The sequence below is a fragment of the Arachis stenosperma genome, chromosome 1 (assembly GCF_014773155.1).
Source record: "Arachis stenosperma cultivar V10309 chromosome 1, arast.V10309.gnm1.PFL2, whole genome shotgun sequence".
Lineage (NCBI taxonomy): Eukaryota > Viridiplantae > Streptophyta > Magnoliopsida > Fabales > Fabaceae > Arachis > Arachis stenosperma.
The window spans coordinates 1,694,515-1,766,603 of NC_080377.1; the positions used below are offsets into that span (position 1 = coordinate 1,694,515).

Genomic DNA, 72,089 nt, shown 5'->3' on the forward strand with positions numbered 1-72,089 from the left:
CACCAAAATTTTATGTATATACCATAAAATGTAAGTATACATTTAATATATAGTATGCCAACGAGTAATGCAAATATAATTTTTCATTGAAAAATATGTGAAATAATACGTGTAAATATATATAATATGTAATAACTAATTTAATGACAAATTTTTTGTGTTTGTGAGATTTTTGTTTACCTTTTAAATATTGCGTCTTAGCTTTTGTATAGAATTTACACTTTGGAAGTGATAATAAACAGTAGATTTTTAAAATTCAATCAGGGCACAATTGGAATTCATACAATGGTAAAAAAATGTGAAGAAATAATTATGAATATTTATATATTATTAGATCCATGTATCCAAATATAAGGTGTATTAATAATTTAATTTAGTTAAAACAACAAAAATATTTTTGAACAGATAAGGTAGATATTTTAATTACTTTACTGATAAATTTGACTAAAATATTTTTAAAAATGTTATCTGTGCACCAAAATCAGTTACTAAAATTAGTTACTAATGTATTTGTGTATAAATACATGTATAGTTTAATTTATTTTCAATGTGTATTTATATTTCAACATGTATTTTATACTGATGATTAATTTTGATGATTAATTTTGGTGTAGACGTAACATAACTCAATATTTTATAGTCACTAAGCGTGTCATTGATTTTGAATTTAGTTGTTTACGAAAAGAGCTAGTTTACATACATGTGGTACATAACACTTTAATTTTTACTTCCAATTAATAGTAATTATTACATATATTTTGGGGTTGTAAATGATAGATAGTAATGACATTACAGTATATATAAATCAGTTAAAATTTTTAGAAAGCTCACGGATATTATTCTTAGCAAAGCATGATTTATTATGATTTATTATGTACTATGATATTAGGGTTACTTTATAATAATCCCTACATGCAGAGCAGAATTTTATATTTTGTGAACTTGAATTGAACTTTGTCCAAATAGAAATTGTGAAAAGAACTTATTATAGATTGTTTCATGACTAATTGTTCCTATATTTAAGATACTTTTATTAATTGTTTCATGAATTTTTCGCCAAAATGTTTACAAAACATTACCATATTTTGCATCCTTGAATCCACAATTTCCACACACAGTAACTATAATTTGCACCCATTAGTAAATATAATTTAGACGCATCTTATTTTATTTCTAACTTCCTATTATGATTCCACCATTGATGTGGAAGAGGGTTTAGCAGTAAATTGTATCAACTGATTTGCAAATAAGTGATTTGTTAATATAAATAGGAAAAGTATAGGTAAACAATGAAAATATTAAATAATATAAACAATAGATATATCGGATGTTTATTTTATTAGTGTACGGATGGTTATTTTAATATTAAAATTTAAAAGGTTAATTTGGAGGTGTAATGTGTTTTTATTTAATTGGTAGTTGTTTATATTGTTCAACAAAGTCATTGTCCCCTAACATTCCCCATATAAATATTACAACATTACTCCAAACTAAGGGTGGCAAAAGAGCATGTCCACTCCACTATGTATATTGAGGTGATTTTAAATTTTTATTCGTTCTGTCTAACGATGGATTAATGGGTTAACAGGTCAAATTTGCCATTTTTTTTAAATTATTAAATATTAAAAAATATATAATTTCATAAACATTTCAATAAACTTATAATTTTTAAAGACGTAAAAAAATTATAATTACTAAAATTTTTATAATTTTAAATATTTAATAAATATAATCATCAACCAAGTTTTTGAAAACAAAATAATAAAATTAATATTGTCCAAAACAAAATAAACATTGTTCAAAATATATAATTAAATATTGTTCAAATTTCTAATCAATCAAATATAATCCAAACACTAAATTATAACTTAAAGTAAAACGAACAAATATTTCAAATACAAATATAAAAATAACATTCCAATTCAATTATTATCTTAAAGGGCAAAACTTGTTCCGCCCCACTAAAATCCGCCAAAACCTGTCGATTAGACGGTGCAGGTTAGACTGTCTTTCTTATTATAATGATCTCAAATTTTTAACCTGACTCACTTTTTTTCGCGAATTACGCGAGCCGGCCCAACGAATTTCGCCATGTTTGCCGGCCGTAGTCTAAATACACAAATGTAGGTTATAAAAATAAGTTGATTATACCCAGATAAGAATGTCAATTTGGTACGACTACACTCAAGTATATCTTCATATATCACTTGTGTACTCATGAAATCAACTTGATCTACTTGTATCTTTTCAAACCCAGGATGTGGAGTAATAGTCCAAAATAGTTAAGTTTGTATGCCAATCTGAGAAATTCTAGCTTGAACTTGCTCCAAGGAGGGTATCTTGGCTCAATTTCAAGGCATAGGCTTCTATGCATTACTGCTTTTTCATGGCTGAATGTGTCAAAAGAATACTTCCCATGGTACCTTCCAAAACCACTTTGCCCAACACCTCCAAATGGTAGTGTATCACATAAAAACTGCACATACATGTAAATAACTAAATATACGTTTATGAGTTTATCTAAACATTTAATTTACAAAATTTTATGAGATCGATTAGCACCATTTTAAACATAAAAACTAAGGTGCACACATATGACCTAAAATTGAAATGAACCCTACTACGTAACCGGAAAAGTGGAAACTCAGGTGCAGTCGACTTCGCATGAAGTTGATATTTGAGAGCCGTTAGATGAAAATTTAGTCAAATCAGTCAAATCATCTAACGGCTCTTAGATATTAACTTCACGTGAAGTCGACTCTACCTGAGTTTTCACCAACCGAAAAATGCAAATTAAGATAGAGAATTACTTGAACCATTGTGTCATTAAATGTGACACTCCCAGAGGAAGTTTCTGTAAGAATCCTTCTCTTTAAAGTCTCATCTTTGGTGAAGGCATAAATGGCAAGCGGTTTTGGCCTTGAATTGATAAACTCGATACTTTCCCCAATTTTATTCACCTGTCCATATCATAATTAATTAGTTCAGTGATAAAGTCACATAATATGTTGAAGAATTGAAAATACAGATCAGAAGAAGAAGAATGTTTTGTAATAAAACTGCGATTGGAACAAGTAGCAGTTAGGCAGAGATACTAATGTTTTTTTCGGTGGAAACTCCGGTGCAGTTTATCTCACGTGAAGTTGATAACTGAAAATCATTAGATGATTTGATTGATTTGACTAAATTTTCATCTAACGGCTCTCGACTATCAACTTCACGTGAAGTCGACTGTACTTGAGTTTTCACCTTAATGTTATCTGTTGTGTCTTCCAAACAATACTGAAGTTACTCTTAGTTCTCACCGTGATTATGGGAAGCAATGGACCAAAAATTTCTTCAGTCATTACGTCAGCATCTAACGGAGGATCAAGTAAGATTGTGGGCTCAATGAACCTGAAAAGGTAGAAAGAAACTAATGAATTGAACCAACTTACCTAATCTATTCATGGAACTACTACATAGATTGGAACAGAGGAGGAGACTGCCATTACAGGTGTTTTTCTTCTACCGAGCCACCATGAACAATGGAAGCTGCAACAAGAGGATCTTTAAGAAGATTGCAGAGTCTCGTGAAGTTCTGCTTGTTTACTATTCTGGAAATCACCTTTGACTCTAATGGCTTGTCCCCATAAAATCTTCTAATTATCTTCTTTAACAGTTCTACCTAGAATTTAACAAAAACATTGTTACTGTTGCTACGGTTAGAAATATAATCACTCATATATATTAATTTAAATCGAGTAAATATCCAACTCGGTCCTTATCTATTTTTACGAAGGACAAAGCGATTTCTATCCAAAAAAAGGACACTACGATCTTTAACTTTAGGTTTATTTGTATTTTGTGGGGGTTACACAATTAAAGGTAAGAGTAATAATAATGAGGATGAAAAAAGTGTTAATAGCAATGGTAATAATTGATTATATTGTTGAAAAGATTTTTGTAGGGGGTTTAAAAGTTAAAGTTCCCACAAAATACAAATAAAACTCCTCACAAAATTAATTTTTGTTATTATTTAACAATTTTTTTAACAAAAGAATCTTATTGTCCCAAAATAAAAAGATTGAGTACTGAAGTGTCCATTTTTAATGACAAAATTTTTTATGACAAAAATCGCTTTCTCCTTCATAAAAATGGACAAAAATCGAATTAGGTCTTCATTCGTTTGAATTAAAACTTTAACAAACTTTGCTTGTATTGATTCCGAAAGGCAATGTTTTAAAACAAAAATACTCTTTACATTAAAGATAAGTGTCTATATATTTGTGTATAAATATATTTATTTAACTTATTTTAAATGTGTATTTTATATTTCGACGTATATTTTATCAAATGCAATATATGTTTAAAGCAAGAAATTATTTCAGAATAAATGGCAGTTACCAAATGAGAAGAGACTTTCTCCTCAACAAGCACATAGTCTATCCCAATGCATGCCTGTCCGCTGCAAGGTCCCCATTTCCCTCCTACGATTCTTTTCACCGCCAACTTGATCGATGCCATTCCCACAAATACAAAAGCCATGTTAATCTATATACACATCTTGCATAACAATGAGATGAAAGAAAGTACCTTAAAATCTGAAGGATTAGTCAGTGAATCAAGAATAGCTGGGCATTTTCCACCCAGCTCTAAAGTAACCGGAGTCAAGTTCTTTGCTGCGGCCGCCATCACAAACCTTGCTACCCGTGGACTTCCTGGATACGTCCAAAAGCGAAACATGAGTCAACTATTACCAAAATGAGTTAATAGTCACGAAAATTAATTTTGTATAGAGTTGTCAAACATAAATAACGTTGTCATAAACTCACTTATATCCAAAATCAATTCTATAAAATCAAGTTTATTCAAATTCTAGTTTAACAGACGGCAATCCAAACACAGATATAATGGTTGATTTGGTGGCTATTTTTTATATGCACATACTATTTTTAAAGAAAAATATAGGTATACAATGAAAATACTAAACAATATGAATAATAAATATATCGGATGTTCATGCAGATGGTTATTCTAATATTAAGATTTAAGTGGATATGTTATTTAGAAGTATAAGTATGTTTTGATTTGATTGGTAGTTGTTCATATTGTTTAAGAAAGTTATTGGTTATCTAGCATAACCCTATTTTTAAACATGAATATGTATAATGTAAGAAATTAATTTAGGTATATATTCATGATGCCGTATAAAATTTTATTCAACTATGTTAAGTATATATTAAAATTAGTTACTAATATAAAATATATACTAAAAATAAATTAAATTATGTAATTATACATAAATATATGGTAACTAATTTTAATAACTGATTTTGATGTTTAAATAACATTCTTGAACTTTATCAGCTAGCCAATCTTATATATTGACACAGTTTAATATAAGAAGCACCAAGCAAAAGGCATTAGATTACTCCATATACATGATTAAATATCTCTATATGTAATAATTAAACGAAGTTGAGTGTTACCGAAAAGAATAAGGTACCAGTGAAGAATATTTTGTCCCATTTGTGTAGCAGAAGTTGTTGAGAAACGGCTGCACCTCCCTCAAAGACCCTGATAGCATTAGAGTCCAAGTAGCGAGGAATCGTGTTTGCAAGAAATGAAGAGCATGCTGGAGCTTGCTCTGAAGGTTTTATTACAACAACGTTTCCAGCAGCTATGGCACCGATTAATGGATCCAATGCCAGCACTGCATTCACGCATACTCAAATTAATAACCACTTGCTTGAAGAATATATGCCACAAAATTAAAACTTTCACTAGATATCTTTAATTATGATCTATGCTATTCTTTTTTAAATTTTGTAAATACCAATAATAAAAAATAAATAACTCAAAGTTAAAGGTAGTTCACTTTTTGTTGGTACTAAAACCTTTCATCAAATAAGCATAGAAGGAAAAAGTCAAATAATGAAACTAAAAACAAAATCAAAACGTTGATTTGGTTTAAAAGAAAAGTGTTAAAGTTATGATAATCAAAATGTGTAAACAAAATAGTTCTTTGAAATTACTATGAACTGTTGCAACAATTCGAAAAAGGAGAAGAAAAAAATTATTTTTATTCAAATCAAAATGAAGGGTAAAAAGATGAAAAATTTGAAGGCCAAATTTAAGATCAAGGGTGCTGATCTTGTAAGTACTAAGAAGACATCATCAACTCCAAAAACCACCAGTAAGGACAGCAAGAACAACTCAAGCATTCATGATTCTACTTTTGTAACATCGCGCCACTTCGAGTTTTAGAAGTATTCGATTACCTTTATACAAAAGGGAGTAATGCCAATAATTGAAGCTAAGGAGTGAGAACCGAATTTCTGAGTTTTTCATAAATTTCAAACTACTTTCATTTTCTCTTTCATGTTATTACTTTGAATATTTTTTGTAATGTCATGGCTTGCATCACTTGCCAACCACTCCATCATTCTTGTCTTCAGATATTGCTTTATTATGGGTGGCTTAGAGAAGTTTGCTTTGCCTATAAATAGAGTAAAATTGGAAGCTTAATACACACCAAAAAAACACAAAGCAATAAGCTAAAAAGCATCTCTTCAAAAGCTTTCATGTGTGTGTGTATTTTTTTTGTTTTGTGAGTGAGTTCTCTTCTAAAATAGTGAGTGTAATTAGAATTTGATAATACTCTCTAGTATTCACTAGATACTACTAATAATAGTAAAAGATTGTCTCGCTGTGATACACTATATTGTAACTATCAGTGGATATTTTTGGAATTTTTTTACGTTAAAATATTGATTTACTCTCTCTATTTCTTGATCTATTTTGTTAGCGTATTAATCCTGTCACTTTTTAGGTAAAATTATTTAGCTCGTTTTTGCTTTGACTCTGTCTTATTCCTAACAAGTGGAGCCACTTGGTTTTAAGGGGAAGGTTTAATTCTTCGTATGCTTTGTGGTTGCAGTTTTGTCTGATCTGTTACATCAGAAAAAGAATTTTAACTTGATATAAGATGTCGGTCCAAAAATTTGAAGTAGAGAAATTTAACGGTTCTAATGATTTCCAGTTATGAAAACTAAAGGTGCAAGCTTTGCTAGCTCAGCAAGATATAGCAAAGGCGTTTGATGGAATAACAAAATTGTCAAAAACATTGTTTGATGATAAAAAGGCAAATACAATGACAAAAGAGAGAAGTACAATCCATTTATGCTTGGCAGACAATGGATGAAAAAATTGTTGATTCATTGTGGAAGGCTTTAAATAAAAAATATTCTGTCAAGGCCTTGTCCAACAAGTTGTACTAAACAAAGAGGTTGTATACATTTAATTATTCAGGAGATAAATCTGTGAGAGTTCACATAGATGACTTTAATCAAATGATATCTGATGTTGCTGCAGCTAGAATAAATGTCAAAGATGTTGATCAAGGTATGAGCTTGTTGATGTCACTTACTCCGTCATATGATCATTTTTATGATATCATGTTATATGGTAGAAAATGTTAAAGATGCACTATTGACAAAAGAGCATCAGAAGTTAGTATTTGGATCCACTGCATCCTGCTGATGGGTTGTTCATGATGAGAGGTCGCAGTCAAGCAAGAGTAGATTGAAGTCAAAGTCTCGAAAGCACAAATCTATAAAGTGCTTCCATTGTCACCAATTAGGACACATTAGAAGACTTTATAGGTGAGGGAGACTTTTGAAGGTATTCAAAGGTTCCATGGTTGTGATGGAAGGAAAGTTACACGGAAGGATCTACATATTGCAGAAAAGCATAGTAAGCAGAAGTAATGTTGTGCTATCCCCTAAAAAAAAATGATAATGCATGCAAATCAATGCTTGTTATCCTAAAGTGAGAAGAAGAAAGAATTCATCCCAACACTTCAGGCACTACTCAACCTGAAGAAGAAAGAGCATATGAATCCAATGATAGAGAGTTACTGGTGAAGAAACCAGAGAAGTATTGCTACTAGCAGAGAGAAGCGACAAGTTCAGAAGCCAAAAAGATATCAAGATTCATCTTCTTGTGCATTTGACTCAGTGGAGGCACATCCTATAGCTTTTGCATTGGCTATGGCAGATGACGTGGTAGGAAATAAACCAAACTCATATCGTGAAGCAATTCATAGCATGGAGTCAAAACAGTGGCTAGCCGCAATGAAAGAGGAGAATGTGTCTCTTTATAAAAATCAGACATGGGAGGAAATAAGAGGTTTGATGCATTTATGATCAGTATTGGTTACAACAACAAATATGATAATTGCATATACTTTAAGGAGCTTCCAGATGGTTTAAGAATTTATCTGTTAATATATATCGATGATATGCTAATAGCAGCTAACAATAAAGCTGAAATTAGCATGTTAAAAACTCAGTTTGAAAAGGAATTTGAGATGAAGGACTTAGGCACAATAAGAGAAATTTTGGGAATGGAAATTCATAGAGAGAGGCATCGTAGTAGACTATGGTTGACGCAACAAAATTATGTTTGTGCTACAATGCTTCAATAAATTACCAATTGTTCCGGTTCACGCTTCACACACACAAATTAGAAATAATAAACACTTAATGATAATCTATCATTTTAATTCGAAAAGTGAGTGAAAACTAACAATAGTAGATCAAATATACAAAAAAAAATCAATTTAGATCATTTTTTTAAAAATTAAATCCTTTTTTTTTTAATGAAGTCTTATTGTAAGTGTCTTAACAACATATTTTGAAAATAATACTCTCTCTTTTTTAAAATAATTGTTGTTGAGTTTGAAAAACTTGAATTATTATGATAATGAAACATTATTAAAATATTAATTAAAAATTATTAATTTATTAATTGCTTCCAATTGGTTGTATGATGGATTTGGTTTAGTGTGCGGGTGAAAAATAAAATTATTTTTTGACTCAAGTAATGAAAGTTCAGTTTGGTTACTAAACATGCTTAGCCCAATAATAGTTGTTCTCTTCAAGTGGCTGAATATTAAAAGAGAAATAAAACTAAAGGAGTTCAAGTATCTCAAAACCCAATATTAATTGTTCATTTCATGTGGCTAAAAGGCAAAAGAAAGTCAAAGTGGCCCAAGGATGCCATACGTTAATCACAAAAATAAAAGGGCCCAATTTTGTTGAAGCATGTTTTGATTACTAATTCACTTTGGTGGAATCCAAATTTTAATCAAATTAAATGCATGCTTTCCACGGTTACTATCCCCTCTTTGATGGAATTCAAATTTTATGAACTAGCTTTAATTGCCTTGGTAACATAATAAAAGAGAAAGTATAAGTGATATGACGGCATTAATTGATTACACGTTACTAGGGGAAGTAGGGAATTAACTCATTTTAATTTCATTCATCAATTCCATTGAAAGCTTTTCTCCATTTTCTCTCTTCTCTCTCTAGTTTTCGGTCACATCTATCAGAAAAGAAGATGGAAGGAAGAAAAAGCTATTAGAGGAAGAAAGAACAGAAGCTAGAGGAAGCAAGCGGCCAAGGTGATGATGGCTCTTGCAAAAAGAAGATCTACAGTTGGCGTGGCTGAGATCTTTGCCACTAATGGTAAGATGTGGTGAAGAAGCCTCAAGATCACCATGCCTAAAAATGGAAAAAATCCATTTCAGTTAGAGAAGAAGATCTCTTAGGTGAGGCTCGTTTCTACTTTTTGTTCACCCATCACAAAAGGTAGCTACTGTAGCTACGTGAAGGAGAAAGCAAAAGTGGAGCAGATGGAGCTGTTAAGCATCAAGGGTTCATTAAGGGTCAGAAATCTTTCTTGGGGACCAAGTCAAGATGAAAGACTCAGATTGATGAAACTTGATGAGAAGGGGTGAGAAAGAGGTAATTGCATGTTGGTTTTTGCATTCGTTTTCCTCTATCTTCTCTCTGTCCAAACCGGTTTTGATGTTGAAGAAGAAGAAGTTGGCTCGGTTGAACCATTTCAACTTTGAAAGCTTCCCCTTCTATAATAAAGGTGAACGGCCAAGGCATGAGACAAGGAGAGAAAGCGCAGAGTTCTCATAGCTACCCAAGCTAACAGAAGTTCTTCTCTTTTAATGTGTTTCATTTTGTATTTTCTTTAGCTTTGTCTGTCTTGAGTCTCATGGTAAAAAAGGCAAATAGTGTGAGGTTTGTAAGAAAAAGCCAGTGAGCAGAAAAAGGCAGAGGATACAAAATTAAAGAAAAAACCATAGATGTCTTAGATGTCCTTCGTACATCTGTGTTGTGTATCATGATTCTGTGGGAATTCTCTTACAAGTTGGGTTAGCACTTAGCAGTTGAAAGTTTGGTAGGTGACTAAGTCAAGTTCAGTATTGGGGATAGATTCTAGATTTGTCCCGGATAGGAAGGATAGTTCCTAAAGAGAATTGGTGTCTATAATCTGCATGATTATAGTGAAATTCCATCATTGTTGTGATGGAGACTGGATGTAGGCTGCATTGCACTTAGCAGTTGAATCAGGATACTTCTTGGTGTGATTTTCTCTTTCTCTTCTACTCTATTTCTGATTCTGTTGCGTAGGAGACAAATTTGAAAAATATCTCCTCACTAGTTATGAGACAAAAAAAAATGTCTCTTGACAAGTGACGAGACAAAAAACAAAAATATCTCCTAAAGTATTCTTAAAAGGCAAAAAGTGTTACTCAGCAAAAAAGGGATTAAGATTTAATCCCCATTCTCTTAGCCACTGATAACCATTAATTGTTTTTTTTAAGTGCATATTTTTGTCAAAATATATTTTTCCCTAAACCTACGTTTATTTACAAACACATGACATTTAATTTAGATATGAATACAGAAATACAAAATCATATTTCACAAATGAGATGTAAACTATTTTAAGATACAAATTAATATATTTTGTGTATTTCTTATCAAAAAAAATATAAAAATAATAGACAAAGACACACTTTATTTTTTTTATTTTTTTATTGTCACTATCAATTTTTTGTAATTACATTTTTTATAATTCTATTTTCCTTTCTAAATTGTGTGAAAAAAATAAAAATAAGTTGAGTTTTTTATTATTTATTCTATTTTATATTTAATTTATTATTAAACAAAATATAAAAATATTATTTTTAATTTTTTATTATATTTTCGATATCTTACCTTATTCTCAAAACCAACTAGCACAACTTAAATAAACTTCTAAAATAAAAGAGATAATTATTTTAAAAAGAAAAAAATCTTTAAAAAAATCAAATAAAAATATAAATTTTTTAGACCTTAAAATACTATTTATTAGCTAATTCCTAAAAATAAAACTAACAGGGGAGAACGAATGAAAAAAAAAAATGCATGGTGCGAATATTAGATTAAAAATTGGCAAGTTATATTAGATAGAATCTGAAATTTTGACACTCACTGATTGGGAAGTTCCAAGAAGAAAATATGAGAACCACACCTAGTGGTTCTGCCAATACTTCTCCTTTTGCTGGGAAGAAAAGCAAAGGTATATCACTCTGCAACCTCCAACGAACACACACAAATATTAATACCTCATAAATGCATCAAATATATTATATAGTTCGTCCCTTTATATACATCATATACTTCTTTATAAACCACTATATTTCTCTTCTAAATACAAATAGTAATTTATTCTTATTTTAATTTATTCTAAATATTTTTTATTTATACAAAATGCACTTCTCACAATTAATTTTTTTAAAAAATTTAAAACTAATTCAATTATAATTTCACAACTTTTAACACAAATAAAACATAAAATTTAATTATTAATTCTTAATTATCATATATTAATGCTAAATTAATCTTAAACTTCTTAAAAATTTAATTGTAAAATATATTTGATATAGATAAAAAATTTTAGTAACAATTAAAATAAAATAAACTTAAAAATATTTTAGATTTTTTTAATAAATTTTAAAAACAAAAAATATCTTATAAAATTATAGAGCTTGCTAGCATAGCACTCAGATAGCATTATTAACAAATAAATATAATAAGAACCTGCCTTTTTAGGGGCCATCCATTTCTCAACGCAGCTCAAGGAATAGGTGGCTGATTTCCCAATCGCACCAATCTACAGAAGGAATAATAATCAATGACCAATAGAAATTAAAACAAATAAAGGAATAGAAAGAATCCATAACTACTACTGCAATCACAAACGAATCATTATCTGCTGTAAAGTGAATATATAAAAATACTTAGAAACATTTTAAAGTGTTTTAGACTTTCAGTGATTTTAATTACTAATTTCAATGATATACCTGCAACATTGGTTCATTGAACTGTTTTACGATAAAAATCTTTTATTGAATTTTTTTTAATATAAATTTTCAAAAAATATAAAAAACATTTGACTAACCAGTAACTACCCTGTCTTTTATATTATTTTCATGCATCTTGTTTTTAAATAGTTATCAAACTCAAAAACGTTAAACTTAAGAAAAAGTATTGAGTATTAATATATTATCTGTTAAGTTATTGCTAACAATAATTAATTATTATATTTTATTATTTTAAATATATGTATAAAGAGATATATTTAAGAGATACATTTATAAAAATATTTTTATTAAACATAACTATAAAAAAAGATTTAGATTTTTTAAATTTTGAATTTTATAAAATAAATGGTGAGAGATCACACTTTACCCTCTAAAGTGAAATTGAAACTTTAAAAAATCTAAATCCATAAAAAAAATACTTTTATTAGACACATCCACAACGACACTTTCATTAAACAATGTCTATAAACAAGAGTTGCTAGTAGAATCCTTGTTGGTAACGTAAAGGGATTATAAACTTAAATAGCAAAAATAAGCCGTAAAACTTGATAATAAACTGATCAATTTATTAATTAACCTCATCGCGGAAAGCTTCAACAGGATGCTTCCCAAGATCTTGGTAAAGAGATTCAGATATGGCATCTTCATTCTTGTGAACAAGATCAAGAAGAGCTGTGAGCTGGTTCTTCCTCCATGTAACACTTCTTGTGCTTCCACTTCTGAAATATTGCCTCAACTCTCTCACGCTTTCTTCTAAAAATTCACCGTTAATTTCCATTATTGCCACTTAGCCACTCTCCTCAGTATGACAAACAACCACTAGAACTAACTCTTACTTCTTTTCTTCTCTTCCTTTCTATTTATGTTTCTCTTTTCTTTTCTTTTCATTTTTTTATTTATTTTCTTCCTCTCAACGGCAACCGAGAATTTCCTATGGTGGGGCTGGCCTCATAAATGACATTGTTGATGCAATCACCTAACGAATCGACCTCGTATTCAAGAGAGAAAGTCTCAACTAGTAGGGTGATGCATTATTAAGTATATTTAATGTGCATTTTAAGACTAGTTATACTTGGTTTGTTTGATATAATTATATAAGTAAGATAAGCTGGTCTTATAAGCAACTTATTAGGGATTTAAAGCTCAACTTATCCATGCAGTAATAATAAGTTTTTAAATGGAGTATAAATCTATGATAGAAAAAAGATAAATTGATATTATAATATTATATCAGGATTTTTATAAAAAATATTTTATAATTCATTTATTGTTAGAAAATTAATATATAACAATTGAAAAGAGAAAAATAAATCCCAACCAAACGGGACAAGTATTAATTCGTCGCGAATTTAGTTTTATTTAAAAATGGCAAAAAAAATCGGCACACTTGGAGATTATCCGCGATGGAGAGGTTAACGGGACTTGCAAAATTTTTATGGGAATGGAGACCTACTCTCATGAATAAGTAGAGATTGAGATACTTGTTCTACAGAGATCTGCAAAAATTTCACGAAAAAGATTTACTTTAATATTCTTATATATATAAGTTATGTAAGTAATTCTAATTTATTTTATTTTTATATGTTGAAAATTTTATGTGTATGTTATTATGTTAAATTTATGTTTGATTTGATATATTTAGTTGAATTATATAAGATTTTATTATGGTTGTGTTAATTATTTTAAAAAAATTAAAATTTAATAATATCTAATTATTCATAGATATCCATGGGCCACGGAAAGAAATAAACGGGGACCTGTAGCGGGGATGGGGCAGGGATGGAGGATGGGGGAGGGGTCTTCGCTCCTATGGAGACTCATTGCCATCCCTAGTTCCATCTAAGTGTTTGCCATTGATTCCATGCACAAGTTATGATTCGAATTATTGACACTTACTTAAGCAGACTAGTGAACTAACAACTAGACAAATCTAAATTGGTTATATACATACATACATACATTCATATTTAATTCTGGTATGATTTCTAAATAAAACAGGGAGACTTTGCTTAATCAATTCTGTTGTAGCATCCATTCCTTTCTATCATATGCAGATATCCTATTTTTTAAATTGGGTTTGCGATAAATTCTCTTCTATGATGAGACAGTTCCTTTGGAAGGATCAAGTTGATGGCGGAGGTCTTTCTCTTGTTAATTGGAGGATGGTGGTCACTCTAAAAAAAATTTGGTAGCATGGGTGTTAGAGATCCTGCATGTACTAATATATCTTTACTTGGTGAATTGGTTTGGTAATTTTTTTATTGTCAGGACAAGTCTTGGATTGCTCTATTGATGGCGAAATATCTGAAGAATGATGGAGTTTTAGATGGCCCTATTCCTTGCAACGTTTCTCATGTTTAAAAGAATATCTCAAAGGCTTTTGATACACTTAAGGATACATTCTCTTGGTGTGTTGGGTCACTTGATTAATTATTTTGGTTTGACAAATAGAGTATTGAGAGCCCAATTGCTCAAGATGTCCCTTTTATTCATATATATAACGCTGATTTAACTATTAGAGATGTTTGAAAAGATAGCAAATGGAATCTCCATGATGTTTTCAAGATTGAATTTCGTTCTTCATTTTTAATGGTTAGAAGTATTGAAAAATATTCTAGTTTTGTCTTGGATTCTGTTATTGTTTTGGAAAATTTAATATTGGAATTAACTTGAAATTATTTATCATAATATTCAACTTGACTAAGAATAGTATTTTAAAAGTTGTGTGACTTTAAATCAAAACTGTTCTTAACCTCTTCTCTTAACTAGTTGACCAAGAAATTGACAATTAATTAAGTTAAGAGAAATTAAATTACTAAGTAATTAAAATTTAATTATAAATAATTTTTTGTGAAAAGATTTTTGCACGAGTCAAAGTAAGAAAACACAAGTATTGCTTTTTCTAAGATTAAATATCTTCGAAGCTTTTAATATCCATATTCTTAATTATTTCTCCAAAGTTTCTAAGCCTTCTCTCATTCACAATCAACAATCTTTTTCACTATTCTTTGCTCTACTTCAAGATTCATAATTCTCTTGCCAAGGTTTGATCGATCTAATTAGAGATTCAATTAGATGTTACTTGATTCAATCCGTTATTCTTGTGGAAACAATATCTACTCACCTTTGTATTACTTAAAAGTGATTTGATATACTTGCTAATATACAAACATAACACTTTTGCCTTATCAGATATTACGATAGACTGACTAGCTTGATTAAAATTGTCATCTCCTGCTTTTTTTCCAAATAAATTTGTCTAGTTGTTCTATTTTGGATATTGAAATTTTCATTATCTATTGGGCTTCAAAAGGTAGGAAGATATGCCTAATTAACTATGCATTCCAACTTCTTCCACCTATATGCATAAGATTTGACACTATTAAGTCTGGCTCTAACTGAATTTTGGGAGGATGGGGAGCTCCAGGACTTGAAACAAATTTGCTTTGGTAATTGTGGATTTTTTCATATTTTGATATTTCTCTTGTTTTCAACTCTCCAATATTTATCCCTTTCCAAAACTCTTTTTGCTTGCTAAATACTCCTCCAGCTATGGCTTGGTGCGAATACTAAGTATGAGTTTAGGTAATTTTTCCTATTGTAGTGCTTGCTTCTAATGATTTTAACTACCAAGCATTCTGTATTTTTCATTAATCTCTAGCCTTGTTTTGCTAAGAGGGCCATATTAAAAGCCTCAGTATTCTCCCTGAGTCCTAATCTTTTATTTTGCTCCGGAACGCATAGTTTGTCCTATTTCACTTGGTGAAAATTTCTTTTTCCATTCTTTGCTCTCCAGTAAAATTTGTTTATCATGGTTCCAATGTTATAGCATAGTCTACAGGGTAGTCGAAAGCATCCATTAATGTACGTAAGTATTGCTTGAGCCACTCATTGATCAACATTTTTTTTTTTGGTCTAGTCTCATTGATCAACATTTGTTTCCTTGCTTTGGACAAAAGTTTTTTTTTCACCATTTGAATTTCTTTCAACTTGCTCTTGGATATAGTCAAAAACCCGCTTCTTGGATCTACCTACAAAAGTTGGCAGCCCAAGATACTTAGAGTGTTTTTCTACCGTCTTAATCACTAGCCAATCTAGGTCCAAAAAAAAAAAAAACACTAGCCAATCTTAAGTGATCATTTGTCTATAGTAAGTATGTTCAGATAAAAATCGAGTTGGGTTAGTTTAGTGGTTAGTTCACTAGTTCGCTTAAATAAATGTCGGAGTTCGGATCCTGCCTTGTGCATGCAGCAACTCATTGGCCAACGACAAACTTTTAAATAAAGTTCAGTGCCGCAACGGATTAGTTATTAATCTCATGGATTGGGAGATACCGTAGAAAACAAAAAAAATATGTTCAATTAAAAGATAACTCGAATTTCTCTAGATTAATTCTTTATTTTGATACATTTTGGTAGAAAAATATAGTTTTTTTAACCGTTTGTATTGTCCGATTTAATTCTCTAATAAAAAAATGTTATTGTCTGCAAAAAAATATGATAAATCTTTAGACTATTTTTTGCTATTTTAATCTCTTGTATTAGTCTGCTGTTTTAAACTTTTATGTAAAATATTTGAAAAAATCTCTATAGAAAGGATAAAAAAGTAAGGGGATAAAGAATCCCCTTGTCTTAATCTTCTTGCAGGGAGAAAAGTTTTGCTCGAATTACCATTCAACAAAATTGAAAAAGATGTAATGCTCATAGTTGTGAATCGTTTAAATTCATCTTCCTAAAAAGTTCATAGAACTGTGAACTTCCTTTAAAAACCTTCATAAAAAAAGCTGTTTTCAAACCTAGATAGTGAAGATCACATAATAAACAAAAATTATTTATACGCTTAAAAAATTTATATAATACATTTATATAAAATATTGATATCGATTGATTAGAATCATTTTATTATGAGAAATTTAGATTTAATCGGCTATAAAATTATGAATAAGAAAAAAAAAATAGAGTAAGAATCAATATTTTTAGTTTAGATAGAATTGATATAATGCGCCAATTATGAGATCATTAAAATAGAATTTGAATTGGAATTATAAAATTTAATAAGTCAAAGACTTTTCAAAAAAATTCAAAATAAATAAATTCACAAAATAAAAAATTTATTTCGCTGCTATTTTTGTCATTACTAATAAGCTAATATTTTTTTCTTGATTTTGTTTATCAATTATTTTACTAATTGTTATATTAAATTTCAAATAAATTAAATCAAGTAGTTAATTGAATGAATTAATGATAATTAATTAAATTTAAAAGAATTATTGAAAAATAGCATGAAGAAAATGCTATATTAGTTATGTTATTAAGTGAAAACTGATTTTAATTATATTTTAATAGATAAATAATAGATAATGGATAGATTTGGCCGTACTTACACTTACAGTTACAGCACAAGAATGGTCATGGAGATGGCACTGCCCCTGGCCCCCTGCAGGTAAACCGGGAAAAGGGAATCATTCCGTGGAATATGACTCTCTTCTAAACATGTAACTGTAACCGCTCTACAATGTAGAGACGACACCCATGCTCACGAGCTTCACCACCCTCTCTCCCACACAAACCACACACACCCATCCCTTCTTCCTTCACAAATCATTCCTCTCTCTCTCTCTCTCTCCCCAATCGCCACGCCTTATAAATTCTGACCACTGACCACTCCTCACTCACTCACCACTTCACCAATCACCATCGTAGCTCGCAATTCCCCAATTCCCGAACCCAACGCAACGCTCAGATCCATTTCCCTTCTCCTTTCTCCATGGACGTCTTCGTTTTGCCACCTTGGATCCCCGAAGATGACCTTCTCTTAAAGAACGCCGTTGAGGTACCTCTCTCTCTCTCTCTCTTGCCGCGGCTTAAGCTACCAAACCCTTGCGTCTGGTGTTTAATTCGCGCAATTCAGTTCAATTCCTAACATATTTGTGGTTGTGGTTGTGTAGGCAGGTGCGTCGTTGGAATCGCTGGCGAAAGGAGCGGTTCAATTCTCGCGAAAGTATTCTATTGCTGAATTGCGAGACAGGTGGCGTTCTCTTCTCTATGACGCGGACGTATCAGCCCAGGCTTCGGTTTCCATGGTCAATTTGGAGCTCTCCGGAAAGTCCGCTAAGGAAGGAACAATTGGTGACGCACACAATGGCGTTAGCGTTGTGGCGGCGAAGCGGAAGAGAGGTCCTAGCATCCGGAAGCAGTACTACGCCATGCGGAAGAGGCTTTGCAGACAGGTTTTTCACTCTCTTGATTCTTTCGACGAGGCAGTACATGATGAATTGGATTTGGTTAAGCTTAAGCGTGAGGGCGAGGTTGAATCCGGGGGAATTGTAACTTTAGATAATGATAATAATGATAAGGATATGAATAATAATTCGGTTGCTAATAATTTGGTTGGTTATGGGAGTTACTCTGGATTGGAGGATGTTGTGTTGTCTCATTCTATGAGTGATATTCCTTTGTGGAGAACAATTGAGGATGTGCCAGCACCGGCCATGCCTGTCGAAGCGAGTCCTAGAAGAAATGATCGCGATGGGGAGGAAGCAAGGGCAACAACGCTTCCCCCTTCCCATGGTTTGAAAGGCAAATGTGCAGTTGATGTGTCGAATGCTTTGGCATCTATGTCGGGAGAGGACCAAAGGCGCCTTTCTGATCCACTTTCGAACTTATCAAATGAGGATGAGCCTTGTTATGAGAACGTTGATTCGCTTCTGTTGAGCTCTCCTTGTGAAATTCAGGGAAATGATGCCTCTGATATTTGCGAATCTCGGAAGGTGGATATGATGACCAAAGCTGGTGAAATGCCCAGTAATTCATCTACAGCTGGATTGGTGGTTGTTGCCAAACCATTAGACTACAGTTGTGGTGATGTGCCTTATGATTGTGATCCTTGTAACAATGCTGTGTCATCTGTTTCGGTCCGAACCCCTCATCGTGAACCCAGTGAAGAGTGTGAGTTCTGCTTCCTGAATGCCGAGGATGCTGATGTTCCATCTGAAGACAGTGCAGACTCGTCAATTATAGTTCCTTGTTTGTTGACTAGGAAACCCCAACCAATTGTCAAGGATGCAGGTTATACAGATTCATCTGTTAATAACCAAATGAAAAAGGAACTAGATAGAAGCTTGAAGAAAGAAAATAATTCACACTCTTCAATGTCTTCCCAGCGACAGATAGTTAAGGCAGTGTTAGTGCCAAATATAAATTCAACTCAGCCACCTGTCGGTGTTGTTACGAGAGCTGAAAATCCTGGAAGGAACCCTATTTCAGCAGTTCCTAGTCAGAGCAACAGTGTCAGTATTAATGCAAGTCGCAAAAGATTAGTTCATGCTGCTATCTTGACAGCCATGGATGGACATCCAAAACAAAAGGTTAATGCATGAATTCCATCAGTAGTTCATAACTACGTGCAAAACTTGTTAGGAAAGTCATTTATGATTTTTCTTTCATTAAGAAAGTTCATTGAAGTTGTATGTTGTAAGCAGGAAAGTGTTGCTTCGGCTTCAGCAAGACATCATGCAGATTCAAGGGCAGGGCAACAAAAGGATTTACCCGAATCTGAAGGAAAGTCATTGTTTCTCAATCAGGAAAGGGAGGATGATGATGATGATGATAATGACGAAGATGACTCTGATAATGAAATTCCTTCTTTTTCTGATATTGAGGCAATGGTAATTATTGTATGTTGCATTGAATAGCAATTATACTACATACTTTGTTATTTCTCATATCCTGGATCTCTCTTGTTCAGATTCTTGAAATGGATTTATGTCCGACTGATCAAGATACAAGTGCAAGCAGAGAAGGTAACTTATCTGACACATGCAAAAATAAAATAATCACAGTTTTGTTTGAGGTTTTAATTTATGCCTCAAAAAATGTTTGAAGTTGAATATTGAAGTGTGTTTAACAAAAATGGATTTTCATGATTTGATTAGAACTTTTTCACTGGATACAATGAGTTTGCTTATAACCCAATGAGCATTTTTTTTAGAGTATATGCTTTCCATATGTCATAATTAAAGTTTTCAATATCAATCGTCAACAGATAGGGTTTAAATAGAGCCGTGGGTTATCCTCTGAAGTTTTATTAATGTGTTTTTCTCAGAGAATTTATTTTAATGATAGCTGTTGTCTTCTAATCTTTTACTCCAGTGTTGAGATATCAACATGATGAGACCAAGAGGACCATCATGAGATTGGAGCAATGTGCACAGTCCTTTATGCAAAGAGCCATTGCATCTCGGGGGGCATTTGCTGTATTGTATGGGCGTAATCTGAAGCAATATATTAACAAGAGCGAGGTAAATTTATGGAGTTTTGACCTCTTGTTTTTCTTTAAAATGCGGATGAATGACCTTGTACGAGTGAGAAAATGGTTGTTGTTGTTGTTGAACGTTGTGAAATACTAAGATCTCTTTGTAATGCATGTTACCTTCACTTTGGATTCCCATGCTGTGATTTGTTATCTTGTAGGCCAATTAATGCTTTCGCTTTGATTGCAAACAAAACAGAACCAGACTAGCATTATCTCTGAACAAATTGAACTCTATTGAAGTGAAATGCAATACTTCTGTTGATCGAGTGTTCCTCAACACTAAAATATAAAGTTTTAGTTATGTTATTTTCCTGATTAGGGCTGCTGTTTTTAGTTTGTGATGTTCTTTCCAAGTATAATTGATTCTTCTCTGCTTTTGTGCAATTTCTTTCTACTTAACAGGTCATACTTGGAAGAGGAACTGATGACCTACATGTTGATATTGACTTGAGAAGAGAAGGGTGTGCTAACAAAATATCTAGACGACAAGTAAGATTTCTCAAAAGCTTCAGGTGCAAAATTTCTGTGCATGGATAGCTTTTATGATTGGATGTGATTTATGTTTCATAGATTTTCATTTTGCGTGGATGGAGGAGGGGGCAGTTGGTAAGACTTTGTTGTATTTGAAAAGGAAAATATATAAACTTATTTCAGTAACGGAATCACAATTAAATGATCTGTATATGCCTGGAGAAAGAAAATCTCTAGTTTTAATGTGATGGTGTTATTGTGTGTTTTTATGGTAATTGAAGTAACTACCGGTACCATGACGGTGTCTGCATCTGCATGATTTTCGTGATGCAATGGACATTGCACTTGTAAGGACCCAGATAATAAGATATCCAGACATTTTTTTATCATATCCTTCATAATTTTTAATTTCCCTATTCAAATTCATAGTGGTTCAACTTTGACACCTACTTATTATCCATTAGGCTTTAATAAGGATGGAAGCAAATGGCTCTTTCGTTATTAAAAATCTTGGCAAGAATTCTATCTTCTTGAATGGCAAAGAGGTTGCTCCAGGACAGCTGCGGGGTCTTAGTGCTAGTTGTTTGATCGAGGTAATCGCCTTTTCTTTCTACCTAAAAGTAACGTTTATTTATATATATTCCAATTTACAATGCTCAAATATTATTGTATACCTTGAGAGCGTTATAATTCGAGGTAAATGGCTTGCGTACAGATTAGAGGCATGTCATTCATCTTTGAAACCAATAACAAATCTGTGAAGACTTATTTAGAAAATATGAATTGCAAGGGAGAAGACAAAGGGAAGGCTTTAACCATGGTTGCCTGAGACTTAAGAGATTTCTAAGAAGAGTAATGAAATCGAAGGAAAAGCAGTATTGTTTAAGTGTAGCTTCTGAAGTTGTAGCAAGATGTTTTAGGAGTAGTTTCTCATGTCATAAAAAAATAGTTGTAACATTAATTGTTATTGTTAGTATGCTTTGTAAAGCGAGAGAGCCCAGGTTGTAGTTGTACATATAGATAGAAGTTAAAAAGCTATTAAGCTACAAAGGTATGATATGGCTGCGCTGTAAAATAGGAGGACTTGTGTTTTATGTCTTACCTTCGCTTCAGTGTAATTGGTCTCGTAGAAACTTCCCTGGCTGAAGTAATGGTTATTGAATGAATAAAATACAAATAGAAAATTAAAATTACATTTATTTCTCTTTGCTTAGTGGGGATATTATACTTCACACTCCCTTTGATTTCAAGTTGGCATTAATTCTGTTTTCTTCCTATTGCAACAATCTATTTTCTGTTGCTAGGTGTTTTTGATTTGTTTGTTTCTTGTAGATATCTCTTTCTTGAATTTAGATTTTCTAAAGAAGAAAGTTTGTAAAGTGGTAAAGTGAAGGATTAATCACTATTTGATTTTGCAACTCTCATAAAATGTGTATTTCATTATCTTAATTTAAGAATAATTAACTCCTTATTTTACCAATTTTTTCACTTTAGAAAGTCTTGACCGCTTTCTCTTTGTCTTTGACTATTTCTGAGATCTAGTTTTCTCTGTCTTTGAATATTTCTGAAGGTGTAGTTGGGTTTGTGGGCTTTTTTACCTGTTTTGTTGGGTTTCATATGTTCTTTGATTTTGTCGGGCTAATTTGACTGAAAAAAATTTCCCTATCTTTGATGAAGAGAAAAAAAAAAAGTTAGCATATGTTTATCTTAATTTATTTGAAAACATTACTATTGAATTTATTTTTCTTAAATTTTATTTTTTTTAAAATATTAAAAACTATACAATACTTTACTCTAAATTGTTTAATTTATTTTCTTGATGATAAACTCGAACATTGTTGTTTTGAAACACAATCTCAAATATAAAAAAGGGATTAAATTGACAAATATGAAGAACACTTCTAGTATGAGGCTGGCCTAAAAATGCTTTTTGATATTTGGTTTATCACTTAATTGATTTTGGAGGGAGATTGTTGGTGCATCACCCCTTGGAGCTATCAACAATTCTACAATGGAAATTTAACAATTTCAGCACTTATTATTTTTTATATGCTGCACGGGAGTGTGTATCACACAAGGATGAGATAGGAGATGTGTTTTTTAATGGTATAGGATTTAAAAATTCGGTGCCTCCAATTTCTTATTTGGTTGCACAGTAATATCCAAAAATCAGATATACTGATTTATTTTGTTTTTTTTTTTAATTAATTACAAAATGGGACTGATTTTTTCGATATGAAAATAATTATGGTGTAACTCAACAAAATAGACATGTATCAAATATTTACACGGCTATAGTGTCAGGTAAAATCATAACTTGTGTTTTACTTTTTCACTTGCATTTTACTCCAGTTAGCTTTTTTAATTTTTTGTCATTCAATTTTTTTATTATTTTTTGAGATACTAAAACGCAGGTTGCATTTTAAATGTCTAAATTTTTTTTTTACTGAAAATTGCAAAACGTAGCTTGTGTTTTGCACATGCCTTACCTATAAATACAAAACTCAATTCACCCCAACTACCTCACTTTTACTCTCATTTCTCTTTCTTTCGTATATTTCATACTTGTGAGGTTTTTTTGGCAAATAGTTGTGTCAAAAAAGTCACGTTAGTTGAAGTTGAGGTTATGGAAGGTATTGTAAATTTGCGAGTGTATTATAACAGTGAGATTATATTAAACACACACAAAGGAGTGACTTTTGTTTATGAATGTCCATTTTTTATTTGCTATTCCATGCACCATGAGTTTTGTAGAGTTGCAAAATAGTATTTGTGAAAACATACAAAGTTACATTTCGAAAAGGGTGAGCAACATTTTGTACAGAAATCCTGTACAAGTATTTGGTAAGTTGATACAGTTTCAAATAATGTCCATCACTGACGACGCATGTATGCAGCAGATGTTCTATATTGATCAACAAACCCAATTTCACGTGCCGATGATAGAGTTATACGTTGAGTTTGAACAGCATATGGGGATGAACGCGGTTGGCGAGGAGGCCAATGTTGATGAGCTCGAGGATTTAGATTGGGAAGAAAATAACAACAACAGTGAAGAAAAGTTTGAAGCCAACTATAAAGTCAATGACGAAAACGATGACGGAGACCTGTCAGGCAATTCAGCGGTACAAAATGAAGCGCATGCGATTGCAAGTCAGCACCACCCCTTTGGTGTTCTATCTTTTTTGCGGTCTTTGGATCTCGAAGTCATGCATGCCCCAAAAATTTCTGAGTATGCGAATATGGGTATGTTATGGTTATTAATTAAAGTTACCACTACCATTTATTTTATTTGCCTTGTACGACTAACGGTGGTTTGCGTGTCGTAGGTGAAGTCAATGTTGCGATGGAAGATGGTGAGTTTAGTATCAGAATGAAATTTAGTTCAAGAGAGTCGGTGATATATGCAATCAAAAGCTACACTATCTCTAGAAGAGTTGATTACACTGTGTATGAGTTTGAGTCGTAGACATTCTATGCAAAATGCAAGGGTTACGTTGTAGGGTGCGATTGGCTTATTCGAGCTGGTTTGATTTGAAAGAAAGGTTGTTGGGAGATCATGAGATACAATGGCAAACACAATGAGGACGATTTTACAAGATCATGCCAAGTTAGACTCAAACATAATTATAGATGCTATTAGGCCGTTGGTTGAAGCAGATCCGTCGATGAAGGTGGAGTCTATTATTGCAGAAGTTCAATCCAGGTTCAACTACACTGTAAGTAACTGCAAGGCTTGGTTGGCAAAGCAGAAATCTGTCGCAAAAATTTTCGGTGATTGGGAAGTTTCTTACCAGACTCTACCAGTATGGTTAAAAGCAATGATTGCGAAAATGCCAAGGTCTTGTGTTTAAATAAAAACGCTTCCCGTTTACCGTGATAGTGAGGAGGTTCAAGGTATAAGAGTTCTCCATCGCATTTTTTGGAACTTCTAGTATTTAGACACTGTAAACTATTGGTGTAGGTTGATGACACACACTTGTATGGAAAATATAAATGTGCATTTTTAGTTATGGTGACACTAGATGGAACCAAAATATTGTACCTATTGCATTTACGATAGTCAAGGGTGAGACGACAGACGCGTAAGAGTTTTTCCTAACTAATTTGCGAAAATATGTTATTACTATTGACGGCGTGGACATTATTTCTTATCAGCATAATTCCATCGACGCAGCAATAGCTCGCAATAACGGTGCATGATCATCACCAAAAACGTGACACATATTTTACATCAGACACATCAGATTCAACTTTTTAAAAAAGTTTAAAACTCCGTATTTATATAAACTCGTGGTTCATAGGAATAAATTATTATTGTCATAACAAACAGCATTAGAAAAGATGATTATTTTTATCATAAACATCATTATAAAAAATAATAATATATTAACCATAATATTAATTACTCATATATACCGAAAACACTAATAATAACAATAATAATAATAATAATAATAATAATAATAATAATAATAATAATAATATGAGCCGTACCATTTTTTGTTTTTTTTTAAAAAATTGATTAATAACATTAATATATTAATAATAATAGTTAATAATATATTAAAAAATAATAATAAAAACAAAATAATAATAATTTATTAATAATAATAAATTATTATTGTTATTATAAATAGCATTATAAAAATTATTTATATAATACTTAAAATGTTTTTATTAATATATTAATAATAATAAATTATTATTGTTATCATAAATAGTATTATAAAAAATTAACAATATACTAATCGTAATAATAATTTTTTTGGGTCACTTAATCATAATAATTACTCATATAATAACAACAACAATAATGACGAAATTAACAATAAAATTAACAGTTAAAATACAAACAAATAAAATAAAAATAAATAAATTTATTCACTATAAAATTAAAAAAATACTTACCCATTAAAGATGATCTAGATATTCAATAATATATTTTTGAGGTAATATAAAATTACGAACCATTTTTTTCTCTTAATTTTACTCTTTACTCAATAAAATTATCCTTTTTTTATTCTTCTTTCTCCCTCCCTGAAATCCTAAACCTTTTTTTATTCTTCTTTCTTCTTCGCTGAAACTCTAAATCTTTGTACCCCACAATGCAAAATACTCCTGCAATGTCACTTTAACAAACCCTCAATGAAATGAAAATTTTGGTTGTTTCCTTCCAACTTGCGTTTTGTATTTTAAAGACCCACTTTAGCATTCTCTTCCAACACCGATGTTTCTGTCAATCGTAACTTGTGATTTGTCTCTACCGTCTGTCAATCGCAACCTGTGTTTGGGGAACTCCAAGGTGGTCAATCTGGCTGATCCTATCTGTATGCAGGGGACATGGGACACGTTTCAATACGTGGTTGTCCCTCTATGCCAAACGCAGCTTGTGCTTTGTAGTTATATATTTACTTTTTTTTTCACCCAAAACGTTACTTGTGTTTTGTAGCTGAGGTGACTGACCATAGCAAATTTACATATGTGATAACACACCATGCACCAATGTAATTAAATTTTACCATTTTTTACTCTATTAATAAATTAACTTCTGACAAAATGGACGATCTAATTTATATTTTTAAAAATTTAAAAATTTTTAACATTGAATTCGGATTTTTTAATTGTTGTTTTAAAAAATAAAAGAAATTAAAAGTACAAATTGAACTCTTCAAACTTATTACTTGTTTTTTCTCTTTAAACAAATTGGCCAATAATAACATATTACACATATATTTAATCCATATAAAACAAAATTAGCCCAATTTCAATGCCAATCTAAATATTAACTCGCGTGTTTGGATTTCACTTCATTTTCATTTTCTTTTGTTTTATTATTCTGTTTATACAGCTCATGCTTTTCTTCAAGCAATTATTCATCACCATCTTCTATTCTCAACCAAAAAATTCTCACTTTTGGTTCACGATTATTTAAATACTAAACTTGCATTTCCTTCCTCACAGTGGGCGTTTCTATTTGTCACGAGTTTGGAAGAGTGTGAAAAGTAGTTTAGGGTGATGAAGAAGGTTACGGAGTGACGGTAGTTTTGATTATTGTTAATGAAGTTGGGTGAGGGTTTTAAGAGGTTAACGATTATTATAGTAGAGGTAATTTAAAAATTTAATGTGTTCTTTTAGCAAAGTTAATAATACTTTAGCAATCAAGCATTTTTATCAAAACACAGCTCATTTTTGTAGATATAATTATATAAATGGAGTCACTTAGATAAAAATATCAAAAACGTTATTTTTAAATATATTTTTTTAAAATTGAAATTTAACATATATAATCAATTAAATTATATTATTTTTATTAAAATTATACTAGATAAATCAGTTTAGCAAAAAAATTAATAAATTAAATTTTAAATCAGTATAAATTAATATTTTTTATATAAAAATTACTACAATATCCCTATTATAAAACACAACTAAAATATCCCTATTATATATATATATATATATATTAATTTTGAAAACTTTAAATTTTAACCCTATAACTATAGAGAAAAAAAAAGGGTTAGAATTTAGAATTTTCAAAATTAATATATATAATAAGAATATTTTAGTAATTTTATATAATAGGAGTATTGTAGTCATTTTTTATAAAAAATAATATTAATTTAGACGAATTTAAAATTTGATTCACTATTTTTCGGTCAAATTAATTTGTTTGACCTAATTTTAATAAAAATAACATAATTTAAGTGATTATATATGTTAAATTTTAATTATTAAAAAATATCTTTAAAAAAAAGGCGTTTTTTGCATCTTCACGGGAGCGTCTCTCGTATAATATACTTTGTTTAATTTCATGCTTATGTATATTTACTGTGTATATATCTATTTTACTCACGCAAACGCATAATATTACATAAACTCGCTAACGACGAGTGCGACAGGCTCAATAATATATAACTAAATTCAAGAGTATAAAATATCATAGATTGACCAATAAGTAATATTCAACGATTAGATTAGCATTTGTCATGACATGTTAAAAGTTGAGTAGTTACACATGACCAAACTAGACTAAGCAACGTTCCATTAAACATCCATATGCCAGAACCGTGACCATATGCCATTAAACATCTCAATTTAACAATTAGATTGATAATATAAGGAATGGGTGAGGATTCCAATTGAAATGAACTACTACTGAGGCAGCAAAAACATGAACAAATTAGAATTTTGCACAAACACATCCACATTTCAGCACACTGAAACCATCCTTGAAGAGATAACAAGCTATCATGTTACAACAAATAAGTACATTTCCTACGAATCTAATAAGCCACACCATCATCATTCTACTAATCAGCCAGTGAATACCCTGAGACGACTAGTGATCCTCTCACGGCATATGGGACAATTACTTAACCTTGATGCACAATCTCTGCAAGTCTGCTCCCCCAATATATATATATGTATATATATAGTTAGAACTTAGAAGTTAAAAACCACTATTAATAAATAACTTTAAGATGCCGTTTTTATCTGTAACCAAACATTCCTTAGGTAGCTTTTTGTTTTGAGGTATTGGGACAGAGACTAGTACTAAAATTTCTGTCTCTGTTCTTAAAATTTCAGTATCTCAGTACTTCCAAAAAATGAGGACACATGAGACTGAAATTTTTAAAGACAGAGACTGAAACTTTAATAACATTTTATACCTAAAATATTCTCATTTCAATTAATTAATTCCAATTTTACCTTTTGTACAAATTAAATTAGAGTTTCATTCTTGTTTTAATTTCTGTCTCCCACTTAGCACCAAACAGAATACTGAGATTTATTTCTGTCTCTGTTTCTTAGTCTCTGTCGTTCAATCTCAGTCTTTCAGTTTCTGTCTCTCCACAAAACGCTACCTTAATGTTGTGTTTGGCATGTATCTCAGGATAAAATGTATAAAGACAATATAAAGAGACAAAATAGGTTGTTTGAAATCAAGTCATTTTGTCTCATAATGACAGAATATTTTGCCTGTCTCTATATTTATCTCATACTTTTAACAAGTTATATAACTTCTAATGTCTTTGCATTTTTATCATGAGAAAAATATGAAATGAAAAAAGAGTTAGGGATTTAATGAGGCTCACCATGTGGCCACATCCAAAAGCCAGTTCCTTTGCATTGGTGAGACATACAGGGCAGGCCTACAAAATTCAATTGGTTGCATAAATAATAGAGCATGCAATATTTGGAGACATGATTCTTTAGAAATACCGTTTGGTTTCGATCATCTGCTGGTGATGCTTGTGCATTGCTCATTACATGCCGGGAATAAGGAACTGGAGGAGGCTTTGCAACTATTTTCTTCGCTCTTCCTGTTACACGTCTGTTGTCCAAACTCCAAAGCAAATCCTTTCAGATATTCAGTTAAACAAACATAGATCTAAAAAATATAGACTCAAGTACCAGTCACAAGGATCATACCCAAGTATTCCAAATTCAAGGGTTGCTTTGTATTGGAAAGGGATCTCCATGAGAGCAGCTAGAGCAAAAGCTGCTTCTTTCTCAGAGGGGCCAATATTTTTAGACATTATGGCAGTGAAGTTAACAAACTGCATAAAAGGGTAAGTAGGATATTTTCATTGCGACAGAGTGCTGGCAAAGAATGTAGACTTTCAGCTGCAAGTTGTATACCTGAAAATTGTCGAAACCACGCGCCGGTATCTTGTCATCAAACTTCTGCATGTCTTCCCATGGACCATCACCAACCCCAACCAGAATAATTGCAAGGGGGTATTCACTGATATCAGAAATTAAAAAGATTGGAAACAACAAAATGGTATAAGCATTAATAGGAATGGTGTAAGATTATCTATGTGTACCTTGCATCAACTATAGCTTTGATTGTCTTCTGTTCTTGAGGACTCAGTTCTCCATCTTCAGTGTTGACACTCCTAGTAACCTTACAAATCAAACAAACTCATATGAATAAGATTAGAGACATAATGAGGTAGCATTAACTATGTACCTGCCCATCTGCAATGATAACCAACACATGAAATTGGCCGTGATTTTTCTCAACAATGTCTATTGCAGCCTCGATCACAGGAGCATAAGAAGTTGGTCCTGCAAACAAAAACGAAATCATTTCTGAACTAAGGCCTCGTTTGGCATTTGGTAATTGTCTCTAGACAGAAATACAGAAAAACGGGAAAATACAAACCTATTTAGAGAATGAGACAAATACAGAAATATAGACAACTTTTTGGTCTTGTTTTTTATCCTGAGACACGCTTAAAAAAAGCTACATATGAAAATAACCTGAAAGTTTCAAGTTTGGAACTATCTTTTGGTAGCACGCAAGAACTTCCTCAAAACCATGACAAGGTGTATGATCACTGTGAAAGCTAAACACTTCTTGATCATGGGTTGTTGCTGCACAATAATAACAAAATTGATTAAACTTGTCAATTTTTCTTATCATGCAAGGTTAGGACTTACCATCACCAAAGCCAAAACATGGAATCAAGTTATCATCATCAAAGGGAGCCAAAGTCTTGCCAACAATAGAGATGGCCTTCTCATAGGGGTTTGATGTCTCTCCAATGGCATGCAGGCTTCTATTGTTGAATGACATTCTGCCTTCAATAACAACATCGATGCATTGGCTTCATAATAACTTAATAACCCAACACTTAAAATCAAACTTATTCCAAAACCCATATTTTATTTTCTCATGTCAGAAACCGTAGTTCTTTTTGGCCTCCCAAAATTTTCTATACACGATGCAATGGATCATGAGCCAGATTAGGATTCTCTCAAGGTTTAAAATAACACATATCCTCATGAATCTTTTTCTATTACTTATTATTTATTCTTTTGGCTTTCTTCTGTTTTACTATATATAGTAATTGAATCAATCGTGAAAATATGAACATGAGAGGATCCAAATCTATGTGGTACAACCTACCAGTCCATTCATTGCTTTTTGTGAAATCAATTCCAAGGATGAGATTTGATGATTCTAGACCTTCTTTCCTTAAGGCAGTTGTAACCTGTATATATATATAAACACAATTTAGGAAATATTTTGTGTACTCATTATATATCATCTACACTAAATTGACACATTTTACGTTATCACTGAATTTAGATGAAGTGTAAGTCTGATGCCTTATCTAACCATAAAAGAATGTGTGCCAATTTGATGCGAGATTCATTGAACACAAATGATATATTAGAAACTTTATTTTATTTATTTATTATTTTAAAAGTCTATTGAGAAGAAATATTACAAAATTTGAACTAATGAATAATGTTAAAGGAAAAGTCTAGGAGGCCAGCAACTTTTGTGTTTTGTAACCAGCACTTAACCATAAAAAAAAGTGAGTAATTTCTTATCATTGGATGTAATCTCGCACCATTAAAAACACTATTGATGACCAATTAATAGTTATAAAACACAAAAGTTACTGTCCCTTAGCACTCTCTAAGGTTAAAACTAAATTTCAACCCAAAACCTTTAGTTAACGAATTTATGAATTATGAGCCGTAGATAATATATATCTCCCTCAATCTATTTTCAACCAAACTCACATTAAGGAAAAATAAAAGTTCAAGTTACAAACACACCCTAAAGCCGGAGAGCATTATATCTTGGTGATGATAAAAATAATTATTATTAAATTATGGATTGTGTTAAAATGTATGTCAACTTAAATTTCATAAATCATACATCAAAATAATCCAATAATATATATTTATCTAAAAATGTATATGCTTTCTTGTTTCATTAAACATTTTTCACGCAGCATTATTTGGAAAAAGCAGCATTATTAAATATGGTTGAAGCTTGATTGAATGGAAGAACATAAGTGGTTCATTCTCATATGTATAAAGGTACAAGCAATTTATTTATAATATATAAAAGTTGATATCAACTTTTTCCATAATAAATTTAAATTATCTTTTTTCTTTGCTAATGATGTCACATCAGCAATTCTAATAATTTGGCAAAATATTAAAATCAACTAATTACTATTTAGTAAAATAGTTTTAAAAAATTTAAAAAAACTCTTATCTATTATTATTCAATTGAAACATCAAGTACTAATTAAATGTAATAAATATACATTAAAAGTGAGTGTCGTAATAATGATAATTATAAAAAAGTTCAGTTACAAATATTCAAATTCTACAACATATATATATTAAGACTCTTACTACTCTTTATTTCTTAATCTCTTATATTAATTATCAAAAAATTTTTAAATTTAATATAACATTTTTATATGTTTTTCATTCTCATTCATTCATTTTTTTAATTATTTACAAATTAGAATTTCAAGGACTAATGAATACAAAACACATTACTGTAAAGAATGGTATAAAATTAAAAAAATATTATAAGTAAAGATTAAAAAATATCAATTTATGTCACAAACATCTAAAGAATAAAAATAACATTAATATATGCAAACATATAAATAGAATGCAAATAAATAAAAAATAAAAAATATATTTTTTTATAAACAAATTGATTATATAAAATAAAATATAATTGATGATAAGACATAGTATTTATATGACATGGTTGTTGAAATAAAAAATAAAAAAGACATTACTTCATCGTAAAAAATATGATTTCTTTTAAAACTAATATATATATATATATATATATATATATATATATATGCCATTTGAGCTATAACTCATTGGCAAGAAAATACCCTTGTTATAATATTAATTTTCTAGTGCTGAGAACAATCTTGAATTTTTTTACTTTTTCTCTCTCAATATCTTTAAAAGATTCTTTAACTGTATCTTTATTTCTTACAATAACAAGAGCACATCCTAAAAAATAGGAGAGGAATAATACAATTGAAGAGAAAATTTTGAAAAAAAATGTCTACCTGTAAGAAAAAGACTTGCTAGTTAAATAGAATCCAACATTTTGTTGAGGTTCAAAATGGATTAAGAAAATCCTAATTTTTCCCAAAAAAAAAAATTTTCTAATTCCAAAGAACAAATATACTTATTCAAACTAGATATCATGCTAATAAATATTGAATGATTCTAATAAAAACCAAGAAAGATACTTAGAAACACAAAAAAAAGTAAGTTTCTGCCAAAATTTAGAATTTAAGTTCACCTATTTTCCTTTGACAATTTAATATACTTTTAAGTTTTAACTTCAAGTGATAAAATTTGAAATTTGAAAGCAAGAGCCAAATTTAAAATCCTGTTTACTTCAAAAGTTGTGCGTTTTTAATATAACAACTTTGAAAGACGTGAAAGACATGTTAGCCCCCAACAAATTTTTTTTTTATTTATGTAAAAAACTGCAAGACAAATTAAACATAAATTAACTATATATAATAATTTATTAATGGTTATATCAAGAAATAGTTATAAAATTAATTCAATTCTCAAACATAGGATTAATATCTTTACCTTGGTAACAAAAAGTTGGTGGGTGTTAGAAAAATTGAAATATTTATAAGATTTTGAACTTTTCAATTATATTAAATAAAATACATAAAAAAAAATCATACTTCAACTTTATTAATGCTTTTTTTTTTTTGTTGGGGGTGTTTAAGTTGACCTTATTGAGTTACTAAATTTCTACCACATAAGTCATCCAAAAAAAATCTACCACATAAAACTACAATTTGACTTGGTCATCTATATTCCAACGTTTTATACTAATCGGATTATCTCAGAAAATATCCCAGACTAGGAGTCAACTGAAAAATATCTCAGCCTCATTTCAAAATTAGAAGACGAAAAAAAAGAGACTTATGAACCAAAACATATGATAGATGAAAATGAACCAACAAGAGAATCATCAGCACAAAAAGCTCGAAAAAACAGAGAAATTCATACATATTCTAACTAATTTTAAGGATGAATGTGATATAGCGATAGGTGAGACATTCATAAATTAAATTAGTTTTATATATATTTTTATCTATAAATCCAATTCTTGAATTTTGTTTTCACAATATGCATATAGATTAAACGGAAATAACAAAAAAGTACACTAATAAGAGTATATTTTGATTAGGCAAATGTGTAACTTTTTCCCCAATCAAACATACACTAAACACTAAACATGTTAATGAGAAGGAATGAAGATAAAGGAGCAAAACCTGTTCAAGAGAAGTGAAATTATCCTTAATCAAAGTATATTTCTTTGCTGCATCCTTCTTTCCCATGGCTGCTAATCCCTCCTGTCCTGACTTATTTTGTGCCCTAGACATGGATGGTGCTCGTTGCGGTCGCAGCGGAGGCAGCTGCAGCGAAGGATACTGTGGTGGAACTAAATGTCGCGGTGGCCTTAATTGTGATAACGATAAAGGTCTATTGTCAATGGCTGAAGAATTATAATTACTATTATTTCTTCCACCACTTTCTTTGGTATTATTTCTTGAAATTCGAGTACCACTGTTTCTTTTTCTGGCTATGAGGTTACCCATGTCATCTTCTGCTATAATAAAGGCGTTACAAGAGATGAATACATGTTTTTGTGTGCGAGAGAGAATTTATAGTCAAAAGGAATATTGAAGGCAAAAGAAAGAGGAAGGTAGAGCGTCTATTTGAGACTTTTGAGTGTGGAGCGGCTAGTTACTTCCTAGAAACCACTGGAAAAAGGCTAATTTATTCTGATCTGATCGAAGAAATAAGCTAAGTAGGGGAAAGTATCTGATTCTAGCTTACTTTGTTAGCTTGTGCGAGAATTTTTTTTGAAGGTAATAGAAAACTTTTCTTTAGTTTCTTGCCCAACACATAGGCTGAAGAACACAAAATAAATACCGAAACTGGCTTTGCGTGTTATACTGGTGTAAACATTAAACTCTGCATTTATGCTCACTGTCATTTGCATACTCATGTATAAATTTATGGGAAAAAGACAAATATGTCCTAATCTTTTTAAATTGTAATAAATTAATCTCTCATAAATTTTAATTAGATTTATTTATTTTGTGTCTTAAAAATATTTATCTTAAAATTATTAAAAAGTTTTATTTGAAATAGAATGTATTTGTTTTATATTTATTAAATAAAAAATTTAAAATCTTTTACTAATAGTAAGTTTATTATGTATCTTTAGATATTATTTTGGGAGTTGGCTTAACTCTTTAAATTAAAGTCAGACTCTATTGCAGCATTATAGTTAGAGAATTTTTTGTGTTTAAGATTGTGTTTTGTGGCCAGCGAAAAAGCTTCTTCGAGCATGCAACGAATTTCATTGTCCTGGGGACGAAAAGGATAGCATTTTTCTAATGTGCAAATGTGGAGTCTATATTATATTGTACAAGTCTACGACACCAACTAATTCCAATAGGTTATTCTTTGGGTGCTCCTTCTTTTAAGGTAAAATAGTTATATAAATTTTGTAGATTGATGTAGTTAATTGAATTTTTTTTTTTTTAAATTTAGAGTTGACAAATCTATCCCACTGTAAAATTTTGTCTTTCATGTTACAGAAATTAGAGGCACAAAAGATTAATTTGTGACGATAAGATTGATAATGTGAAAGAGTATTTGTGCAAGAATAAAGTGGAACATAAGCTGATTAAGTTGGAGAAGAAATTGGCATATATAGAGAGAGGAAGAAAAAAAACTAATATGTTGGTTGTTCTGGTATGTTTGTTAGTAACTAATGTTGCTGTTTTTGTCATTAAGTCTTGAAAAATAGACAATTAAAGAAGGTCTATTATTGTTGTAATAAATTCTGATATGAGTTCACAAATTTCAATTATTTTATCATTAATAAATGATGTTATTTTGTTACTATTATATCATGAATTTAAATGGGCTATTATTCGGTTGCACGGGTATCGAACGGGGTCGGATTTGGTGGTAGTAAAGGTGTGGGAGACTAGGAGATGGGTGTTGGAGAGCTCTGGTGAATGACTCTTCTGGCCTGACAGGTTGAGAATGAGGTGGAGCCACCTGCAAGGACTCCAACATTTAAGTCAGTATCTGTACAAGAGGCGGCGGTTATAGTTAAGGTTAGGTGACATACCTCTAGGAAGGGATAGGTCCCTCTCCCTCTATAGTTAAGTGCAAATGAGCCAAATGGTACAATATCTTGCTGAGAGACCTACCAATCTTTTTCCTAGCAATGCAATTCTCAACTCAAGAGAAGAATGCAAGGCTATAAGCTTGAAGATTGGAAGAGTGCTTAGTAAGAAGAATGAAAATAAAACTGAGGCTACAAAGAAAAAGTTAAAAGTACAAGAGCAAGACCAAGAGGCTCTTGTACCAAGTAAAATTTCAATGAATAAGGAGATAATTGGGAAATACAAGTCTTAGGATTCTATATCTTCAAAGGCTACAAGAGGTGATAGAGAAACATGCAAATTTCTTTCCAAGAGAAATAATACAAAATCCTACAAAAGAATGTGAAAGAATCAATTGAAGGAGTCCATACTCTAGTGCATAAGAGAACTCTCCACCCTCACACATAGAAGAAGGAAAAGATGTACAAATAAAGGAGGAAGTCATGCACACTCCATGCTACGTTCTAATAATTAAGGAGGATGCCATGCAAGTTTCTTTAACTCTATGCATGCAATCCCCTAGGAAAGAAAATTTGAATGCACCACCCACATTTGAATTAAAGCCTCTTCCTCCAACACTCGAATATGCTTTCCTTGGTCTTGGTGAATTAGAGAGATGCATGGGAGTTAATGTTCGGTGGGTATCCTTTTTCTCCTCGTATCCATTGAAGTCATTTCTCTTAACCAATTAGAAGAAGAGAAAGAGAATACAAATTTAGCAAAAACCACAATAGCATAATGTAACACCCTACTATACCTAATCTTATACTTAAGTCATAAGACTGAGATAGTAAGGTATTACGACCTCTAAGAATATATATATATTATAATAATAATAATAGAGAAAAGGATACTTAACTAGGAGCCTTGGAACATGGGTAAAACAAAATCGCAAAATAAAAAGTGTAATGCTCAGGAAAGGATTACTTGCGTGCTAAGAAACCTAATAGGAACATGATAAAGATAAGCAAAAGAATAAAGAAAAGGCAAAGAAACAGCATAACTAGTCCCTAACTCAGGCTGCGAAGCTAAGGCTGGCAAGAGGAATAAACTCCTATCTCTCCCTAAACCTCTAAGAGGAGCAGCATACATAAGTTACTTGGAGAATAAGCTAAATACATATATACATATATACAAATAGAAAACCAAAATACACCCAAGGACTACTTCATTTTCCAGGATCCAGACGTTTAGCGAGGAGCCTCTCGACCTGCATCTGAAAAACAACAATACAATATGGAATGAGAACCGTTTGGTAACTCATTTTCTGACTCTTTTCTTTTAGTGCTCAATTAATTTTGATGTGCATTGCATGGAATAAGTTTGGTGTAAGAGTATTAATTGATAAGAGATGTGCAAACCGTATTAAAAGTCGGATTTATAAGAGAGATCAAGTATCCTTTGTGGCTGACCAGGAACAGATCTACACATACAAAGGAGGGGCATTTGCCCCCACAATTTTTTTTAAAAAAAAATAATGCTTATATATATATATATATACCACTTGTTATATTATGTTTATCCTAAAATTAAATATAAATAATTCTTTTGTGTTTTACGTTAAAAGAATATTTTGTTACACTTAACACATAATAATTATATTGTTAAATTTAATTTAGTATAAAAAATAAATAAATAAATTCAAAAAATAGTAATAATAATTTTATTATATTAGCTAATTAATTAATAATTAAATTAAAACTTGATTTTAAATACAATTTAAATTATTAGTAATTTTTTAAAAATTATTTAAGATAGAAAAGCATATTATCTATATATTAATATATTGTAATTATTTTAATTAAAAAATTTATTTATGCCATAAAGTCTATAATAAGTAAACTTGATAATTAAATATGAGATAATAAAAAGTAAAATATTGTTTAAAAATATATATAGAAAAATGATATTTAGTCATGTTAAAAATAAAAAATAGTCATTATAAATTTTTTTTTGTTATTTTGAATATTATACTGTATGTATGAAATTATATTTTTATTATTTTAAATATTATAATAATTAATTGTGTGTACATGTCTAGTTCTTATCAATATGTATAGATAGTTCTAACTTAAAATTTGGGAATTTTTAATATGATGAACAAGAAAGCAAAGCTAACAACTAAGATAATATAAGTGCTAAAAGATACTCATGGCAAGGATTAAGAGTCAAGGTTTCCTATCATAGATCATTGACCACAACATGGTAATTACAAAGGGTTAATTCCACTTAGTCATCCTCTAGTCTCAGAGAGTTAAGTCAAGGGACCTAATTGGTCCTAAAACCAACAAACAACCGTAAATTACCAATCACACTAGACATCAATGATATCAAGGAACCTAAGTCCTCAATCACAAGCCAAGAGTATAAAAATTTACTCTAAAATCCAACCAAGCATTTTATCAAATATTTGAAAGGCATAAAAATAAAAGCATAGTAAAATTGCAATAATAACAAAATCTAAAGCTACCAAATGTAAGATAACAATAGTAACAACTCAATTAAACATCAATAAATAAAAAAATATCAAACTGCACTAATAGAAATCAAAATCAACAAGAGTTCATAAATATAAAAGTGACCAAATAAAAGAAATAACATATAAAACTAAGAGAGTAAAGATGTAATAACAAGAAATTGCAAGAAAAACTAAATTAAAGCAAGATCAAAACCTAAATTTAAGAGGATTTTAACCTAAATCTATCCTAATTCTAAAGAGAAGAGAAAGCTTCTCTCTCTAGAATACATCCTAAAACATGATTCTAACTAAACCTAATTACTCCCCTCTTGATCCTTCTTGAATTTGGCCTCAAATACTTCAGAAATGAGTTGAATTGGACTTGAAAAGGTCCAGAAACTGCCAGCCATATTTTTCTTAAGTGAGTCACGTGATTGCATTCGTGCATACGCATGCCTGACAATGCGTACTCATGATTGTAAAAAAATACAATCGTGTGTACACATCAATTCTTGTGCATATGCATGGCTATAAAAACTACAATTGTGCGTACGCATGGCTGTAAAATACTCCAAACTTCATTTCTTCATGAATTCTTCACTTTTACATGCTTTCTCCTCACTTCTTCAATCCTTACTTGTCTTGTAAACCTGAAATCACTTCATCAAACACATCAAGGTATCTAATGAAATTAAAGTGAATTAAAATTAGCAAATTAATGGCCTAAAAAACATGTTTTCAATCTTAAGTACAATTTAAGAAGAATTCACAAAACCATGCTATTTTAGTGAATAAGTGTAAGAAAAGTTGATGAAATCCACCAAATTCAATACAAAATAAACCATAAAATTGTAGTTTATCAACTTCCCTACACTTAAACCAAACATGTCCTCATGCTTAACATCAAGAAAGATACAAGAAAGGGGTGTCAACATTTATGCAATGCAAGTAAACTACCTAAATACAATCTATCTGAATGTATGCAACTATTATAGTTAACACTAGCTATCTATCTATATATAAGTTTAGTCAAAATAAATCAAATTCCAAGAAAATATATATACACAATCAAGGACCAAAACAATCATAACCAAACCAAATTCACAATTGAATTGAGTCATAAAAAAGAATTTACAAACTTGCAAGATGATCATGGTCATAGATGGAAGTAGGGAATCGAGCAATTGAACCCTCACCGGATGTGTATATGCACTCTAGTCACTCAAGTGTTTAGGGTCAATCCACTCAATCCTCCTCTAATCATGCTTTTTAAAATTTGTTTTTCATCTAATCAATTAACAAATATTTAATGTACATATGCAAATATCATGAGGATTTTTCAAGGTTGTAATGGGGTTAAGGTAAAGGTACGGATGCATATGGTCAAGTGAGTTTGAAATTTGAATCTTTGATGAACTTAAACTCTTACCTAACACATATAACAACCGATACAATTCAACTACAAACTTAATTATCCATTCTTCACTTTTTTCACACACTCATGTATTCTTTTCAATTTACATCTCATGTGCATTATTCTTATTACTTTTCTTTGGGGCATTTTGTCCCTTCTTATTGTTTTCTTTTTCTCTTTTTTTTTTTAATATATATATATATATATACCAAAACTCCAATGCATATGGTTTTCATACTAAGGGACGGATCTAGAAAATTTAGTATGGAAGGGCCGAATTTTAGAAAATAAAATTTTCATTCTATAAAAATAATTAACATATAGTTATTAGAGTTAGTTTTTCAAAGAATTTATCAAATATATATATATATATATATATATATATATATATATAATTATCAATTTTTTCACAATTTTATTTTTAATATGATAGTTACATAAAAAATATAACAATATCAATAGTACATTATAAAATTATAAAGTACTAATAATTTATAGCGTGTTTAGTTAAAAATATCACATATCTTATTAATTAAAATTAATTCTTTCAAAAATTTTAAAAAATTTAAAAATAAATGATAAATTATTAATTATTTAAAAGACACAATACCTTTATAGAATACACTACGTAAGTTATTATTAATATAATAATATAAATTTTAAATATGTTAATATAAAATAAACAAATGATTTTTTAAAAAATATAAAGATTATTATATAAAAATTAATTTGAAAGTTACAAAGACTTGAGGGTATAATATTAAATTAGTTAAATAAAAAATATTAGTGAATTAAACAATTAATACATAAATCTATCACATAATAAAAAATAATACATATAAAAATATTAAATTATATAATATATATTTTTAAATACATATCACATGTATAAATATAGTTTCTAAAAATTTTGGGGGGGCCGAGGCCACTACTCGCCCCCTCTAAATCTGTCCCTGCATGTACCCAAATTCTCAAGATTTTTTAACAAGAATAAAACACTCAATTTTATCTACCAATATTTTTTGAATTTCTCCACACTTAAAACTACACACTTTTATTAACTTAAGCTAATTAAAGATTTAAATTATGGACATTATTGTTTTTTCCCTTATAGCTAGTGATGTGCTTAATCAAAAACAAAAGATAAATTAATAGGCTCAAAGTGGTAAACAATGGTAAATAAAATGGTAGACTATTTGGATTAAGTGAGCTATAATAAAGTGATGGCTTCAATCACATAAATGCAAAAATATATATTAAACAATGGACATATAGAATTAAACAAACCAAATATTACAATTATAGAAAAAAGAGCAACACACAAGAATAAAATAAGTGGTTAAATTATGTAACTACACAATTAGACTCAAAAATTCATAGGTTGGGTGTTCTTTGCTCAAAAGCCATATTTCACAATGTATAAATCTTGCAAGTTTTCATAAAGAATTTCAACTCAAATCAATTTAAATTTCAATGCCCTATATAAAAGGAAGTTTCTTGAAAATTTTATTAAATTGACTAACACTTATTCTATATATGTATATATGATGTGATTAGATGGAAAAAGTAAAAAAATATTAAATTTATTTCCTAATTTCAATCAAACCAAAACATTAAGTGTATAGAAAATCAACTAGGTGCAATCATCACATCATCTAAATCACAATCATAACTAAAGGCTAAAAGGTATATGTACAAGTCAAAATTAAAAGAAAATGTAAAAATATGCATCACTAGGCTCATTAATTAAAATATGGGAAATATTTTGGTGTATTGGGAGAAAATGGACTTATAGTGTGTATTACAAATAGATGGACGTGTCAGATGAAGGGGTAACACGCAGGGGGCGTGGTGCCTTCAACACGCAGGGGGCGTAGAGGCTACGTGGCACGCTCTGGTTGAGCCACTTAAGCAGCACGCAGGGGGCGTGCTGACGTGGCTGAATGTAGTTGCAGCACGTGGCAGAACGCAAGGGGCGTGGTGAATCAGCACGTGGGGGGCGTGATGACGTGTCAAAGCGTGATTGGCCAGGAAGTGCAGCACGTGGGGGCGTGATGAGTCAGCACGCAGGGGCGTTCTGACACGTGTCAAAGCGTGATTGGTTGAGACAGGCAGCACTGCTCTATATAAAGAAGAGCTCGAGAGTGTTTTCCATAGTGAGTGAGATTTGAGTGTGTTGTGAGGATTCTTTGAGGTGGTGTAATGGAGGGAACTGCAAATTTGGTGGTGTATCGCAACGGGGAGATAATACGTAATACTCATGAGGGAGTGAGGTTTGTGTGCCAGAATCCGTTTTCGTTTGTGGTTCCCTGCACGATGACATTAATGGAGCTGCAGAACGGCCTCTGTCAAAGCATGGAGAATGGTACGTTAATGAGAGTGAGCAGAATTCTGTACCGAAATCCGGTTGTGGTTTTTGGTGGTCTAATACAGTTTGATGCCATGCCGATCACTGATGAAGCGAGTATGCAGAAGATGTTTCAAATTCACCAGCAGACTCAGATGCGACACCCACAGATTGAGGTGTACGTTGATTTTGAAACTGTAGAGGCAGTGGCGGTTCAGAATGATGTAGATATACATGATGATAGAGATGCAGTGTACCAAGGAATGAATAGTGACAGCGAAGATGATTTCGAAGCGACTTATGAGGCCGGCGACGAAGATGAGGATGGTAATGTGGGAGTTGAGGCAGCAGCAGAGAATGTAGTGGTGGGTCCGTCGAGCAGTCAACCGATGGACGTTCCACCTTTTATGCGTGAGTTGGATCTCGAGGCCATGCATGCACACGAGTTTCCGGAATATACAAACATAGGTACGTGGTCACTAAATAATAATTTTTTGTTAGTTTATACGTTCGATTGAGTAAAAAACAGTGTTGTCTGAACCGGACCAAACCGGACTGAACCGGCCGGTTCGACCGGAAAATTGGTGAAGCAAATATTAAACCGGTCCGGTTCATTAATTAAACTAAATAAGAAAACGAACCAGTATGAATCGGTGAAATCGGAAATGAACCGATGAAAACCTGTTAATCTCGGTAAAATAGTTGAATATTCTTAAAATGTTAGTAAAGATATGTAATTTATATTTTAACTTGAATTTTTTTTACTATTTTTTAATTTTGTTGACATAGGCGTTGCCGATGGTGAGGACGGGGAGTTCCGGATTGGAATGGAATACAGTTCTAGAAAGTCGGTCGTCGCAGCAATTAGAAGTTTCACTATTGGTAAAGGAGTTGACTATGAGGTGTATGAGTCTGAGCCACAGACGTTCTATGCAAAATGCAAGATGTACGGGCGCGGATGTGACTGGCTTATCCGAGCTAGCTTGATACGGAAAAAAGGTTGTTGGGAGATACGAAGATACAACGGTAGCCACACGTGCACGATCGGAACAATTTCACAAGATCATTCGAAGTTGGACTCAGATACAGTTGCTGATGCTATAAGGCCATTGGTCGAGACGGACCCGTCCATCAAGGTGAAATCTATAATTGCGGAAGTCCAGTCAAGGTTCAACTATACCATTAGTTACCGAAAGGCTTGGTTGGCAAAGCAGAAGTCCATAGCCAACGTTTTCGGTGGTTGGGAGGATTCTTACCAAGCCTTGCCATGGTGGCTATCGATCATGGTGCAGAAGATGCCTGGTTCAGTTGTCCAAATAGAAACACGACCACTGTACAACGGGAATGAGGAGGCGCAAGGTGTAAAAATACTTCATCGTGTATTTTGGAGTTTTAATCCATGCATTAGGGCATTCAGACATTTCAAGCCGCTGGTTCAGGTTGACGGCACACACCTATACGGAAAATACAAATTAAAGGTACACTTCTAGTAGCTGTTGCACAAGATGGGAACCATAATATTGTGCCTATCGCCTTTGCCTTGGTGGAAGGGGAGACAGCTGATGCGTGGCACTTCTTTCTAAGGAATCTGCGAATGTATGTTGTTAGAAAAGATGGTGTGGGTATGATCTCAGACCGACATGAGTCAATACGGGCAGCAGTAAATCGTTCCGGTGGCGACTGGCAACCTCCAAGAGCATGGTGGATGTTTTGTATAAGACACATCGGCAGTAACTTCTTAAGGGCATTCAAAGTCCCTCACTTGCAAAAGCTTGTTGTCAACATAGGTTATTCAAGAACGGTGGAGGAGAACAATATCAACTATAAGAGGTTGGAAGAGCGAGGCGAGGCATATGCCAGGTGGTGCGATGCCATTGGACTCAGACATTGGGTATTGGCATTCGACGAAGGACATCGATGGGGCCATATGACAACGAACCTTGTTGAGTGCATTAACTCAGTCTTGAAGGGTGCCCGTAATCTACCTGTGTTGGCGCTGGTCCGAGCAACATATTATAGGTTAAATGAACTTTTTACGCGGAAGAGTGCCGAGACTCACGAACGCAAGCGTGCTGGATATACGTACTCTGCATTTGCGCAACAGCGGATAGAAGCAAGTATGCAACAGGCTGGGAATATAGTTGTGCACCGCTTTGATAGACGAAATGAGGTGTTTGAGGTGCGCGAAATGACTACTGGAAAGGTGCTAGTTGTTGATCTTGCACGACGGACGTGTGATTGTGGGCACTTTCAGGTTGAACGAATACCATGTCGCCATGTTATTGCTTGCTGTGCTAACCAGCGTCTCGATTGGCAGTTGTATGTGCATGACGTGTACAAGATGACAGAGGTTCGTAAAGTATATAAGTTTGAGTTCACACCATTAGGTAATCCCGATACATGGCCCCCTTATGAGGGACCCACATTGGTCGCTAATCCCGCGCAGAGGCGAACGTCTAAAGGCAGGCCCAAACTGACCCGATACTTGAATGAAATGGACTCACGCGACATGCGTGGTCCTCGGATATGCCGTCTCTGTGGTGCTCAGGGTCATAGTCGGAGTAGGTGTCCTCAGCGTGCTGGACCGAGTGGTACTGCTTCGTAGTTTAATATTGTCATGGTTGTATTTTTTATTTGTATTTTGTTAGTTGATGATTTTGAAATTAGACGTGTTTGTATTTTTCAATTGAAGTCTATCCATTGATATAAAAATTGTCGCTTAACAGTGTCATTAACTGATTACATAAGTTAACAAAACAAACATCAACTAATTACGCAAGTTAATTAAACAAACATTAAACCCGATTTACATATGTTAAACAAACAAACATCAACTGATTACATAAGTTAATTAAACAAACATTAAACACGATCTACATATGTTAACAAAACAAACATTAACTGATTACATATGTTAAACAAACAAACATCAACTGATTACATAAGTTAATTAAACAAACATTAAACACGACCCCGCAAATGTTAACAAAACAAACATTAACTGATTACATATGTTAAACAAACAAACATCAACTGATTACATAAGTTAATTAAACAAACATTAAACACGATTTACATTAAGTTAACGACCAAAGCTCACTTCTTTCCAACGAACCAATGCAGTCCCTTACGCATAATGCCCGACCCTAACCGCGATGGAGTATACCTATCAGGTGGATTTCGCTCCGTCCGTAGGTCATATGGGTGACCTCGAACTGACCCTCCTGCATCTGTCGGAGCGGCCGACCCGCCTGCCTCTGTCGGAGCGGCCGACCCGCCTGCCTCAGCTGGAGCAGATGGAACGGGGATGAACGTGTCAACAACTGCGTATCCCCGCTGACGCTGACTAAAACCACTATCACATGACGCACTCTTTGACCTGTGGTCAGAAGTACGACCCCGCAAAGCATGTCCCATATCTACTGATGCCCTACGTGGATCAGCCGGCACTGACGGTGAAGGGATACTACTAAAATCTGACCAGCCTCCTAAACCAGCGTCAATCCAATCCTGTTGTAGCTGATCTCCGGGTCCGTCGCTGGAGAAGTCAAACCAATCATGACCGGAAGAAATGGTAAGTATGGGATCATGATGCTGAGAGTGGTGGCTGTGCTGGGACTGCTGAGAGTGGTGGCTGGGCTGGGACTGCTGAGTGTGCTGGCTACCATGACTGTAGGTCGGTGGCTGTGGTATATAATAAGGAAACGGCTCAAACACTGCATGCTGAGGTGGCTGAGGGGGAGGTGGCTGTGGGGCAGGTGGCTGTGGATGATGAGGAACGTACCCTGTCAATCTCAACAGATGTCCGTAGGAGCGCATGTACCAATCCCGGTACTCAACCGTCGGTAAAAAATCCCAGGTCGGTAGGGGGTGCAGGTCTCGCAGTCGGCTGTATCGCCTGTTGGCCCACTCCACTATCCATGGCCCACGCAAAACTGTCCAGTCATGAAGCTGCACTCCGCGTAGAACGATGCAATGATGGTCAACTGGAATATCCCTTGGTATCCCCGGAGGAGGTTGTACATATCCAAACTGACGCATCACTCTGTCCGCAGGGTGCCACTCAACACACTCGAACGATAACAACGGAGCAACGATGTCACACACCTCAAGATGGGGATGCAAGTCGTCGGGGACGATCAACCCGTCATACGGCCGCCACTCAAACTGCCACAGTATTATTGGTATATTAGAACAATAATAATAATGGTTCAAAAAACGGATTAGAAGAGCCATAACTACTTACCTCCTGCATGTAATCTATATCATGCCTGAATGTCTCCACGGTCTTCGATGACCACGCTGTGGTCCGTTCCGAATGACTCCACCTGAAACATTGTTAATTGAAAAAAATTAAATAAGTCATCATATGTCATATATGCATCATGAAAATAACACATAACTAAAATAAATCTTATTACCTCATGGCAACTGGTATCTCGGCCGGTGGAAGCGTTTGTCTCGGTACGGGAGCAAGACACGGCATTCGCTCCCATGCCCAAACAAACAAGAGATTTAGAGGGCCATCCATCTCCTTTGTATCATATCGTGATGCACGGCATAGTGCTCTATAAAGATGTGCGAGACAAGCTGACCCCCAACTATAAGTATGGATCCGCTCGAAATCACGAAGCAACGGTAGATATTTCGCATGGGCATATGCAGTCGACTTGTCTGTGAATAAGGTCGACCCTAACAAACAGAAGATATGACATCTGACGTATCTCCTGATAGACTCGTCAGTGTCCAACTGCTCTGCGTCTCTAATACGTCGAACCCATCCAAGCTTTATATAAGACTTCGCATTACCACTGACTGATGGCTCACGACCGAATATCTCTATGCCCTGACTTTGAACGAACTCGCCACTACTATCTGTCCATCCACTGACAGCCTCTCCATCAATGGGTAGTCCGAATATATGAGCCACATCCTCTAATGTCACTGTAACCTCACCGATCGGTAATACAAAGGTGTGAGTTTCAGGCCTCCACCTTTCAACCAGAGCAGCTAACATGGGGTGAAATCCTCTTATGACTCCAATTCTAGACACATGGTAGAATCCCGTGGCGCGTAAGTAGTTCTCCACTATCGGATTCCACGTCTGTGGCGGATCCAGTTTACGCACTAACAAATTCCGATTAGGCTGCATCAACAAAGATATCTGTTACATTATTTAAATAATAATCATTATAAATATATTAATAAACATTGACATATTTATTTTAATATCTTATTTATTAAAATATTTAACATAGCTTATCTATTTATTTATTTATTTTTTAAAAATTTTAATTCCTTATTTATTATAATATTTATGTTTTAATTTTTCATAATATTATTTATTAATTAACATACACATATCTATGTTAAAAAATTCAATATTTTTACTACTTAAAAAATTTATGCATACATTTATTAGTATGCAAACCGTAAATATATATGTATATATTATATTATATTATATTGCTACTATTTATATATTATTATTATTATTATTATTATTATTATTAAATTGATATAAATGAGCGATTTTTCTTTTTTAACTCATGCATGAAAATTTTTCTACTTTTTTTGCAACATAAATTTCTTTGTTTATTAACAGAACATATACTTATTTTACTATAGCATTTTAATATTTTATTGTAAAAAATATATATTTTATTATAAAATTTTTATTACATTACATAATATACAGTTTATTATATTATAGTTTTTTTATAACATATAATTAATCTCAAAATAAAAAAATATATATATACGTTACTATATTAAATAAAAAAATAGAAAATTAAAATACAATAAAGATATAATGTACCAACTTACATAAATTGGATGATCCAAATAATTTATAATATGTTCTTCCGGAGCACAGTAATTACGAACCATCTTTTAAAATAAAGACAAAAATTTTTTTTCTCCTATTTTCCAATGTTTCTATTTTTTACACTGCAACCTTCCTTCTCCTCTTTCTTGATCTCTAATCTCTCTTGTATTCTTCCACACACTCTCTCTTCAGCAACCTTCTCCTACTCTCAAACAATATACAATGATCCCAGCAACCTTACCTATAGAGTGATCAAGAAGAGGCTCCTTATATATAGAGCCCCGTTTCTGCTTGTTGCTTCCCGAGTAGACATTGTCTCCTGCATGGAAGACCGCTTTGGAAATCTGCGCTGCCACCTCCACCACGTCCCCCCGTGGTGTTAGCCTTCTGCATGGCTGCCAAGTCACCACGTCCCCTGCGTGGTGCTTGGGCGATGACACGCGGCCTCAGCACGCCCCCTGCGTGGTGCTCCGGTGATGACACGCGGCTTGGCTGCTTGGACAGCACGCCCCCTGCGTGGTGGCTGCTACCCCTACCCCACGGTAAATCACCCCACTTTCCAATAATCTCCCAAAACACCAACCACTTCTCCATATGAAAAATAATTTCCGGCATCACTACAATATAATACTAGGTTATGTACAAATAAAGTTAAATGGTGCAATAAACTAAGAAAGTGCAATAAATTAAGTAAAAAGTTTTCAATATGATAAAATATATAAAAAGTAACTAAAAAGCATAATAACAAAAACCAAAACTAAAAGTGTTCAAAAATGAAAATTGTCACCCAAAATACACTGCTAAAGCCGGACAACCTCCCCACATTTAAAAAATAGCACCGTTTTTGGTGCTCAAAATTAGGCAGAGTGGAGGGGGTCGTCACTAGCATCACCTCCACCATCAGCTGGTGGGTCCTGGGCCTCCTCATGATTAGAATTCTCTGATGGAGTATCCGACTCAGGTGGGATGTTAGTGCCGCCGGAGATCATGATCCTTCTCAAGTGCTCATAGTGACATTTGGAGCGGCGCTCCGAATGAGCTATGTCATCGGTCAACCGATAGATCAGGTGGTAGAATAGCTGTAAAAATAATGGTGGTGCTACTGAATCTGAAGGTGCTAAAGCTGAAGGAGCTGAGGCTGAAGGTCCTGCCTCTATAGAAGGTGCTGGCTGTTGTCTGGCTCGTCGTCTCGGTGTAGGGTCAAGTCCAGGCCAGTCGCCATGTGAAATTACCCTTTTATGGCGGGAGACTATTGATCTCTCATCTGTGACCATTCAGATAACCTCAGTCTCCATAACTAGCTGAGTAATCATGCATGGAAAAACGAGAGTGCTAATATAATAAATCCACCCCATATATCGTCTGATATGCCTCGAAAGGTACATCTATTTATCTTTCAGGACACACCAGACAATGACCGTCATATCAAAAATAATCTTAATTTTATGAGTGTTCAACATCACATAATTAGACAAAATTTACTGTCAAATACGAGCCTCATCGATCAAAGAACGAACAGAAATCTCCTAAAAAATTATCTTATTAAATCCAAATATCCACAAACTCTTAAATTTGGCAATCACAACCAACACTCTATCCCAATCAAAAGTCTTCTTCTTTCTTTCACTTTCTACCTCTTCATATGCATCTTTTCCACTCGATATCCAAATCTTTTCGAATAAAACATGGCTATTTAGTATTTACTCAAAACTAAAATATAAATTTACTCCCTAAACAAATTTTATGCTTATCAACAAAATCCTAGAATGTAATGCAAAGAAGGGTCCCAGTTTAAAGGTTGCTGAGCCTCTGACAAACAGCCCGTGAAGCCACTATAGAAAAGATCTCTGACTACCTTCAGTACCTTGTGTGGAGGAAGAGAAAGCTACTATATTCTATTCATAAATCCCTCACCTTTTCAGTTTTCACTCCCTTCTCCAACTTTTCCCATCACAATAAAAAAAAAGGAAAACCCTCTAATCTTAGTTTGGCAACACACAACACACAGTTCCAGTAACAAACAACTCTACAAAATTCACAAAAATGGTTTCTCTCAGTTTCCCACAGTTCCACTTCCATCTATTTCTGATCATTTCAGGTTTGGGAGTGATATCCACCGTTGAATCAAAGACACATTGGGGTGACGCACAAGTTCTGAAGGAACTAAAGAACAAAATCGACCCCTCTTCTCTGACTCCAGGTTCATGCGTAAGCTCATGGAACTTCACCGTGGACCCATGCGACAACCTCTTCACCGAAAAGTTCACGTGCGGTTTCAGGTGCGACTCGGTTGTTTCCGGTTTAAGCCGAGTCACCGAACTCAGTCTCGACCAGGCGGGTTACTCCGGATCCCTCTCCTCCATCTTCTGGAACCTTCCCTACCTCGAAACCCTCGACGTTTCAAACAACTACTTCTCAGGCCAAATTCCCGAGTCATTTTCAAATCTGACTCGCTTGAGTCGACTCAGTCTTTCGCGAAACTCGTTCACCGGCGAAATTCCCTCTTCCCTTGGCTCCCTCTCCATGCTCGAAGAACTCTACCTGGATAACAACAATCTCGAAGGAACAATCCCTGAGAGTTTCAATAACGGGCTCAAAACCTTGAAAAGGCTTGAAATTCAGTTCAACAACCTCAACGGAGAACTTCCGAAGAATTTTGATTCTCTCAAAAACCTTAACTACTTAGACCTCAGTGACAATGGCGTCACCGGAAAATTGCCGGAGGCTTTACCGGAGTTTTTGGTTCAGATTTCAATGCGAAACAACTCCTTAAGCGGTTATTTACAACCCGAGAGCTTCACGAAGCTGAAATATCTTGAGGTTCTTGATTTGAGTTACAACAATTTCAGTGGCTCAGTCCCTTTCAGTCTCTTTCAGATTCCCTCACTGGAGCAACTAACACTCTCTTTCAACAAATTCTCTTCCATGAACATAGCGTCACGTTACGCATTGGACTACTTGCAAAGCGGACTTATAGCGGTTGATCTGAGCAACAACGAGATTGAGGGGTTCTTGCCGATGTTCTTGGCGATGATGCCGAAGCTTGCGTCTTTGTCAATGGAGAACAACAAGTTGAGTGGTATGATACCGACTCAGTTTGCATTGAAGACGGTTTTGCCTGAACCGGGGGTTTCGCCATTTGAGAGGCTTCTGTTGGGAGGGAATTACTTGTTTGGAGGTATACCGAGTCCTCTAATGGCGCTTAAACCGGGTTCTGCGAATGTGAGGCTTGTCGGTAATTGCTTGTATCGGTGTCCTCTTATCTTCTTTTTCTGTCAGGGTGGCAACCAAAAATCGTATCAAGAATGTAAGAGATTCGGACACTTCATCCCTTAGATTATGTGTTATCAAAATTCATTTCCATTCTTCTTTCTTCAACTTCACTATCCTTTCTCCTTTCATTATTATTTAGGTGGAAACTTAGATACGGTGGATTTCATTGATATTGAGAGCCGTTACTCAATTTTTATCTAACGACTCTTGTTTATTAATTTTACGTGAAGCTCAGTGGAATTGAGTTTTTATTTATTATTTATTATTTACTTCTAAAAATTAGATTAATTTTTAATCATCAAATTAATTTTTTAATATTTTATTTTCTTAAATATATTAATTTTTTTGTTTAAATTTTTATAAAAGATTAGACAAATAAATTTATATTATTATTTAATAGAAATATAACAGTCTTTAAATATTTTTAAAATTTTATAATAAAAATTAATTTATCTAACAAAATAAAAATTTTAAAATTAATTTAATACTTAAAATTTATTAAAAATTAAAGTATTCAACGAAAAATCTTTTAGAAATTAATTTAGTGTATTACTATAGAAAATTTTGACTAACAATAATGTTCAAATACTATTTATATTTTTAAAGACTAAAACAGTAGTTACTCAAACTAATATTATTGACACATGATCTAAAATATAGGAATGTAAAATAATGACATAAGTGAAAATAGGTAGAAATTATTGTCTAATTCATAATTAGAGATTAGATTTCTTAGATACTAATTTGGATATCAAATATCATTACAAATCGTCAAATTTCTGCTTTTTGATGTTAATTGAAAGTTAAAACTTACATGGTAGGTTTGATAAGAGAGAATTTAGCGTTTAGAAACTTGGAAAGGAAAAAAGAACTCGTGTGAATGTGATGGAGGAGATTAAGATGTTTTGTTGTGTTTGGGAATTGGAGTTAATATTAGATTTTGTCTCCTATCTCTGTCCTGACAGTCGAACGTTGCAATCATGTGACAGCGTGAGACAGAGAGGGCCACGTTTTTTTTTTGTCAGAGAGGGCCACGTTTTGTAGCCAATTAAGCATAGTAATGAATAAGAGATCTGGCCTACTGTCAGATTCGTTTTGGGCTTTTATGATATATCAAAGAACTATATGACTGAGAGTAGAGGCCTAGAAACTTGGATTGATTTTTCGATGCTTATCTCAGTACCTATAATTAGGGTTGTAAGTGAGTCGAGCTTAGTCGAGTTAAACTAAGCTCAAGCTCGACTCACAAAAATTGAGCTTGGCTTACGACTTGATTCATTAACAATCGAGTCTATTTCTTAAGCTCAAGTTCGGTTCACCAAAAGTTCACGAGTTGGCTCGAGCTTACGAGCTGACTCAAATAATAGAAACATAAATACATAATCTATAATTTTATATCAATAAATTATAACTTATATATTTTAAAAAATATTTAAAAATATCAATTTTATATATTGTTATCTATCAATAAATTATAAATTTCTTATTTATGTCTTACATCAAAATTATATGTAAAAAATAAATATAAAATTTTAAATAATTAAGATCATTAATATATATATAATCGAATCAACTCACGAGCTAATGAGCTGAGCTTATCCAAACTCAAGCTCGGCTCATTTAATTTATGAGCTCAATTCCAAGTTCAAGCTTGGCTCACTAGCTCACGAGTTTAGCTTATCGAGCTATTAACGAGTCGAGCTCGAGCTAGCTCATGAGCTGACTTGACTCACTTCCAGCCCTACCTACGATGGACACTTTTTTATTTATTATATTTGCATATTCAATTCAATACATTTCAAATACGACACTTGTCAACAGTCATCCAATACACATATTTTCTGTGTTTAAATATGTTTTAATAAAAGATAAAAAATTCTTTTTAATAACAGATAAAAAATTTCTTTTTCAGACACATTTAGACATACTTAAATAATATCATGTGTCAACATATTTGGATTTATTCTTAATATATATTTTTGAAATGAGTTTAGAAATAATATATCATTAGTTATTAATACAAAAAATATTTTATGTACTTTATATAATTGAAAAAAATAATTAAAAATTAATTTATATTTCAATATTAATAAATATTAAAATATTATTATAATTTATGTAAAAAATATTCATATTAGTACTAGTGGCAAAGCAAATTTGGTTGATCTAGTGGTTAATTCATTAGTCTACTTAAGCAAGTACCAGGAGTTCGAATTCCGTCATATGCATAGTCTTACGGGATTCGATTCCAACAATAGCCCTAGTAATGTATCAGATGTTCGATTTGTCCTGCATTAACAAAGGAAGTAATACAATTGGAAGTTGTAGCCAAATCACTTCGTCATCAACATCACAAGCCCCCTTCTAGCGAGCCAATCCGCAACTTTATTAGAATCTCTCTATATGAGTTCAAACCTCACTTTTCAATCACTCTCATCTTCAAATGAAAGTTCTTTTTAACAATCTCTATTTCATGATGCCTATCAGATAATCTCCACCTAAACACCAGGTCATACGCCTTGGGACAGTCAAGACTAAAACACCATGAGCTTAACTCTAAATTCACCAGCATGATGTAAACCTCTCCATATGCTCGAAAGCTCTGGTTTGATGACATTGGCACTATTAATTCAGTCTGCCCCTCTTATCACCTAGTTGCCATAATTATTGCGCAAACATAAACCAAAACCAGCATTCTCAATCGACATTTTTACACTACCATCGCAATTAAGCTTTATTGCACCAAGTTCAGGGACCCTCCAATTAGAAGGTTTTATGCTAAATGAAGAATGGACTTCCGGGATCATAGCAGCACTAAACACAATACTCCACGTTTGAGCTTGAAATTCAACCTCACCATAAGAGCTAAAGGAACCATAAAAAATAGAGAAAAGAATAAATAGGTCCCTGACTTTTCTTTCCGCGGACATTTTTGTCCCCGAGGAATAAAAAATACATTTATGTCCCTGACCCTTCCAAAATGTGGACAAATTTACCCTTCCGTTGAAGTCATTCCATTGGACCCGACGGAAAAGTCTAATATGGCTCCCGTGACGCTGATCTGTCCGTTACGAGATGACATGTGACTTTGAACTTTTGAAAACAGGACATATTAGTCCTTACGCACCAAAACGACGTTGTTTCACCACCTCCCCTCCAAACACACTTTAATTCCCTAATTTGCTTATGCAATACGCCGTTTCACCCCCAAAGCCAAACCCTCTGACTTATTATCTCTTCTTTCTTCCAAATCTCAATCCTTAACAGTCGATCCTCTTGTTGCACGTGACTTCAATTCATGTTTCAAATTCCTCATCCTTTCTCCTCGGAGCCTTGTCACTAAAAGCTCGCTTCCGCCATGCTCATCGGTTCCAACGTCGTCACCGTAACTCTGCGAGATTGACGTCTGTCGTGGTACCAGGTGCGTGATCTCTCGTTCTTGACTTCTCGTCGGGAGAGGCTCCTGGAGGTGGCCTGGCTTGCGTGTTTCGATTATTATCACTCTTTGGAAGCGATCCGGCCTTCCATGGTTTGCACCCTCTGGTAGAGTTCTTGGATTATCTGGATCACTTTTTTTTCTAGGCCATTGGCTGCTCTGGGCACGCCGGATCGGCGGCCGTTTTCTGGTAGCTGCTGCCTGTCTGTTGGCTAGACTTGCACGATACTAGTTATCCTCCCACGAGTTAGCGGGCGAGCATCGTTCCATGGTTCGGGGCTTGGGTTTGGTGGGTCATGGTGGTGGCTGGAAGATCGCTCGTCGAATTCTTCTATCATGCTGTTGAGACTTGGTGAGTCTCTACAGATGGTGCCAATGTACAAGACTTCACTGGTACGGGTTATGAGAAGGATTAGGGACTCGCCGGTCGAGGTGGTGATGGAATTGGATCTCTGGAGCAGCAGGGGATGGTACCTGCAAAGACAATCTGACACTCAAGTCAAAATGAATCTAAGAGGTATAGGTGAGAGTTAAAAGTGTGTAACGTACCTGAAAGAGCTTTCAGCTGGATCCTCAAATGCCAGGTTCTAGACTCCATCCTTCTTGTATGAACTGCCCAAACAGTGCTCGGGATGCAGACTTCTCCACCAGAAAGGTAGCCTCAAGCCCTTTTCCAGGGTTGATGGAAGGTATGGGTTTTGGATTGGGGTTGGGGCAGTCTGCTAGTAAGTTAGGCGGTAGGCCGAGTAGGTCTCATTAGTAATTAGTAAATAGGGACTTCAAGATTAATCCTTTGCCAGGGCTTGAAGGGATATCAGATTCCCCTTCGCCTTCGCTTCTGACTCCGATATAACGAGCTCTTCCAATTTTTTTTACTTGGCATTTCTATTGATTGGAATTTATTTCAATATGGTTCTTATGAAACTCCAATCCATGCTTCTGGTTAGGTCGTTCCGCGTTCTATTAAGTCGGCTTGTTGGTTGGGAGGTTCCTTTTTTAGTTCTTGTTTTTTTTGTTGGTTTGGGACTGGATTCCAGCTTGCACATGCCGGATCCAGCTAGAGCCATCATCATGTGTAAGCTATCTTCTCCAGCCGCAGCAGAAAGCAAATTCGCAATCCACAGAATTGGACGCAGTACATTGGAATCCTAAAGCACCACCCTGTTGTGCCAGTAGCCAACTCCGGTGTGTCAGCCTAGTTATCCTCATCAAGCCACTTACTTGATGCCTAGCTTGCCAACTGGTAGACGGTTCCTTTTCCCCTAGATCAATGAAGAAGGGAGAAGTCAGTAGATTCTTCCAAAGAACTGGAAGCGAAGCGCTATGCCGGGGCTGGGGGACGGGAAAAGAAATAGCTCCGAAGAAAGAAATTGGGGTTCCCAATGCTTCTTCACGCCCATCGAGATGCACCAACCTCGGGATGCTTTACTCCTAAACCCACAAGGTTCCGAGATGGAGCTTAACCTGAATCTCGGTTAAGAACGGCGATGATCTACGTTTCACATGGTGCATGATTCCATGAATAGTTTCATTCGATATCGTGATGGATGCTTACGATCATCGGCTTTGATCATACCACTGGGCATTTGATTAGGACATTGCAAGTCGATAGTTCACATCGGCAACTATAGACGGAAAGACTAAAGATATTGTTTACGTCTCTACTAATGTCAATAAAGACTCGAATTACCTCTCGCAATAGACTGAGGTCCACTCTTTCGTTCTCTTTTATTTTTGCTTTAAGGCCTTTTATTGGCTGTTTAAAACTAAGGTTTTTGCCTTCAGTAGTTGTAAAGACCCACAAGGATCCTTAGTAAGAGCGACATCACTTTATGTAGTTTTTTTGGGCCCGTCAAGCCATTATCAGACGAGATTAAGGATCTTCTTCTTATGGCTTGATCTGCTTGGGCAGCGGGGTAAGGCTTATATATAGAAAATGTAATCAATCACGTCGTGCTAACTCAACTCATAAGGTTTTTTAATATGATTCTTTTTTCGCATTTATTCGATGAAAAATGCAAGATGAGAACCCATCTCTTTTCGATTGAGAAATGCTATTCCGTTTTGTTCACTTTCTCCATCCCTCTCTATCAAAACGATAAAAAAGGAAAACGAGCTTGCTTCTTATTTTCGTGTTCGATCTCTTCCATCTCTGTCTCGCTCGTTGTCACTTATGTTAAAGAAAGATTTAAAACCCTCTTGAGAATGAGGAAGAGCTGAGGATCTTCCTCTATACAATGCTTCTCGAGACTTCACTCCCCTCCTGAATAAGTAAGGCCTCGTTAGCCTGCTTTTATAGCAAAGCGAGCGCTCCCTTTATATATAGTTTATCGTTGCTATCTTATATTATGTTATAGATTAAAATAAAAAAGACATTTAAATTTAAATGTTAATTAAATGTTTGTGATCTTCTGTTCGTTTTGGACCGTAGTCGGAGCCTAAATCCAGAGAGCCGGATTGTTATTTGGCCGCTTGGAGAACTCAAAAATTTGGTCCAAAAACTAATTTGATGTTAAGAAAAAGAACCCAGATCAAGATAAGAAAATACTTACCTTAGCTTTTATTATAAATTTAGTGTTCAAAACTCCATGTAACAAATATCTCTTTTAGTATATTATTTCAATTTAAAACGACACGTAATATATATATATATATATATAGAGTGAGTTCAGGTAGTGTAATTTTTAATATGGTAAATATTTCTATAAAAATATTTTTCCATAAAGAAATAATCATAAATTGTTAGATCGTTCAATTAAATATATTTAGTAAAATATATCAACGATCTAATAATTTATAATATTATCTTTGTGGAAAGACATTTTCATAAAAATATGCATTATTAGAAAAAAGACACTACTAATGCTACAAAAGCAAAGCCAAAACCATAAACGCCACATGCTCTTTCAGTCTTTCATTTTAAAAAGGATGCATCGATTAATGCCTTGTGTTGTGTTGCTCATGATCACTGCAGCCCCATATCCAACATCTAAAGTTGTTGTTACCTTTCCCGTTGCCGCTACTACTGCCTCCGCCCCAGCCCCAACCCTCTCCTTCGCCTCCTCCCCCACCCCCACCTCCACTGCCACCGCCTCCTCCTCCACCCCCACCTCCACTACCACCACCACCTCCGCCTCCACCACTTCCACTTCCTCCTCCCCATCCTTGACCTTTGCCACTTCCTCCTCCTCCACCACCGCCACCGCCACTGCCACCACCCCCACCCCCACCACCACCACCTGAACCTCCGCCACCTCCTCCACCTCCACCATTATTCTTCCCTCCTTTCTGCCTTTTATGTTTACCATTGCCTCCGCCTCCTCCCGCACCACTTCCGGTCCCAGCTCCTTGTCCTCCCCGGCCGCCGCCACTATTTCTATTAAATTTCCTTCCAACTAATATTTCTTCAGATGAGTTTCCCTCACTAGTGTGAATGGTAGTAGAGTTCACACTACTACTACCCTTTCTCTCATGAAAAACGTTTCTCCCATTATTATTCGCCAAACAAGGACTTATGAGCAGAACTAATACAGCTACCAAAACAACCCCAAATACTCCTCTCATCTTCATGTTCAACCTTATCACTTATTCAAGACGCTGCATACCTTATGTTTTCCTTTTATACCCTTCGAATTTCAAACCCCAAGCTACGAAAGCTCATAAGGCCATAACGATTTTTCATAAGGCTGACAAAGTTAGGACACAACAATGATGATTATGAACGATATACTTTGATTTGCCTTCAAGTGCAATCAATGTTCCCCCCACCTTCTGCTTCTTCTAATTCACCCTTCATATAGTACTAATCTTGTCTTAACAAGTGATTAATCCTGACTTGGTGTTGATAATCAAATTCAGCTAAATTGGTCCAATAGTTTATTAGCATAATAAAATTCAGTTGAAGAAGAAGGATAAAAGACACATAAGATGAAGAACAAAAAAAACTTAATTAAATTTGGCTACAAAAATAACTTGTTACGTTGGTTAAATATTTTTTGTAATGTAATAACTCTCTGCTTGCATGTACCTTTCTTTGACAATTGATTTAGAAATAGAATAACTCTGACGCCAGATTTTATTTTATCTCTATTTAGTTGCCTTCGTTTGAAACCGAAATGTTTGGTAATAAAAAAAAATCAGACAAAAATAGCTATAACTTGTCTTATTTAGTATTTATTAATTGTCACGACAATTAATAAATACTAAATAAGGCCAGTTCTGACTGTTTTTTTTTATCTACCTAGCATTACCCGTTTGAAATGGTCTCTTTATAAGAAGTTCATGCAGTACTGAAATCGTGTGACCAGTTTTAGCAAAATGGAAGACAATAATAAACATAGAATAAATTACTATTTGTATCCATAAAAGATATAAATACTGACAAATGTATCTATATAAGAATAAAACGACAATTATAAATATGGAAAATGGCTTTCGTGTGCCAAGAATACCCAGATGTTGGTTACACAATTGGTCCATTAGCGTATTCTTGACACATTTATCAGTATCTGTATCTTTTATGGGTACAAATGGTAATTTATTCGATAAACATATATGAATCACAGTAGATTCCCTAAAAGGGCAAGAATTTAATAATAAATGTTAAATGATGTATATAACACCATTTGTATACTCTTCTAGCTAGTTACAAATTGGCCTAAATTTGAATGATAAATTCTCAAGTTTACTTTCCCTTTATTTGTGGCCACATTTTAATCTCATTAGTCTAAATTGAATTCTGGCAATAAGGTTAATCATTGAAGCTATCTTAGTGAAAGACCATTAATGGAAGTGTTGCATTTAATTTGTAATTTCATTCATATAGATTCCATGTGCTTCAGAAGTTGGGTGGGTTGTGAGGTGTTAGCTTTTGCTTAACGATATGAAATTTCTCAGATTGGTAGGGATTGAATTATTGTCCGTTGCACTTTTTAGGCAGATATAGTGACTTCTTCCATGATTAATATGCTCAATGAGAAAATAAATATTTTTTCCAGTCAATATTTTAGTTTAATATTTTATTTTTATACTATTAAAATTTAAAATTTAATATAAAAAATATTTGTCGGCCACTTGGCCAAGAATGATTAATTTTGTTTTGCAAATCATGTAGCATTGTTCATTTGCAATTATCTCAGACTGTCTATCGAACTTGGTTTGAGATTTAACTATTTAAGTGGGATCTGCTCTGGGTATAGTTGTCACGCTATCATTATTTATACTTACGAATTACTGATGCAAAAATGGAAAAATTCCTTGTCAGGATTCAAGATACAAGATATTGCTTTAAGGATAAATAATATGGGCAACAACATAAATTCCTCAGTTTGAATTTTAAACGTGTAACTTGGAATTTTGAATTTGATATATGGATTTGCTGCTTTGCTTCTCCCGTGCATTTTATATCAATAATATTCCACAAAGACTTATGATTTTAGAAAAATAGAAATAACAAAAAATAGCAAATTAGTTATTTAATCCCTATATCATCAAAACTATACATATATAAAAGTTAACTACTATAAAAATTATTTTTAACGGCTATTTTTATTTTATTTTAGCGTCAATAGAAATAGTCACTAATATTTACCACCGATAATTAGTTATTAGTCGTTTTATATTTTATTGCTAAAAGATTTTAGTGACAATTACACAATTTTCAATAAAGATATTTTTAATAACTACAAAAGGTATATATAATAATTAATAACAACGGTAAATATATAATTGTAACAAAAATATAAGTTAAATAAGATATAATTATCATTATGTTACTACCTCTAAAAATAATTTTTGTTATAATAAGTAAAAGAATATAATTCTAAATTGAGAAAACGTAGTTCACACTATAGTTGTAAGTAAATAGTAAAACTAAAAGAAAAATATTTTACAGCAATGTGATATATCAATTTTGGCCAACATTCTAAACACTACTATAAGTATTAAGTTCTAAATTTTAAATTCTAATTTTAATAGTATAAAAATAAAATATTAATCTAAAATATTAATTGATATTAATAAAAAATATTAATCTCTTAAAATTCGGAGACTTCACTGTCATCTCAATCTTTTATAACTTTTTGTGATTGTGATTTAATGTGTTCCTTGGCATTGCTATTTTTAGTAAGGAAAAGTATGAGGAGTCAATGTAATATTAAAGATATAACCATTAGTGTTACCTTTTCTCATCAGCTGAAACTTTTGGGATGAGTGATATCATGACATGGTATTAGAGCGCTAAATCCGAAAGGTCAAAAGTTCGTTTTTGGTAAACCTAAAATCAGTTTAATCATTTGTGTATATTGCTTCATTTATACAACTTAGTTGTTGGTAACCTTGTGAACAGTTAAACTTACTTGGCAGTAGGAAAATTCGCTCACATAGTACTTGTATTTTTAGACACTCATGTTGCCATGGATTGCCAGCTAACTAGGCTAGATGCATTAAGCTGGAATCGTGAAGGTTCCGTCGTATTTGCATCAAGCTCTGCTCCATATATAGGTTGTTTTTTTATTCTCTGTTTTGATTTAAATGGATGAGATCATTCCTAGCTACCTTAAAATGCTGGTTTCTTGATCTAACTTACTGGGTAATAAACTTCCAAATTATTTGAATTGCTTCATTTGTTCAACATAAGCATTACTTGTCACTCTTGTTAGATTCAATAAGATATGAGCTTCCATTATTCCAGCATGTTAGATTCAACAACTGACCTAGAAGTTAATCTTCTAATCTAGATTATATAATGAAACATCATCACAATCCAAATGAAGCTTCTGCTAAGTGTATCCTAATCTTTCATTGTTGCTTTTCTGAAATATCAACCACTGAAGCTTAGTGCCTCTGTCATGGACATAAAAAGGTTGCAACTCTCTTTCTCTTGTTGTTGTTTGTCCAATCTTGAAACACTGCTATCATTCATTACATTGCAATACTTGTTATTATTAGTTGATGAATCCATTCCAGTTCCTGAGGAGTTTTTCTGCTCTACAAGATGGAGAAGGGACCAAAACACATCTATTTTTGTAACATGTCTATTGGCCTGTTCAACAATGAAAACCTGTGATTATCTTTAGGACTCGACCACACTTAAACTCAATGATCTTTTATATTTTAATAACACTTCTTACTTTCATTTTTCATATTAAAAAAATGCTATTAAATAATAAAAAATATTACTTCACCTTTGCCAAAATTATATAACCACAGTAGGCATAGCATGCAACTAATCTTTATTGCACTTAATTTACATATTATTGTTCACTATTTAACTTACCTCAACAATAAAGCGTGCCCATAGTTTTTTATTCCTTGTTTCCATCTTTGCTTTCAGGATATTTAAACCAAGACCCTTAATTGTGTCAACCATCTCAAGAGAGAACCCTTCCTCCTCACAAAGCAACTATTGGAGGGAAAAAAAAAGAGATTACCAATGAATTCATTGTGGTTAACAGGGCAACATATTAGTCTTAAAATTTAGATTTATAATAATATATAAGTAAAAGTTATTCAAAATTACTACAATCATATGATATGTGAACATATATTTATTTTTAGGTTAAATTATATAGTTAGTCTCTATACTTTTAGTGAAATTATAAATTGGTTCCTATATTTTAAAAGTTTGTAATTGGATCCCTAAAGAGAATTAAAATTTGTAATTTAGTCCTTACCGTTCAAAAGGTGTTGATTTAACAGAATATTCTCAGGATATGCTGAGAATATTCTGTTAAAATAGAAAATATACCGAGAATATTCTGTTAAATCAAACACTTTTTGAATGGTGGGAAATAAATTATAAATTTTAATTTTTTAAGGACCCAATTACAAACTTTTAAAGTGTAGGGACCAATTTGTAATTTCACTAAAAGTGTAGGGACTAACGGTGTAATTTAACCTTATTTTTATTCCCAATTTTAATCTTACCTCTATAAGCATTTGGCCAGGATGAGACATGTCCTCAACTATAATTGGGCATAACAATGTTTGATGTGGCTCTTCAAATGACCATGTTCCACAATGTTTGCTACCTTCCACACTACTCTCTTGTAGAACCACTCCATTTGCCTGCTCAATAAGCTTAACACATCCAAACAAGTCCAATCATATCTGCTACCACTAAGTGATGAACACTAAGAATATGTAACTAGTTTGATTAATTAGTTACCTTAGGCTTATCTGGTTCTTGTAGCTTGTTTGCATAATGTGCAGTGCTTGACAAGAAACTCATGTATCTGATGGAGCACTCTAACAAATTATCAATGCTACACTGTCACATGAGAAAAATACATATGTCAATAGAGCAATGCTAGGGTCAGCAACATTTGTGATTGGTAGTCATCAACTAGCCATCAATGATAATTTGATGGTGTGAGATTGGTGTGAGATTTCATCCAATGGCTCACCTTTCTCTGCTGGTTACATGCTGGCCAAAATGCAATAAAATTGCTGACCCTCTAGACTTTTCCTATGTGAATATGTTTGTTACTACCAATATAATGTTAGAAACTTATTTCTTAAAGCTATGCATTTACCTCTTTAACATCCTTGCCAGGGATGATTGTTCTCAATTGTTGAATGCAGTCTTGAATCCTCTGGCGATCTTTCGGCCGCGGCCGACTACCCTCCCCTGCCTTGTCCTTCTTCTTGCTAGGTGTTTTCGGCTCCTTTTTCTTCGGAGACGGCACAAGAATGGTCTCCCCAAGCTTAATGCTATGACTATCATCCATAACCAAGCCTAGCTGCACCTTCTTTCTCTTGATTTTGTTTGTTATGTCCAAATCCGGAACCGGCTGGGTCAAGTTGTTTCTAGCCTCAAACCAAGCAAGATTTTTTGTGAAGTTCATTGGATTTGAAATGTTCTCCATCATCTCCATTTTATTGTTTTCTGATGATAACTCCAAAACAGAACTAGAACCATTATTCAAAGGGTTGTTGCAAATTGCTTCTTCACAATTCAAAAGCTCCTCAATTGATGAATCTGAGAATAAGACTCTCAGCACATCAAAATCAAACTCTGATAGGCATTCAAAGCTGGCAGTATCATCAGCAGAACTCGCCGCCGGTTCGATCAAATTCGACTCCGGTTCCTTGCTTCCCAATAGACAATTCTCATAGCTATCCATAACTGATTTCCAAGAAAAAGAAGTAGCATCACATTGCATTGGTTCTACAAAGGTGTTTGAGTTATTATCCTCTTGTGAAGGATCAAACCATTGGCAAATATCGTCCACTGAATTGAAGTCCAAGAACTCTTCTGCCATAATCACTTGATTAGAATGTTGATTTTCCATTGAATTGTTCGTTATGCACGATGAGGTCAATGCTGATTCATATAACACTTGTTCCTCCAATGGATCAAAAAATGAGTCTTGGTCAGTGAAGCATTTCGTAGAACCGTTACACTTCGAAACCAAACCATTATTATGATCCATATCTGATGGTGACAATTGAAGTTCATGCAGAGAATCCAATTCATATATGGAAACTGAAGGGTTGTTGGGGTTCGAATCATATAAACAATCAAAGGAAATGGAAGCCAAAAACTCATCTAAATCATAGTTTTCAGAATCCATGAGAATGCACAAAAAAAAAAAAGGTTCACACTCTTTCAGAATGTATAAGGTAACAACCACCACAAGTATATGTATTGGTCTAGACAAAGATTTAAGATCATTGAGTTATTGCCATTCATAAATAGTAAAAGATTTAGATAAACTATTCATAATAACATGCTCAAATTCAATGCTCATAGATCGTCATTATTTCTAAAGATTGATTTGTTGGGAAGAATTATATTGTAATTATGGGTATATATAATTAACTTTAGTTCACTGAAAGATTCCTAATAATTTTTAGAGATTATAAAAAACTCTCAGCCATCTAATAATAATAATTACATAGAACACGATTTCTTTAATGATAAGATTCTATGTTTTTTTTAACTCTTGTCACAACCAAAAATGATTGAACTTCATTTTTTTTAAACAATCTTTACACTAAACAAATTATTTTCTATAAAATATTATGTAACCAACGTTTTTTTTATATTTATTTTGTATTTAGTCCAATAAGTGAACACTAGTTAACTCTTTTATTTTTTCTCTACAAAAATGTTAATCTTCTAATATTTTTCTTAAACTGTTTTTAAAATATTCAAATACAAATTCTATCTGATGCTATACCATCATTAATTTATTATCATGTGTATCGCTCATAGCTATCACGATTGCCATGTTACAGGTAGGTAAAAGATAATGATAACGAAGGAAAGAAATATTTTTAAAAGAAAAAGATGAAATAAATTATTTAAAATAAAACCAAAACATTATAGACATTAAAAACATAAATTTTTATTTTTGTATATTGAATTATAAGTGATAAAATTTTTAAAAATGATCTAAATTATGTATTACACGTTATTACAGGTGTTTATAAAACGTAAATAATGTTTTGTCTTTCTATAATTAAAATAAAAAAAATATTTTTTTACAAAACGTTACTTTCATTATTAAAACAATATTTTTTACAAAACATCAATTTTTTTATAATTAAAAAATATTTGTTTTTACAAAACATGAATGACCTTTTATATTATTATCATAGCAATATAAAATAATCAAATATTATCGTATTTCACATTAAAATTATTTATATATAAAAATTTTAACCTATACTAATTTTGTATTCATCTTCTCACGCACACTCGAAATTTTCCATTTTAATGTGTCAGTATTGTGTCGCTTGTCACACTCTATGACGTTGTTGTGGCTAATTTTTTTTATATAAAAAAAATTGTGTGTAATTTATTATCATAGATTATTGATGTATTTTTCTTAAATATGAATTAATTTTTTTTTTAAATTTTGAGTAACAAATCGAATTCTCAGATTTGGAGGAGTATAGAAATTTAAAAGTCAGATTTCATAAGATTACAAATCTGAAGGTCAGATTTGTATATTGAAAAAAAATTAAAATAAAAAAACTCAAATCTAACCTTCAGATTTGTATTTTTTTTTTAATTTAAAACCACAAATTTGTGGTTATCAACAAAAAAAAAATTAAAACACCACAAATCTAATTCTCAAATTTGTGATATCCATATAAATAAAAAACACATAAAGATTCTACCTTATTTAAAAACACCATCTTTTACTTCATATTAAAAATACAAAACGCGTTGTTGTCAACATGGGTCAAAGACCATGCAAAATGCAATCCCACGTCCTTTAATTTGTATATTATCATTTATTTCTCAAAAAATCTTAAAATCTTTTATAAAGTGAATATATGAATAATAATGGTTGAAATAAGTATGATTTTAAATCTATATCTCGAGATCATTTTGACAAGATTTAATCTGTTATTTTTAGGGAGATTTATGCGAACGGATTCGATTATTCGATAAAATTGACCCAAATATATTATATTGGTTTTGTACTCAATAGATAATTGGGTGTAATTGGGTCAGATCCAATTAAATTCGACTCGAATATTATTTTAAAATTGTAAAATTTGAACAATTCGATTATCGGTTATGTTTATATTAATTTAAAAAAAATATAATAATATATAACTTTATTTTCTATAACTCAAATTCTAATTTTTATCTAAATATAATTTTAGTAATGTATTACTCTTTATTTTTTTATTATTACATATTATTTACATAATTTTTTTATATTTTTTAATATTTTTTAAATTTATTTTTAATTAGATATTCGATTACCCAAATCAATTCCATTCAATTTATATATTACTTTTTATCTTTTTTGCTATTACATATTATTTACATAATCTTTTTTATCTTTTTTCTAAATTCACTTTTAATTAGATATTCTATTCCCAAACTAATTCCACTCGAATTTAATCAATTCACATTGGTTTGGATTCACTTACAAAAATCACAAATTTGAATTAACCTGAAATAATTAAAATATAATTAGCCGTGTTCTCATATTTCCTCAAGTTCAAGTTAACTTGATATAAGCACCCTAATACGTAAATAAAGTAAAAAGGAAGATAATATTCAATTTAACCCCTAAATTTGCATGCAAGCCACAATTTAGTTCCTAAAATTTCAATTGCTTTTATTTAATCCTCAAATTACGTTAATAGAACAATATCGTAAACAGCCGGATGCCACATTAAATCTTGTAAAATGATGTCGTTTTAATTTCGGTACTCAAATAATCCAAAAACAACATCATAAATGGTATTTATTAAAATTTTACCTAACAAAATAAGTGATATGATGGCGTTTTTGAACTATTTAAATGCTAAAATCAAAACTGCATCATTTTACAAGTTTTAACGTAACATCTGATAGTTTATTACAGCGCTCTATTAATCGTCTCAAAAACTAATATGAGGCACGTTTATAAATTTTGGAGACTAAATAAAGACAATTAAAATCTCAATGATTAAATTGAAATTCGCGTATAAGTTCAAAGACCAAATTAATAATTAACTCTAAAAAAAATCAATCTTGAACTCATGATGTGGACTTCTAAATCTGAATATGTTATTTCAAGTGTAATAACAACATCATCTTTTTTTTTATATTATTAAAACTATATTATTTTTGTCTTTCAAAAAACTATTGATTAATGAAAAATTCTTACATTTTATTGAACATGCTACTATTTATTAATGAAAAATTCTTACATTTTATTCTTGAGTTATATAATATTTTTTTTCTTTTCAAATTGATTATCACACTACTAATTTATATTTTAAAAAAATATTTAAAAATATTAGAATTTTTTATTTAAATAAATATTAATTTTTAAAATACGCATCTATAAAAAGATTTTTAAATATACGCTTCTGTTATTTTTTCTCAAGTACCCACAAAATAGGTTTCAATCCCATTTTACTTGCAGTACACACGAATTAGACCAAATTTATCTCAGTGCAGGCAAAATAAACGAAATTGAGCACTCTTGGTACAAACGAAATGACCATTTTGACTTAGCCTAGCAGAATTTGTATTATATATGTAAAAAATTGCATGACTTCTAATTTCATCAAAGAGAACAGAAATATATAAAAAAAAGATAAAGTAAAAATAAGAAGAGAAAACTAAGAATGAAGAGTAAAATAGAAAAGATTAAGAAATACATTAATCATCACAAATAACTAAAACATGAGCCTTGAAAAGAAAGAGATGCATCTTGAAAAGGAAGAAAGGTCACAAACAGTGCTAGGAGAAGAAAAAATGGATTAGGAAGACACGAGTTATAATATATTAGATAGTATTAAGTTAGATCAAATTAGTTTTTAATATAAAAATACAAATTCAAAGAAATTCAATTTTGAATTTATAATTTAAAAGTTGTTTTCATTTGTAATTCAAATAGTAATTTAAAATTGGATAAAGTATGTTTTTTGTTCTTAATATTTTTAAAATTTTTTAAAATTATTTTTAACTTTTAATTTGATTCAATTTTGTCTCTAATGTTTGAAATAGTTTCAATTTTACTCCTACCATCAAATTTTTACCGGTCAACAATTAGTCTAAATTTTTTTCACTTTTAACCTTCTCTTATAACATCCTACAATACAAAATCTTACGCTATAGTCGTAAATTATAGATGGTGTCGTGGTGAGGTATTACGACACCTAAAAAAGAAAAGATACATACATTATAATTGAAGAATAATAATATAACTAGTAGCATGTGAAGGAAAGATAAACAAAATGTTTAAGATGATGTGTCATCACTGAACGTCCTCATTCTTTCCGTCAGGTTGTGGTCTCAATTCCTCTCAAATTCGAACACCACCGAACTCGATGGTGTTGACCTGTTTTCCCTTAGTACTTCCACATATGTTCAGGCTTTTATTATAACACCTTCTTGCCAACTTTCGATCTCCTCTCACAATGACTATTTTCTTAGATGTCGAAAATTTCATGCAATGATGAAGAGTAGAAATTACCGCAGCTAGTCGGTTTGGAGTTGTCCGACATATTAGGGCATTATAGGCCAATACTACGTCGACCACTATTTAATTTATACTCAATGATCTTGATTTTGTACCTTTACCAAAAGTGGTATATAGTGAAATAAATCCTAAAAGTTGAATTGGTGTATCTTCCAACCCGAAAAGGTGTCTGGATATGCTTTTAATTCTTTTTTTTTCTAACCCAAATTGTCGAAACCAAGTTTAAATAGGATGTCGGCCAAACTTCCTTAATCCACCAGAGTTCCGTGAAGATTTTCATTGGTAAGTATCATTGTGATTACGACGGGGTCGTCATGCCTCAATGTTATCCCTTGAGCATCATCTTTTGTAAAAGAAATATTAAGCAAGTCGGAGGTTTCAACCTCCTTCCTGACTTGATAGACTTCTTTCAAATGTCTTTTGGGAGAGAATTTAGTTATTTCGCCTCATGCAAATCCTCCGGCTATCATATGGACGTGTCTATCAGGAGTTCATGGTGGCTGATCTCACCGACTCCTGTATTCTTCCTCTCTTTTACTTTTTCCTTTATCATTCGATCTTTCTGCCAAGTATCTTTTTAATCGACCTTTCTTGGCCAGTTTTTCTATCACATTTTTCAAGTCGTAGCAGTTATTGGTGGAATGTCCATATATATATATATATCTTGTGGTACTCCCACCTTTTTTTTTTTTATGGACCGAGGAGGTGGAAGCTTTTTGGTATGGCAGATTTTCTTGTAGATGTCAACTAGAAAAATTCGTAGTGGAGTGTAGTTGTGATATGTTCAAGATTTATCTGAGTTATATTAATCTTTTTTCTTCACTTCTTTCTCTTTATCTCGAGCCTGGTAGTGAGAGTTTTGCCTTGGAGTGGGTTCTCTTAGTCAGACATTCTCTCCCATGTTAAGGTACTTTTTCGCTCGTTCTTGCACCTCGTACAAAGAAGCTGGGTGCCTTTTCGATATGAATTGGGAGAATGGGCCTTCTTTGAGGCCATTAATTAGCTCCATTTTGATCGCTTATGAAGGCAAGGTTTGGATTTCTAAGCAGGCTTTATTGAATCTTTACATGTAAGCTCGAAGCGTTTCACCGACCTCTTGCTTGACCCCGAGGAGTCTTGGAGCGTGCTTGACCTTGTCCTTCTGGATGGATAATTGGGTAAGGAAACTCCTTGAAATGTCATCGAAGCAAGTTACAGACCTAGGTGGTAGACTATCAAACCACTTCATCGCCACCTTGGTTAACATCATCAGGAAAGCTTTGCAACGAGTTGCGTCCGACACGTCGGCCAAGTACATTCAGTTTATAAAGTTGCTTAGATTATGTCTCGAGTCGGTCATCCCATCATAGAGGTCCATGTCTGGACTTTTAAAGTTTCTGAGAATCCTAGCACGCATGATTTCTTCGATAAATGGATCTTCACTTCCAAAGGGGATTTCTTCCCAATTTACATGGTTTCTCCGACCCCGAAGATCGGCTTCCAATTTCAAAAGCTTTTCTTCTAATTCCCTTCGTTGTTTTACTTTTCTTCTTAGGTCTCTTTTAGATTCTCGTTGTCGTTCTAGTTCCTGCTCAAGTTGTTCCAATCATCCGTGGTGTCCATCTACTAATCCCATAACTTTTGCTAGATTTCGGTTCACCATGTCCCAGGTGGGTGTATTTTTGACTTTATCCTTCTGGGTTGGGGATTTCGCAAAGTCCAATCTCCATTAGAACCGGCCGCTCTATCTTATCGTGTTGGTATTACTATTGCACGATCATCGTTGTGATGTTCTGGCTTAGATTTGGATGCCGTCTGTCCATCTTTGAAACGATTGTTCCATCATGATTGGGTGTAGACTTTCAGCAACGACGCCAATGTTTCGAGGGTTACCTGAAACTAGGTTGTTTTGGGCTTGAACATGAGGTTCAAATGTCTTTGGGTAGTTTGGCCGACGTCTTCTGCATCTGTGATGCTGCTGTCTGATGTCTTGATGGAAATGGGGGGTGGTACCTGCAAGGGGCTCCGATGCTTAAGTTTGTAAAAGTTTAAGTAGGTTTTTTAGTAGATTGGATTCGAAATATACCTAAGAGTGTCAAAGTATTTAATAGGTGTATGTGTAGAGTTAATAACTATCTTTTTTAGTAGTTTCACCTTTGATAATGGATAACCGTCTTTTTTTGTTAGGAATGTTGTTTAGATATCCCTTCTAGATGAATAGGAGACGCTATAAGAGTTAGTTATTGATTTGGATAAATAGGACTGGTGTTAGCGTCATCGAACTTGACCTTCACATGGTCGAACAGGTGTTGATGAAGTCCCTTACATATTAATTAGACTTTTACTTACTTTAGGTTTGGCGGTATATTGGGCCAAAATATAAATAGAATTTAACTGCAATCTTAAATGATTTTATTTGCAAAACTTTAATTTACATTTAATTTTAAAGTTGTGATTCTATTTTTCCAAGTTACTTTGAAGAAAAATTATAAATCTATGTACGGAAGAGAAATTTATGTAAATAGTTATTATTCCATAAGATATAAAAAGATATAAAAAGAAGTAGAAGAAGAAGTTTTATGTCTATATTCATCATCTAAATTTTCTTTCAAAAAATTTCAAATTACTTATAAGATATAAAAGGATGTATGCACATGTGGATGGACCGCGACAACCTTTCAACAATAAATATTCACAATTTGAAATCTTTACTTGTCTGGAAAAAAATAATGCTATAATAATAAGTCGCCAATTTTTTTCCTCTTTAAACAGACTATACATACTATGATTGACTGGATATATATTAATTCAGCGAGTGGCTATCATTTTCAAGCTTGTCATATTAGAACAAATAATCAAGTTCACTTCATCATCATATTTATTAAGTTCATACCATTATCATCTTGAATTGCCATCCGTTTAGTAGTCACTTCTGTCGTATCAATACAAAGAAAACAAACCATCAAAATGGATATTTTTTCTTTCAAATTATGATATTATTATCGATAGAAGGAGCATGCTAGATGACATGGACTGCCAATAAATTAATATCTACACTCTAATACCCAATCATGTTAATCACACCCCCATCTTATACTTATCCAATGCCAGGTGGTGAGGTCACAATGACCATTGCATGAAGCATGAACAAATTAATAAAAGTAAATCTTTTTTTTCGGTATTTCATCATTTATCCAAAGTAAAAAATGTCTCTCCACAATTTTAAAATTTTTAATTAATTTTTAAATAATTAATTTAAATAATTTTTGTAAATAATAATCTATTAATATGTCAAAAACTACTTAAATTAATTATTTAAATTTTTTTAATAATAAAAAAATATTTTATCTTAAAAACAAATGATCACTAATGAAAAAAAAACATTTATTCA

At 32.6% G+C, this 72,089-nt stretch overlaps 6 protein-coding genes across 7 annotated transcripts; 3 read left to right on the forward strand and 3 right to left on the reverse strand.

Moving 5' to 3' along the window:
* Window positions 1-1,889: 1,889 nt before the first annotated feature.
* LOC130969945 (aldehyde dehydrogenase family 3 member F1) lies at window positions 1,890-13,034 on the reverse strand. The gene is made up of 10 exons (XM_057895870.1): window positions 12,792-13,034; window positions 11,935-12,003; window positions 11,323-11,419; window positions 5,489-5,695; window positions 4,576-4,700; window positions 4,387-4,491; window positions 3,495-3,667; window positions 3,306-3,396; window positions 2,811-2,960; window positions 1,890-2,476 (listed from the first exon to the last, which is right to left on the reverse strand). The coding sequence occupies exons 1-10, from the start codon at window positions 12,990-12,992 to the stop codon at window positions 2,234-2,236; spliced, it is 1,461 nt and encodes a 486-aa protein (XP_057751853.1). The 5' UTR covers window positions 12,993-13,034; the 3' UTR covers window positions 1,890-2,233.
* A 4,843-nt stretch (window positions 13,035-17,877) lies between these two features.
* LOC130969935 (uncharacterized) lies at window positions 17,878-22,190 on the forward strand. The gene is made up of 8 exons (XM_057895861.1): window positions 17,878-18,046; window positions 18,162-19,580; window positions 19,695-19,880; window positions 19,961-20,015; window positions 20,365-20,513; window positions 20,930-21,016; window positions 21,463-21,591; window positions 21,714-22,190. The coding sequence occupies exons 1-8, from the start codon at window positions 17,981-17,983 to the stop codon at window positions 21,825-21,827; spliced, it is 2,205 nt and encodes a 734-aa protein (XP_057751844.1). The 5' UTR covers window positions 17,878-17,980; the 3' UTR covers window positions 21,828-22,190.
* Window positions 22,191-27,824: 5,634 nt separating this feature from the next.
* Window positions 27,825-34,787, reverse strand: LOC130945382 (E3 ubiquitin-protein ligase RGLG4-like). Of its 2 annotated transcripts, XM_057874133.1 has the most exons (11): window positions 34,102-34,787; window positions 30,921-31,005; window positions 30,452-30,592; window positions 30,272-30,385; window positions 29,979-30,076; window positions 29,833-29,912; window positions 29,645-29,750; window positions 29,435-29,562; window positions 29,225-29,336; window positions 29,098-29,154; window positions 27,828-28,402 (listed from the first exon to the last, which is right to left on the reverse strand). In XM_057874133.1, the coding sequence occupies exons 1-11, from the start codon at window positions 34,426-34,428 to the stop codon at window positions 28,316-28,318; spliced, it is 1,335 nt and encodes a 444-aa protein (XP_057730116.1). In that variant the 5' UTR covers window positions 34,429-34,787; the 3' UTR covers window positions 27,828-28,315. The 2 variants fall into 2 exon arrangements, with proteins under 2 accessions (XP_057730161.1, XP_057730116.1); XM_057874178.1 differs by lacking the exon at window positions 30,452-30,592 and having other exon boundaries at window positions 27,825-28,402.
* Window positions 34,788-43,181: 8,394 nt separating this feature from the next.
* LOC130965386 (uncharacterized) lies at window positions 43,182-44,842 on the forward strand. Its single transcript, XM_057890155.1, has 2 exons — window positions 43,182-43,596; window positions 43,716-44,842. The coding sequence occupies exons 1-2, from the start codon at window positions 43,182-43,184 to the stop codon at window positions 44,840-44,842; spliced, it is 1,542 nt and encodes a 513-aa protein (XP_057746138.1).
* Window positions 44,843-49,980: 5,138 nt separating this feature from the next.
* LOC130943369 (leucine-rich repeat receptor-like protein kinase PXL1) lies at window positions 49,981-51,527 on the forward strand. Its single transcript, XM_057871215.1, has one exon. The coding sequence runs from the start codon at window positions 50,108-50,110 to the stop codon at window positions 51,398-51,400; it is 1,293 nt and encodes a 430-aa protein (XP_057727198.1). The 5' UTR covers window positions 49,981-50,107; the 3' UTR covers window positions 51,401-51,527.
* Window positions 51,528-54,590: 3,063 nt separating this feature from the next.
* Window positions 54,591-58,343, reverse strand: LOC130965396 (uncharacterized). The gene is made up of 2 exons (XM_057890165.1): window positions 57,998-58,343; window positions 54,591-54,985 (listed from the first exon to the last, which is right to left on the reverse strand). The coding sequence occupies exons 1-2, from the start codon at window positions 58,341-58,343 to the stop codon at window positions 54,591-54,593; spliced, it is 741 nt and encodes a 246-aa protein (XP_057746148.1).
* Window positions 58,344-72,089: the final 13,746 nt, after the last annotated feature.

Bases quoted from the DNA above. Each gene is read 5' to 3' on its own strand.
- LOC130969935 (XM_057895861.1), top strand. From the start codon at position 17,981: ATGGACGTCTTCGTTTTGCCACCTTGGATCCCCGAAGATGACCTTCTC. The intron at 20,016-20,364 runs GTAACTTATCTG...CTTTTACTCCAG, and splicing joins TACAAGTGCAAGCAGAGAAG to TGTTGAGATATCAACATGAT. The intron at 20,514-20,929 runs GTAAATTTATGG...TCTACTTAACAG, and splicing joins AATATATTAACAAGAGCGAG to GTCATACTTGGAAGAGGAAC.
- LOC130965396 (XM_057890165.1), bottom strand. From the start codon at position 58,343: ATGAAGATGAGAGGAGTATTTGGGGTTGTTTTGGTAGCTGTATTAGTT. The intron at 54,986-57,997 runs GTGGGGGTGGTG...GTGCAAGTCTAG, and splicing joins TTCAGGTGGTGGTGGTGGGG to CCAACAGACAGGCAGCAGCT.
- LOC130965386 (XM_057890155.1), top strand. From the start codon at position 43,182: ATGTACGGGCGCGGATGTGACTGGCTTATCCGAGCTAGCTTGATACGG. The intron at 43,597-43,715 runs GTGTAAAAATAC...TACAAATTAAAG, and splicing joins CGGGAATGAGGAGGCGCAAG to GTACACTTCTAGTAGCTGTT.
- LOC130969945 (XM_057895870.1), bottom strand. From the start codon at position 12,992: ATGGAAATTAACGGTGAATTTTTAGAAGAAAGCGTGAGAGAGTTGAGG. The intron at 5,696-11,322 runs GTGAGTGTCAAA...GCGTGAATGCAG, and splicing joins TTCTTGGAACTTCCCAATCA to TGCTGGCATTGGATCCATTA. The intron at 4,701-5,488 runs GTACCTTATTCT...GGACGTATCCAG, and splicing joins GGACAAAATATTCTTCACTG to GAAGTCCACGGGTAGCAAGG.
- LOC130943369 (XM_057871215.1), top strand. From the start codon at position 50,108: ATGGTTTCTCTCAGTTTCCCACAGTTCCACTTCCATCTATTTCTGATC.
- LOC130945382 (XM_057874133.1), bottom strand. From the start codon at position 34,428: ATGGGTAACCTCATAGCCAGAAAAAGAAACAGTGGTACTCGAATTTCA. The intron at 30,593-30,920 runs GTAGGTTGTACC...TTGTTATTGAAG, and splicing joins AAAAAGCAATGAATGGACTG to GCAGAATGTCATTCAACAAT. The intron at 29,563-29,644 runs GTATACAACTTG...CCTTTTATGCAG, and splicing joins GTGGTTTCGACAATTTTCAG to TTTGTTAACTTCACTGCCAT.